This window comes from Sciurus vulgaris (genome assembly GCF_902686455.1).
Source record: "Sciurus vulgaris genome assembly, chromosome: 10".
NCBI classification, from domain to species: Eukaryota; Metazoa; Chordata; class Mammalia; order Rodentia; family Sciuridae; genus Sciurus; species Sciurus vulgaris.
This window is the reverse complement of record NC_136470.1, coordinates 80,040,781-80,112,869: the sequence shown is the minus strand read 5'-3', so window position 1 is coordinate 80,112,869 and position 72,089 is coordinate 80,040,781. Positions and strand designations below refer to the sequence as shown.

Here is a 72,089-nt window from a genome sequence, read left to right as displayed (position 1 = left end):
CTTGATAGCTGTCTCCAGCCTCAAAGTCGATGGTCATGGCATCTCAGGCCTTATGTTCAAGAAACCCTTATTTTAATTAATAATAGCTTGAGAGTACAAGAGTAGTGATACTGGCAATTTTATTATAGTATATTATTGTAATTGCTCTATTTTGTTATTAGTTATTGCTATTAATCTCTTCCTGTGCCAACTTTATTAACTGAACTTTATCATGGTATGCATGTATTGGAAAAAAAACACAGTTATATAGGGTTTGGTACTATTGATGGTTTCAGTCATCTACTGGGGGTCTTGGAGCTATTCTGCACAGATAAGAGAGGACTCCTATGTAGAAGGATCTAAGAACTATTTGCTAAATGAAGGAATAAATAAGTGAATCTACAAATGAATAGATCCTTCTGGAATGATACTAAAAAGGATTTAAAAACAAATAATTAGCTCCTAATTCATACTTTCAGTTTTTATTCTTCAAGACACTACGGCCTTTCTGGACAGATATGACTGTTTTACTGAAAACAAGTTGTTCCTGGAGAATCAAAAAGTATCGCTGCTTCTGAGAACCAGACATGAACACATCTACCCTTTCCATAGAGGCAGTCTTGGTCAAACCAGGCTTCTTTGGCAGTGGATTTTGCCCCCAGGCTACACCCATAGATTGGCCTTCCCTGACAGGAGCATGTTCCAGGAAGGATTCGGTGATGTTGTGTGAGGGCTAGCATGCATGGGTTTTGATGAGTTCCATGACATGAAAGATTCCACATGTGGTCCAGAGAACATCTTGTCTTCTCTTGGATGTAGTGGCCAAGGAAAACAAAAGCAAAGCCTGGGCATTCTTTTAAGAAGACCTGGGCTTAGACTGCTAGAGATCTTTTGGTTACTATTTCCCATCTTCTGGGTGGGAAACAATCTAGGATTCAAGATGGGACTGAACACACCCAAGGACACCTAATGAGTAAAGGATAGTAATACTAGGACTATTCCCAGGCCATTGACCTTACTTCAGGCTCTTACTGCTCATTCATAGCTCCTTCCTCTACCTTCTCCACTCATCCCTGCCAATATAGCAGGCTGGTTTATTTTGGATCACCTTATACTCCCAAGACACAGCCATGACAAGTGGAATCCTGATGAAACTGGGTATTAATTGTGATCTCACATAGTCATCAGTCATTACATCCTAAGATACCTTACATTGTTTGTAATAAGACCTGACACAGATATGTTGAATTGGCATAATTTGAAATATACAATGTATACTATTATGAGTACGGAAGAAGTTGTATATTCTCACTGACTGTCAGTTTTTACAGAGGGGTCCAGCAACTTTCTAACATCTTCATTGTGTGCCAACCGATATTGCCATGGAAGCAGGAAGAATGCTGGATGCTGTTGACATGAAACAGTTTACAGAAGGCCAGGAGAAACCTTCTAGGTGCAATTAAGAAAACTGGACATTAACCACTTGATATTATTAAAAGTGGGGGCAGGGTGTGGATCAAGACAACTCTGTTTTTTATCATGTTTGACTTCAAAAGCACATTGATGTGCAAAGTTAAAATGCCAATCTCAGCTGGACCTGGACTTTTCAAAGTGTACTGACTCTCTGAACATGAAATGTGAATGTTCTAGATTATTCTCAGAGTCTTATTTGTTGAGAACTGTCAACATTGGGCAGAGGAAAGACTGGGCCTGGGCTGTGAGGTGTGTTTTCTTCCTAGGACTCTGCTGCCCTGCGGTTCATGGGCTGGACACAGCTGCAAAGGGAGGAGAGGGCTTCATGGCTTAACAAAAGCTGGAACAACTAGATCCCATCTCCCCTCTTCTCCTCATGGTTGTGATCCCAGGCATTTTCCTTTCCTGTATTCTCAATTTTCCTTCCTCTGTTAGATCAGTGTCAACCGCCTAAACAGAAATCAAACAGGATCCTAAATGTCCCTTCAACTACCCCCTACACTATTTCTCTCCCTCTCTTTACTGCCAAACACCTTGAGACATTCATCTTCTCATTTCATCACCAAATTCCCTTCCAAATCATTTTTTGACCCCCTGATGGACTTCCCCACCCACTTTATATCCAAACTGCTTTTATCAAGGTCATGAAGGGTCTTCATATGACTAAATTCCACAGTTGGTGCTCATCTTTTAGTTTTCTTGATCATCAACAGCACCTCACCCAGGGAATCACTCCTTGACGTTCTCTTTCACTTGGCTGCCTGGACACCGTAGTCTCCTGCTTTCCTCCTCTCCAACTGTGGCCTTGATGGGTCTCTTACGCACCTCCCTCCTCACCACCCAACTGTGCCAGCAGTTCTGTTTGGAACTCCTCTCTTTCCACACTCACCCCTTGGTAAGCTTAACATTCTCACAGCTTTCAGTAACATGCTCCCAAATTTATATCTCCAGCTCTTTTGTTTCCCTTCGCTGCTGTAGCAAATTGCTATAAATTTAGTGGCTTGATACAACACAGATTTAGTTTTGTAATTCTGGACATCAGAAGTCTTATGGAGCTAAGAATCAACATATCCACAAAACCAATTTCTTCTGGAGGCCTTGTCTCTTCCAATTTTGGAAGGCCACCAGCATCCCTTGGCTTGTGACCACATCACTCTAATCCCCGACTGCATCATCCATCCCATCATATTCTCCTCTGACTCTTGCTCTTCTTGCACCCTCCTCAAAAGAACCACTAAGATCACATTTGGGTCATCCCCATCCCAGGATCTGCAAATTTATCTGCAGAATTTCTTTTTCCATATAAAGTAATATTCATGGGTTCTGGGGATTAGGATGTGGACACATTTGGGGGTATGCTACTGAGCGTACCATACAGCCTAGACCTCTACTTTAGTTGGATTGTGTCACCCTAAAAGTATATATTGGAAGTTAAATCCCATTGCAGTAGTGTTGAGAGGTGGAGCCTTTGGAAGGTGGTGAGGTCCTGGGGGCTTTGCCCTCTAGCTGGGTGAAAGCTGTTACTGCAGGAGCTGGTTAATTGCTGTGGGAGTGGGTTCCTGATAAAAGAGTGGATACCTTATTATCATGCAGCAAATAAGACCCTCACCAGAGGTGCCTCCCCCATCTTGGACTTCCCAGCCTCCAGAACTGTGAGACAAATTCATATCTGTTTGTTTATCAATGATCCTGTCTGTGGTTCTCCTACAGCAGCACAAGCTGAGACAACCTCCCTCTAATTGCAGATGTGGGTACCAATCGCCCATTCTGCCCTGTGGCTGAAACATCCTGACACCGACAGGACACAACAGAAGTTGGGAAAGGGGCTGCTTTGCAGTCCCCCTCTCCTCAGGCCAGTCCCTTCCTCCTAGATCAAATTCCACTGTCTCTTTTCAAAACACACCAGAATCCTCCCATGCACACATCTCAGTGGTATCAACCCGTTCCAATGCATTGTGGCTGTAGCGCTCTCCCAGATTGTCTGGATAGCCTCCCAACTGGTCTGCCATCTTTCTGCCTGCCTGCTGTGGTCTGTCTGCCATACAGCAGCCTGGATGATCCTGTTAAAACCCAGTCAGATCATGCCATTTCTCTTAGGGTTCCTATTTTGCTAATAGCCCAGTAGACCCTCCATGACCTGTGGGCCTCTCGTCTCACCCCTCCCTTCCTCGCTCACTCCCCTCAGTCACACTGGTCCCCTGTGTCAGGCCTGGGTCTGAGGACCTTCGCATTACTCCCTCAGGTATTGCTATCTGACAGTCTATTTTATGTAGTTATTTCTTTTTTTGTTTTGTTTTTCCTCTTGACACTGTTTGTTTCTAAACTCTAAATTCCATGAGGATATGCATTTTGGTCTGCTTCGTTTTCTTCTATAATCAAGAACAATGCCTGGCATGTCAAAGGACTTGATAAATATTTGTTGAATGAATGAAAGGAGATTTTTCCCATGCAGGTACACAGTAGGTCAGAGAAATGTGACATTTATGACATCTATATTTTAATCATTTTATCAAACATTTGTTGGGGTGCGTCCTGAGCCCAGCCCTCAAGGAGCTCCCAGTCTTGGATAGACATATGTGCAAGCCTAATTTTGATGCTATGAGTGCTACAGTAAGAGTTCAAAGTGTAATGGAGGAAAGAGATGCTCTAGCTTGCTGGTGGCTCTGGGAGACTGGAAGTGGCTTCGTGGAGGAGGGAGCATTTGGGCTGTGCTGTGGTGTGCATGTGCCCACCAAAACTTACTTTGAATTTTAATCCCCGTTGTGCGGCATTAAGAAGTGGGATCAGGTGGGACCTTGAAGAGGCGATGGGGTCATGGGGGCAGCATTAATCCACTGACGGATTAGTGGATTAATGTGCTCGTGGTTTTCTCCAGAGGTCTGTTATATAAGCCACTTTGGCTTCATTAATGGGTTATGCCTATCTCACCATGTGACGCCCTGGGCCTCCCTAGGCCTCTACAGGGAGACCCCATCAGCAAGAGGACCCTGACTAAATATAGCCCCTTGACCTTGGACTTACAGTTTCCAGGTATTTTTTTTTTTATAAATGTCTTAATCTGAGGTATTCAGTTATAGCAACAGAAAACAGACTGAGACCTACTGTGAGCCTGAGATACACGGCTCCAGGCAGCTCCATGACCATGACTCCAGTGCCCCTAGGCTAATGGAGGACAGGCCACAGCTAGGCAGAGCTTGGCCTCCTCTGCCCCTCGGCCCACCCCAGAGGACTCTGGGGAGAAGACCAAAACGACCACATCTGCCAGGCAGAAGGCACTGCTTTCAGTAAAGTCAGAGTGTATGTAGTGACTTCCTGATGTTATCTCAAGAGTCTGGGGACAAGCTGGGCAGGAGATCAGAGCCCAGCCAGGGAGCAGCCAGGCAGGAGCCAGGCCCATGGGGCTGTGTGGAATCTGGGCCCTGGGCTCTGTTGTGAGGGCTGAAGAGAGTGTCATTCAAGAGCAAGATAGAGTTACAGGCCATGCCTCCCTCAATAGCTTCCCTATCTCTGTCTCCTGGTGGCCTTGAAGTTCCATTTGTCCATAAAAGGGTGGACGTTTTGTGAAAAAACATCTGACTGGTGGCCCTGGCTATCTCAGATCTGACCTTCTGTTCCCATTTCAGGCTTCAGAGTGGAGTTGTTGTTTTCATTGCTTGTTTCTTATTTTCTTCTTCATTTACCCCAAATGTCTTTAGAGGCCAAGGCAGAAGCAGTGAGCATGGGGATTTTATTTTAGAATTGCCTGGTTTTCTAACTGCCCTTTCCTCTCTTGCTACTTTCTTGGGATCACCGGGCTCTAGTGTGGATTTGAGTGTACTGTGCAACTGGACCATGATGGGGGAGACACTCCGGAGCAGATACTTACCCAAACTGCGAGGAGATGGTGGTCAATGAGCACCATCAGGGTCCCTGGTGTGGGTCTGCAAAAGAAAGGATGTCCCAGTGGAAGACAGTGACAGCCTGGGGTTTGGGTCAGGATTCTGGGCTGCTGGCTGAGCTCACCTACTTCAGAGCAGCCTGTGTTAAGCAGTGCTCAAGGTGAGGAGGCATGCAAGAGATGGGCAGGTGAGGAGGAAGGCCCTTGCCTACTTTGTGGTGCTCCTGGGGTGAGAGTGAGTGTGCTAACTGCCTTGCAGAGATCACAAGCCACCACCTACCCCAGTCTGCACCAGGTCCAAGCCCTTCCTCTGGGGAGACTGTAATCACACTTGATTCTGTAACAGTCTGTGAATCTGCTTCCAACTGGCAATGAAGACAAATAGAGAATCTGGACCACTACCCAGGCATCAAGATCACCATGCTGATTCGAACCATTGCTCTGCAAGTGGAGCAGAAGTGACCTTACATTTACCTCTTTACTCATATTAAATGACAACTGGTATGCTGACCTTCCAACTCTTTGCTCATGACATGGATGTCTTATATAAATAACTTCCCAAAGGTGAGGATGGTGGGCGGAGAGAATCAGTAAAGCCCCTGAGATCCCCTTGATGAGTTAACTCCTAGCCCCAGATGTTCTGGGCAGGTACAAAATACAGTGTTTGAAGAGGCCATAAAGATCAGAGAGGTGGGATTGAGAGAGTAGATGACAGAGGACCCAGCTGAGGAAGAAGGGGGAAAGCTGAAACCAGGCCGATCTCAGCAAGCTGTCGTCTTGTACCTTGGCCCTGGACCAGCCCATTGCAGGAGACCCGGGACAGAATCAGCAGCTGTTGGGCTGAACACAGGCTGGTCCATGAACGCCATGTTGATAACTTATTTTAAATCTTTTATTTAAATTTGTAATAAAAACCAATGAAAAACAACAAAATGACAAAACAAAAACTGCACAATCTTTTTCCCTTAAAGGATAACAACTCTGGCCCCCTGTGATTCTTCTATTTTATACACATATTTCAAATAGGTAATGGGGATCTGGACTGTCTTTGTTGGAATCCAGCTTTGCCACTTTCTAGCTCTCTGTGGGATGGACAACTATCTTAAATTCTCTGTGCTTCAGTTTCCTCATCTGCAGAAAGGAGATAATAATAAAATCTACTTTTCAAGAATAAATGAAAGTTTGTGAGGTTCTTAGAATGACCTGGTAGATGGATGTGAAATAACAGTGCCACCCATGAATTAACCAGCCCCTCACCTCCCCTACCTCCCAGGCCTTCCCTGAATCCTCCAGTTGGTGAGCTGCCCTCCCCAAGTGTGCCCTCCGTGGGTTTGCTTAATAAACCCCATGCCTCTCTTCCAAAGTGACCCTCTGTGGCCAGGAGCTCACAGGCTCTGTCTCTGTGCAGCTCCCAGTACTATGTATGCCATTTCTCACCCCTAACGCGCTCCCTGGGCAGGGTATGTGTCTCATTTAACTCTGTGTCCCCTAGGCCCTCACAGGCCCTGGCACACAGAATGAATTTAGTAAATTCTGTTGAAAATAAAACTTTCTCCCACCTAATGATTGCTGACCCACCTCTCCTGTTAATTTCACAGCAGCACCAGAAACTCAGCAGGATGGGGTTCATTATCTCCCTAATTTCAAATCCCTAGAGAAGAGATGTGTACATCCCAGTTTCAGTGAGCGGCTATCCAGGTGTGGAAGGGACCTCATCCAGGGCACTCTTGCGAGGGGCCTTGCCTTAACACTTTTCACTGTTTCTTTTATTCTAAAGACTCCATTCCTCTTTAGACTTATTCTAGTCCGTCATTGTGCCCTGCTTACAGGAGATGGAAGTTCAGTGCCTAGGAGCACAGCAGGTCAGGCAGGCCATGAAGAGGGGTCATGGCCAACTATCAAAACAAAGCTGCAAGCAGGCATGGGGACTTTCAGCCCCAGATGCTGCAGTGTCTCTGTGTCACAACATCCCAGCAAGAAGGAATCTGTGTCTGGTCTTTACCCATTCTTCAGCCTTACCAAGCCCGGTTCCCCAGGCCCCTGGGATGGGGCAGGGATTCCTGTGGTAGATGATAGTTGGTAATTACAAAGAGAACAAGTAAAAAAAAGTGCATTTTTATTTTTGTTTTTGTTTTTGGCTGCATCAAAATACTTCCAGTTTCCAAACAGCCACATGGAGATGCTGCGTCCCCCTTTGGATGCAGTCTGTCTCTACTTCTGGCTGCTGGGGGTGCAGAGCTGAGTCAGCGCCATCAGCTGTGTGAGGAAAGGCTGCCGTGGAACTGGTGACCAGGGCTGCAGAGGGGCTCGATTCATACTTACATGTCACCGATCACTCTACAAATCACTTCCTTATCCATTATTCATCTGACCTCACAGCTCTCTGGGTAGGTCAGCAGGATATTACTAGGAGCAAAACTGAACTTTTAAAAATCCCAGTAAGTTAAGGGGGCTATGACCCTTAAACACGATCCCTGGTGTGAAAACTGCAGCCCATGATGGAGATGGTGGAGTTCATCCAAAAAACAAAATATAACTTGGTGTGGAGCCAGCACACCTGGCTTCTTTCTAGTCCCACTTGCCGAATGAACTTGGGCAAGGCACAACCCCTTCGGGCCTCAGTTTTCCTACCTGTAAAATTCGGTTTATGATCTCCAGTGTTTTGCCTCACTATTTGGAAAGGCTCTACATTAAGATGTAAACTTCTAGGGTTACTAGATTTCTAAGAGGGAATCCCTCTCCAGGGTACACCTTTATCTCCCTTCCCCAACACACAAACCCTCTGAAGTGGGGCAAATATCATCATTAAAATCAACGAATTAAGTGTTACCCCACTTGCTGGCAAATCAGTCGACTACACCCATATCCATTAAGTGGCTGTGGTAGTCCATTTTGTATTGCCACTACAAAATATCCGGTAAAAGGCAGAGAAGTTTATTGGGTCTTATGATTTGGAAGACTGAAAAACTCAAGTGTGGGTGGCTACATCCAGCTATGGGAGAGCTCCTGAGAAAGAAACCAAACGATAGGGGTGGCCTTGATTTATGGTAGCCTGCTCTTGAGGCAACCAATCCGTTCCTGCCAAATGGATATTAATCCCTCAGGAAGGCTGAGTCCCTTTGGCCTAATGACCTCCCCCTCGGCTCCACCTCTTAAAGGTCCCACCACTACTCAATACTGTTACACTGGGGACAAAGCTTCTAGCACATGGAGAGGAAAATCACATCCAGACCGTAGCAGTAACTTCTTTGTGTGACTTTCTTTTTAAATTTGTGGCTCCTGTGCTCGTGAATTTCTCTCAGAACATCAAAAGGGTTGTAAGAAGATGAAGCAGTGTCCAGAGAATCCCATGGTATGTGTACATTTGAATTCTTTGAGGTGACCTCAGAAACTGATGGTTCCTCCATTTTCTTTTTGGCCACAAAGGAAAGGGGTAAAGGGAAACGGACCCAAAACCCTCCTCTTCCATGATTGGGACCAAGGAATTAGCAACAGATGGCCCCTCCTTCTAGGTCCTCTGCTGGTCAGGAGAGTAGCAAGTCCAAGGCTTCCCTGTTTATTGGCAGGGTTGAACTCTGCTCAGGTCAGTGAGTATGGTAGATTACTGTATACATCAGCTCTGAAATGTGTTACAAATTGCATCTTAATCTGTAAGTACTCTTGGAAGCAAATATAAAATGAGCAGAATCACTCATGTGAATCATTTCATCATGTTCAAAAATGTAGTTGACGTTGTGAAGTGCTAGACCCTGTCCAAATGGCAATTGTCCTCAATTCCATCCACAAAGCACAAGGTTGAAAATCTGGACTTTAAAGTATATATTTATCATCAATGAACCAAACAGCGAACACATCCCTTTTCAGTGGGCTGAAACTAATTCCTATCAAAGTAAGATGGGGAAAAGTTTGATTTCATTAATAAAAGAGATATATAGGTAACATTATAAGGGTTAAAACTCATGATTTATAAAATGTAGTATCAGCCATTTAAAATAAATATGGTTTGTGACAGCATTATACTGTGATAATGTTGAAAAGAATTTATTAACACAAAATGAGAATTTGTGAAGTGAGCAAAATTGGTTTCATTACTTTTGAACTTTACAGTATTGTTCTTTTTCAGTTTAGTTGGATGTTTGAAGTCCTTATTAATGCATTTTTGTAGTCCTTGAAGAAATTCTAACAACATACATTGGTTATAGACTAGTGAAATAGAGATATCAGTATAAATTAGTAAAATTAGTATGTCATATCTTAAAACAGATATAAAACATGTTTTTTTGTTGTTGTTTTGGTTTCTTTTTTTTTTTTTTTTTTTTGGTACCAGGCACTGAACCCAGAGGTAATTAATCCCTGAGTCACATCCCCAGCCCTTTTTATTTTTTATTTTGAGACAAGGTCTCACTAAGTTTATTAGGATCTCACTAAGTTGCTGAGGCTGGCTTTGAACTTGAGATTCTCCTGCCTCAGCTCCCTGAATGGCTGGGATTATAGGTGTACACCATTGCACCTGGCATAAAGCATATATTTTAAGCGTATGTTATTAGAAATGTAAAATTCTATAAGAGATATTTATTTTGAGGTATAGGTACCAGGAAAAGGAATGGATTTAATGATCTAATTTGTATAGCTTCAAGAGCTCTCACTTAATATAGGAGAAAAATAGGTTTATATTGTGGCTCCTAGAAATGAGAACAAATTATCATAGAAATTCTTGCAACTGCTGGAATAACCATCACCATCATAAGAAGAAAAGGGAGACATGGATTCCATTGACAGAGGTCCTTTCTAGGGGTCTTGTACATTGAATTTTCTAATACTCCTAAATGGAGTATGCATTCTGAAAGAATGAAGAAGCAGGATTGAAAGAGGACAGATATGGAGAGTCAGTCCTTGGGGATATATCTGAGGAGTCTGGGGATACGGGATACTAGGAACTGGGGGGTCCGGGGTGGAGCTTTCTCTGCACCAGTTTTCTAATAAACCCAGGGCCTGACAGAGCAGTGACCCAGAGCCCTGCCCTCCAAATGATCGCACAGGCAACAGAAGCCATCAGCCGCAGTCCATTTTCTACTGACAAGATGTTTTTGAAACAAGGTTGTTCAAAGCTCAGGAATCCAAACCCTCGGGTCCATGGACCACAGCACACATGACCTCCACCTGCCTCTCTGTCTCTTACAGCTCATTTCCTTCCTGTGTGGGACATAAGAGGCATAAACTCTACACTCTCCTTGGAATCTTTCATGTAACCATCCTCAAGTGATCCTCAAGTGCTTCACATATTATGGAAGCAGATGGAGAGGCAGGCAAGGTCAATGGCTTGTCTAGGGTTATGGGAAGGTAGGCAGGGAAAATGGAAATGGTGGTCTGGGGGTCTGACGAACTTCCTTCACCTTGGTCATGGCGTCACATCCCATTTCCTTGCTAGGATGCACAAAGCAACTCATGAAATAACATTTTTTCTTTTCTTATCCTTTTTCATGGTTGGAAAAACTGCAGAGACAGTGATTAATTTCTTTCTAGAAGATTCAATGTACAAGACCCCTAGAAAGGACCTTTGTCCAATAGAATCCATGTCTTCCCTTTCTTCTTATAGTGGTGATGGTTATTCTAGCAGTAGTATTTGTTGGACTTTCTCCCACCACAGACCTCTAAAATGCAAAGCCCCTTTAAGCCTTCTGATTTTGAGGTGGTAAAAGCCACTCCTTCCCCATATCCTAATGGGCAAAGGCACCAGAGAAGGAGCGAGCCTGTGAGGGCCAGTTAGCAGGGCCCCACCCTCTGCTGGACTTAATATTCTGTTTAAGAGACTACTATTGGTGGCTACTATTTGTTTTTACCATCTTTGGCTCCTTCTAACAATTCCCTCTAAGTCAGAGAGTTAAAATAAGGTCCTCATAAACTCCTTCAGCTTGAGAGTTCTCAGGGATGTTAATTTTGTTGACAAATTTCAGTGTCCCAAAGACCCAGGTCTTAATTCTTTGTGCAAACTCTTGGGTCCCGAGTTGGCCTGCTCCCTTTGGGCCCCTAATTAGTCTTGTCATGAGTTCCTCCACTATTGTTTTAACACAGTCTTATGCCCTGGGAGCCAAAGGGCCCTTTGGGGTGAGTCATGTTGTATTTGTACATATTTTCAAAAAATGGTCATCACCCCCCCCTCGCGGTGGCCGCCATCATTTCTCAGTGGAGGTGTTGCCATAGAGATGTTGTCTGATCCATCTCTATTGATACCCCCTTGAAAGGGGGTCCTGAATAGCCACTGAGGTAGGTAAATGTATGCAGTGACATTGAGCGGATGATTCTATTCTGAAAAATTCCGGCACCATTTGTTTCTGTGCTTGTCTGAGGGCTGGGACACGGTGTTGGGTTTTGTTGCACGTGCTACCCTCACAGGCCTGGAGTTAATGCAAGCCTTGTTTGGAGCCACTGAAGCAGAAATTTCTCTGCTGCCGAGGACAAAAGCTTCACAGGCCACCTCAGAGGCCGCTTTGGGAAGGCCGTGTCTCTGGGGCTCCCAAAGGAAATGGGAGATAACTGGGAACATGGAGGAGAGCCCCCAGAGCTCCCAGCCCTGGAAGGCTACCCGACACATCTGGCCCCACGAGTCTCCTCTGGGGAGGTGTGGGCTTCACCAATCAAAGGTTTTAATTCAATTTGTTCTTTTTCCAGCCTGTTGAGAAAAATCATCTTGAAGCTGTGTGTGCTGTTCTGTCTGTGGTGAGAAGTGGGTATTTGCATAGCTCTCTGCTCTGTCTTTTCTCCCTAATGTACTGGGGAGAAGCCCTCTCAGAAAAGACAATCATGGTAGCCTGGTTACAGACCTGTATGCTGAAACCAGATGACACCCAAGTCCTCTTCCTGCTCTGAGGAAGAGAATGGAGGAAGAGGTAGGAAGGATTTATCAAGTATCCTGGATCAGTGTCTAGGACTTGGTAGGTCATAATAAATGAGTTTTGTTGAACACACAAATAAACAAATGAATGTTTCAACTGAGCACTGTGCCAGGACCCCCCAACACACACACACACACACACACACACACACACACACACACACACACACAAACACACACACAAAGGAATTCAGTGACTTGCCCAAGGCCACTCACAAGTTGAGGTGAGGGGTGGCTTCTGAACTTGAGTCTGGGTTTTTGACTCCAAGTCCAGTGCTCCCTCCCGTGACCACAGCAGCTCTGCCCCCCAACTCTGCATTTGGTGCCTCTATCCAGGGGCCAGAGCTATGAGGGCACGGTCAGCTTCCTCACTTCAGGGCACTAGGGCCTGGGGGAGGCCACTGGGCTCCTCCTGCTCCTTGTCCTGATCCCTGTCCTTGTTTACTTGGCCACCATTAACCCCTGTCTTGTGGTATGAGGATAGAAGTGGCAAGTGCAAGGATATATGCATTGCCCAGCTTTAGGATTCGGTCCAGTGGTTGGGGAACAGTGGTTCTGGTGTCCAGATACTTATTCTTCTGCTAAGCTGCTCCACATGTAGGTCATGTCAGCTGAAGGCAAGGAGGTGTGGAGGGATAATCTCTGTCTCTGGCTAGCAGACCTTTGGCATATGAATTTAGGGACACAGAATTCCAGTGTTTGTTTACTCACTCACTCATTCATTCATTCATTTACATATTCAATATAAACTCTGGGTAGGACACGCACCAGGTGCAGGGGTCTAGTGCAAAGGATGCAGGGATGGATGACTTGAGTCCTGTTTCTCATAAACTCAGAAATGTGAAATTGCACCAAAAATAACAATTCACATCTGCCCTTAAAACTCACAGAATGCCTTCAGAACTTCTCTTCAACCTGCATCATATACTCTGTGGTAGGAATTACTACTAAATTCATTTTACACATGAAGAAAACAACAGTTGGAGTTGGCCAAAGTTAGGGAGTAGTTGGGTGTGAACTTGAACCCCATCCTCTTGAGTCCAGGTTTTTCATGAAGTTTCTGTGTGTTCCTCTGCCTGCCGTTTTAAGACACAGGGGTTAGCTGACTTTACTAGTGAAGCCACCTGAACTCATTCCATGTGACTCCTTCAAGTGAGGAAAGGAGTGGCATTGTACCAACCTCTGCACAGACTGCTCAGTGTTCATGGGGGTTCACAGGGGCTGCCAGGGTCCCACGATTTGGGGCTAAAGCAGTGGCTTTCAATCTTGGCTGGGCATTGGTAGTTTAGAAGCACTCAGATCTAGGACCCATGCTGGAAATCGTGATGACTTAGAGTGAGATGGTGTCCTGGAGGTGTTTTTTGATTCATGTAGAGTCTGAGCTAGGGTGTTCCTTGGCCCTACTCTAAGAGCTCTGTTTGGGCGTCTTCTGCAGGTATCCCCTGACTGGCCATGTTGGGGAAGGGAGGTGAGCGCTCCAGGGATGGTCTGAGCTAAGGGATCTCATGTTCATGGCACTAAGTCTGGAGGGGCCGTGCACACAGAGATGGACAGAGTGGTCTGTGGACCTCAGACCTTGCTTGCAGGAGTCCCGAGGGTTGTGCCCCAGAGAGGCCGCCTGATTTAGCTTTGAAAAGTGAATTGGCTCTTCCCAGGCCCAACTGTGGGAAGCACTTCAAAGCAGAAGGTACAGCAAGAGCGGAGACATCCAGCCTGATCATAGTGGGGCGGGGGGCGCAGTGGAGGGAGCTGTGAGAGTAAGTCTATGCTTGAAGGTTGCACACAGCTCTGCACTTCATTCTAGAGGCAGGGACAGCTGGGGGAAGACCTCAATCCAGGGACTGTCCTGGAGAGAGCACTGGGTTTGCAGTGATCCAGTCCAGTGGAGACTAGAGGGAGACAGAACAATTGGTTGCAGGGCCAGTGCTGGGCAATGACTGGGCAATGGAGGTGGGAGAGAGGAGGATGCCCACCCATTCCCCTGGACAGCAGGGCACTGGATTCTTTATCACAAATGACTGACCCTCGGCAGCCTGATACCTGCTAGCTGATCCAGGCAGGGTCCTTCCCTCCGCTATCCGGTGACTGATGTCCACTGCACCTCAAGTTCCAGACTCTGGGTGCCCTGTGGAGGTCAATCTGCAGTTGAACATCCTGGGCAGTCATTCCCATGTGTGGGGCCCTAGAGGGTTTTTTTTGTTGACCAAATGCTCTGGGCTCCCAGGGTAGAGAGCTATTAGGGAAACAAAGGGGAGTCCTTGTAATTAGGTTCTCTGAGTTCCTGCAGGGCAAGGGAGGAGAGGAGCAAAAACCCAAGCTGTTCTGGAGATTAGATACAACAGGGGAAATGTTGAAAACACCTGGGTGTATTTATACCTCCAAAGTCATGACTGGAACCCACGGGATTTAGAAACAGGAGTGAGTGGAACCTTCCTCTGGGCTTTCATTTTCATTTATTTGCAGCCTCCCAGGAGCATACAGTGATGTCAGAAAGCCTCAGAGTGACCCTTCCTTGCTCTCTGGGGACCTTTACCTGTCCCTCCAGTCAACCCAGGCCTGAGTGAAGGGGGCTTATCATTCTCAGGAAGTTACTTTGATCCTGTTGCCCAGGGCACCCTGCTTTATACCAGGCAGCACACCGAAGGCAATGAAGCAGAGCAGAAACGGCAGAAAGGTAGGTCTCCAGCAGGTTTAAGACTTTCCGCTAATAATTATAGTGAACCCCACACCCAACTTCCTGTAATACATAAATAAGTATTCTTACAAAGGAGGGAGAAAAGGGAAACGTCCCTGGCAAACTCAATGAAAGACAGGTACCTCTTTCCCAGGGGTTTCTGTTTTGCAGGATCTAGCAAAATTCTGGTGTCATTGAGACCCTTCAGAGTGGTCAAATGAATGTCCTTTGCTACAAGTGACACCCCAATAGGTTTTATACTGATGCTACTAGGGAAAAAATAAGTAGTTAAAGGAGGGCAAGATTCTTCTCCTTTGATCAAAAGCCCAGGGCCGATCTTCCAGCACAGTTATGTCCAGGCAAGTCCTGCTGCCCTGAGAGTCACAGAGGATAGAAGCCCCTTTCCCGGCTGATGTCACATGTCCCCCCTATCTAGGAAAGACGGTTTTGCAAAAAGCATTTGGAACAAATTGTGCCATTTGAGAGAAGACAGAGATAGAACAGAAGCCGTCAAGCTGTAATTGCCCTGCTAATTAATGGTTGATCATCTATCCTTTTATGATTCTTGACCCCAGAAGGAAAATTTATTAGTACTTTTAGATTTTGCACAGTCGTGCTAAATGAGGCATGTAATGCACTAATTTAGTGCCTTGTTAGCATAAGTAGGGCCTCCCCAGCCCGCTCCGTTCCCCACCCAAGGCTTTCTCAGGAACTGTGGGGAACTTACCTAGGACAGGCACGGATTATTTTGCTCCAATGACTGAGAGGCCACAGCCAAGATGTGGACTTGCCCCATCCACCCTGGGGGATTCGAACACTGGATGTGCCTTTCATCCTAATGAGAAAGTTTAAATCCTCCGGTCTTCAAGTTGTTTCTCACCAGTCTCCCTCAATGCCCTGGTTTTCGGAAGTCTCATCCTACGTTCTTTTTCAGCCTGTGGGTGCCACCACTCAAACCAAAAACCAAGATCTTAATTAACCCAAGGAGGGAATTTGTTGGGATACTGGACAACCGATGTCCTAGTTGATTCAGATTATATTTAATGTGCGTATTTAGCCCACACATTTACCTGGTTTAGATGCCACCTCAGTGAATTCCCAGGTTTGCTGCCTGTATTAAAACCCTGCTGTGAGTGCCAGGTGCAGTGGCGCACCCCTGTAATACCAGTGGCTCCGGAGGCTGAGGCAGGAGGATGGCGAGTTCTAAGCCAGCCTCAACAACTTAGCAAGGACCTAAGCAACTTAGTGAGACCCTGTCTCTAAATAAAAAATAAATAGGGCTGCAGATGTGGCTCAGTGGTTAAGCGCCCCCTGGATTCAATTCCCAGTAACATCCCCACCCCCAGCACCCGGAATAAAATAAAGCCCTGCTGTACATATGCTCTGAGTCCATGTGGTTCAGGGATCCAGTTTGAAGGCAGGCAGTGAACTGTGGAGAAGCTTGCTGGGCAGGTAGCCACGCTTGTGCTCTGACTTTGCCGCCAACTCTCTTTGGGAAATGCAGAATGGTACTGCCCTTTGTGAACCTGTTTTCCCATCTGTTAAAGGACCTGTAAATCTTCCTGCCTAAAGTACCTTCGAGTTTTGGCATCCTGTCATTCAACATGGTGGGAATGCCAGAGGTAGGCTGGGTGACTTGGTTGCAGCAAAGGCCAATATCAGAAATCTTTAGATGGTCCATATCTATTGGCAATTCTAATTCTTAGAAACAAGATCCAAGGAGAAATTAGACAAATGCATGAAAATAGGGTATTTGTGAGACCTCAAAGGATTGGTTAGATAAAATACAGTAATCCTGTATGACGGGGTCCTATGAAACCATTAAAAATAGCAGGATAGAGAACTGTGGACCTAGAAAGAGGCTCACCGCATTTTGTTATGCAAAAATCCAGGGTGTCTAAATGAGACCTATTACGTGATAATAATTTTGCAAAAATATATTTTAAAAATGTGCCTATTGAAAGTTCTAGGAATATCTATATCAAAATGGTGTATCTTTGGGTGATAAGATTCTTGGGGATGTCTTTCTTTTTTATAGCACTTCATATTTCCAATACTTACTTGCAAGGAGTGTGTATCTCTCTTAGAACCAGAAAAGAATTACAGAAATGATTTAAAAGAATTAAAATATTGGTTCCAAATCAATATATTCTCTTCATGTTTCATTTTTCACACACACGAGTTGACAACCAATTACAACCTTGAAGGGTCAGGCAATGACTTGCTGGCTGGACTTTCTTCATGAAGTAGTCAGCTGAAGAGTCTTAATGACAACTTTGGATGGCCTAAACACTTTGCCATATATGCAACTCTGGGGGATTTAAATTTATTAAGAGATAAAACGTGTGAAGATCTTCAAAGAAAAACCCTAGTTGCCTGTTGTGTTCTCAGCGCGAATCCCTCAGAGGCCTTAATGGGAATCCAGGCCAGCCTCCACGTCCACGTCTAGGAAGGGACTTGCTCAGATCTGAGAGCTGGTCACAGTAAAGCCAGAACCCTGTGTCAGGATCAAAACTGCAAGGAACCTTCCCTCTCCAGACATCTGGGGAGGAGCAGCAGCTTAGAATTTCTTTTCTGGAGCTCTTTAGGTGTGACTTCAGGGGGCTCAGGTGATTTCTTCTAAGTAGAGATCCTGGGCTGGAATGTGACCTCCCTGGAAATGGTCTGCTGATTCTGTCTGGAGCAGTCACATGGGGCACCCCTCCCTGCACAGTTGTACCTGGGGCACCAGGGATTTGCACCATGGGCTGTCTTCCTAGAAGCAAGACAATGGTGAAAAGTTCGCCTGCGTTCTTTGAAACACACTGCTCTTCTAGGGTGTTCACCCTAAGGAGGGATAGATGAGATTGGAAAAGTCAAAATATTGGATGATATGGACATCACTTGCAAGTTACTTGGAAATTCAATTGCACTGTTATTCCCTGAGAACCTCCTAGCTTCCGGGAACTTTGTTGGGTCTTTGGGTGGGACAGGGAATGAGGGTGGGGATAAAGGAGAAGGGCAGGATGTGGCAGATGCTGCCCTTGTCCTCAGGGCTTAGAATTTAAGGGGAGGAGGAGTCACCACGAGGAATAAGAAACTGTAAATTAAAGCATTTTGTTAGAACCTGAAAAGGTATAAGCTGACTACTACATGGGGACACTTAGGACATGCAGTGGAGAGGAGAGCTGGGAAGGCTTTCCTGAGAAGATGGCATTTGAGAAAGCCTTCGTATAAGGAAGGATTTCAACATTTGAAGGTAGATGAAAGGGCATTTGAAGTTGAGGGAAACAGGAAGTGACAGTAATGGCTGGTGTGCGCTCAGAACAGCTTGCAGCGGGGGCAGGACCAGGACCAGGATAGGAACCAGCCTGTGGGAACTCAGTGCATGAGGTTTAAACAAGAGACATGGTGTGTTGGAGGGAGAGGGGGTTATACCTTGAGGAGCTTGAGTAAAGATGTCTGGAATTTTCCTGTAGGTAACAAAGAGACACAAGATTTGAGGTGAGTGGTGCTTTAGTGGATTTTAGGGGAGGGGGAAAGATTAGAGTTGGAGGCAGTCATTTAGAAAAAAAGAAATAATCATGGAAACAAGAAACCCCTAGATCTTCTCCTTTTTTCCAGGTGGTGAGGAGAGAGAAGGAGGTCTTCCATTCTTCCTAAACTTTGTGGTCTCTCTCACAACCTTGCAAGAGAAACTTCTGAGCTGGTTGTTCCAGCAGCATTAGGAAGAAGCCAGGAAAAGTATGTAGTGTGGTTGGAAGCTTCTCCAGGGCAGATGGAGACTACATGTGTCCCCACCACCCTTCAGAAGAAGTTTTGTTCCTTCTTTAGAGCCATTACCTCAGGGTGGTTCCAAGTCTGGGCTGCAAACTAAGGGATGCCTCAGGAAATAACTCTCTCACGATGTCTTAGGGTCAAGAAATTCTTCTTGGTAAGAAAATAGAAAAGAGGTGAGGCTGAGGTGGGGTGGGGCGGGACAGCAACCCCAGGAGTGGCAGGATGGGGGTTTGTCCACAGAACTCATGGTGAAAACAGACTTTAAAGACAATATACTAGGATCTCTTATTTGCTCTTTCCTTCATTGAATTCGGATCCATTCTCTGCAAAATAGTGAGGGCGCATGAAATAGCTTCCAGGGTCTTCATCCCCAGGTGATTTGATGCTTGTTGTAAAACCAGGGTTCTCATGTGGGGCCTTGATGATGCTGTATGCCTCACTCTCCCCAAGTAAAAATAGAATCAATGTGGTTTCGGGCTGGAGATTAATGACGAGAGAACATCTGGAAACTTCCCATAGAGGACACTACTGGGCCTAATGACCTTCTTACTTACTGTCTTTTTACTCTGGAGACCTCAACAGACAATGGCAGAAGCATGCATACCATCCTAGCATACCCTCCCACAGAGCCCAGCCTGGAGTGAGCCACCTTTTATAAACACACACACACACACACACACACACACACACACACACACACACACACAAGTACTCTTGGTGTCTGCCAAGAGTGAGTTCCCTTGACTATCACAGATCTGAGGTGGGCCTTGTCCTTGTCACTGGTAAATTTCTGTACATCCCCTGCATCCCTTTCCAAGGTGGCTACTAGTCTCCACCAGCAGATGGCACCCGGAGCTCTCAGACGACCGCCCGGGCCTCAGGCCTGAACTCCTGGCCTCCCCCACTCCCACCCTTGGAATGGGATAATTTGGGAGTCATCTGTGGGAGGGCTGCCAAGGCCTTAAATTTACTACTTGGAGCTTGGATAATCTTCCCCAGACGGAGCACTGGAGGGGAGAGAGGACGAAGGAAGGCAGGCAGGGTCTCCAGGGGCAGATCTGGTCAGGGCCAGGACAGATTCAGCTTGGGCAGCCAGAGAAGTCCTCACTGCAAGGCCATACCCTTAGGGGTGTCTGGTGCAAGTGTGGGTCACACCCTGGAAGGGGAAATACTTTCACTGGTATGAAAACCCGGGAGACCAAAGGGATTCTCTGACATAAGGGCTTCCAGATCCTGACCATCCCTCCCATTGCTGCCTCTGGCTCCTCTTCTAACCCCAGCATCAGTCTCACCTGCTGTGGGATGCCATCCCTGACCTGCATGCCTCCTGTCAAAATTCATCACTAATTTTCTTTTTTTCTTTCTTTCTTTTTTTTTTTTTTAGTTTTTTACTCTGAAATTTTCCAAACATACAAAAGTAGAGAATATAATATAACAAACCCCTTTGTTATCTATCACCAGCTTCAATAACTATAATAATAACCAGTGTTTTGCCAGATTTTTCATCTTTTCCTCAGCTTTTTTTTTTCTGAAATCTTTTATGGCAAATCCCAGACATTATATCATCTTACTGCAAAACACTTAAGATGACTTTTTGTCCCCTTAGAGTATATTAAAACCACCTAGACATCAGCATGCATCTCTACCTGATAAGGTCTGCTTTCTCTTTAACATAATCACCTGCCATTATCATATCTCACATTTATAATCACTCCTTACTATCACCTGGAGCCTCAGGGCACTTGGCTCCCTCTGGCATCTATCATAGTTCACCCAGTGTGGGGGATACTAGCATAAGTGTGGGTAACCCCCCCTCCACTATAGTTGGCTCCAGAGCAGGGACCAGACCCCAGTTATCCTAAAATTCTCATGGACCCAGAACAGCACCTGCTCAGAGTCCTGGAGAGTTAAAGCACAATAAAGAACAACACTCCAGGAAGTCACCTTTGTGGTCATCATGAGACCCCAGGGAAAAATTCCACCAGATGAAACTGAGGTCAAAGGAGAAAATCCCTCGGAGGTGGGTGTCACAAGACTTGTCCTTTTCTCTTGAGGTAGATAAGAGACACACGTAGACAGACTCTCGTCTCATGACTCTAGGAGCAGCAGAGACAGGGAATGCAAAAAATGTGGTGGTGCCAGCCGCAGAGAGGTCTGGAAATGCCTTCTTAATTGAGCCTTTCTGGGAGCCGCAGAGGCTGCCTGGAGGAGGGATGGAGAGAGGACAGTGGGTGGAAAAGCCAGGAGGGACGGCAGGACAGACCCTGGTGCTTTGATCCTGCCTCTTCTCTGGTGAACTTAGAAACCCCAAAGGCAAAACCCTCAGTTCTTCTGTAAAATTGTTATCTCAACAATGCCCATCAAGGGACAGGATTACTCTCTCCTTGGACGGCTCTGTCCATAGGAAAGTCTTTGCTCCCTGAAGCCCAAATCTATTTTTATGCAGATTTTTACCCATAAGGGCCACCTTGAACATATTTATTTGCTTTTACAGGAAATATGTGTGATAGGGATAAAGCTGGGAAACATATGCAGAACACTTATTAAAGGCTGAACATCTTGCATACATTAAACCCCAGGGATATTTTTGCTGTAGATGTCACAGTTCCTATGTGGCAGGTGAGAAAAGGGGGCTCGGAGAAGTGCTTAGCTTCCCAGGACACACATTCCACTGGGGTTCTGGTCTAGCCTCTTTTGGTTCCCCTTAGACAGCCAGAGCTGGGTTCTGCTCTTGAAGCTCTCTGGTCTCCAGGCTACATACTGATGTCTCCCTGGCAGCCCATCCTGCCCAGCTTCTGGGATGCACTCAGGTTGGCCTGAAGCCCTGAATAGTGAGGTCCAAGACAGGGATCTGAGTGTCCTTGTTTTGCTTGAAAAGCATTATGTGCCAGTCAGCAACTGGTGTACTTCATCTTTTGCTTGAGGAAATAACATGTGCTTGTGACCCCTTGATCCCTGGACTCTTGGGAGGGCTCTGGGTAACAGGAGTAGCACAGACTGTGCCAGAAGGATATCAGGACCATCAGTCAAGCCCTGAAACCAGTTTTAAGAGTGCTCTCTGCATCTATAGCTCTCCTGTTCCCAGGCCTCCACTCTTCCCAAGCAACCACTGACCCGGATGCGTGGAAGAGGATGCATCATGCTTTTCATGAAGTTTTATTTATTCTTTTGTGAATGGGTAATACTTTCTACACTCTCATGGCTGGAAGTTTTAACAATACCAAAGGTATAAAGTAGAAATTCTCTTCTCAATTCCTTGCTCCTTCCACTAGTTTCCCCCTCTCCTAGTAACCAGTGTTACTTGCTTCTGGTGCACCCACTCAGTTGTGCTCACAGAGAATACAAATAAGATGTATATGGGCATTTCTACTTTCTGTTTTTATACAAATGTCAGATTATTATATTCACTGTTCATGCCTCTCAAATACCATCCCCACTTTTGTTACCATATATCTTCAAGTTCATGATTGGGGTTAAAATTTACCCTCTACATGCCATAATGCCAGTGGTCCAAACCTGAACCCTAGCCTTTGCACCCAGCACAAAACAATGAAGCTTTCAGTCCATGCTTATGAAATAATCTCCATGTAGATATTAAGAGATGACTGTGGACCTGTTTTTGTTTACATTTCCCACTTACATTCTCCAGGAAGTCAAGACTTTGTACTGCTCTTGTGGGTATATAACCCTCACTTTACAAAGAAAAGGAATCATCCAGAGATGGAAATGATTTATTCAAATTAAGTTGCAACCCCCTTTCAGCTCCTTTGATTTTGTGCTTTGGAATTAGCCTCTGGAGTGGGGAGCATGGCTGCATTTCTCAATAGTCACTTCAATATACATGGAGGTACTCAGAAGGAGCCACATATGACACAGTAGTGGGACTCAAAAGCCTCCTTCCACCCTGAATGGAAGATGGAACCTGCACCAAATCATTTTTTTAACCTTTCTTTCAGCTTCTCTGGCGCAAAGCAGTGATAATTCAACTTGCTCTTAGGTTCTTAAGTGCTCCATGGTATTAAATACCTGGCATTAAACAGTACAAAAAATATATTAAAAAAATACCAACTTGTAAAGTGCTAGAAATGACACTCAGTCTTTGCCTAAGTATATTATGAGAAATGGGGAAGCTGGCCTCTGGGGGCTGTCTGCAGAGCCCAGGAGTCTAGGGACCTTCCATGATGTATGTGCAATCACCAGATTATACTGGAGAAAAGATCTAAAACAGACATAGTTTTAGAGCATTCATGATAAATGGTTCTTAACAAATTGAAGCTTATTATTTCTCTCCCTCATATTCTCAAAGAAGTGGTCTCTGCTTTTAAGCATGTTCCATTCCTGGAAACTCCATTGTAAAGGGAAATCCTACCCTGATTCTATGGTTCAGGGTCTCTCTCTTCAAACATATTCAGTCTCCTGAGGGAACTGAATGGATGAACGTGACGGGAAGGAGGGGTAGGTATTTTTAGACCATGTCAAACAAGAGAGGCAGAAACTGGAGCCTGCTTAAAATGATGCTCTATAATGAGAATGTGGTTTAGTGTAATGAACAATCAGTGCATTTATTGAATTGTGTAGCTAGCCATTGAAATTAAAAAAAAAAAAAAAAAAAAGAATAGTAAGGGTCTCGTTGAGACTGACACACAGCACTGGGCTGAGTGCCTCTAGAAGGTTCAGAAAATGGTTCCCCTCATGGAGTTCATGGTACTACCCAAAGCTTTCTCATCCCTTCACCTGGGCTCTTCTTATCCACCTCACACCTCCATCCAGTGTAAGGAACAACTGCCACTGACAACTTTCCTTCACAGTAAAGTGGCCTTGCAGTCATTTCTCCTCCAAGGAGAAGGGATAAAACATCAGGAAAAGCTGCACATAGTGGCATATGCCTGTAACCCCTACAATTTAGGAGGCTGAGGCAGGAGGATCACAAAGTTGAGGCCAGCCTGGGAAACTTAGTGAAATCCCATCTCAAAATAAAATAAAAAAGTGCTGGGGGTTATGACTTAGTGATAGAGTACACTGGGCTCAATCTCCAGTGCCACCAAAAAAAAAAAAAAAAGTCAGGAAAGGTCTTTGGGTCTCTTGGGTCTCTTGAAAAAAAAAAAAAAAAAAAAACCCACGGTCACCATGTGTGTAGAGCTTGGGAATCAACAGGATAGGCCTCCTCTCTAAACCTGAAGACCCAGGAAAACCAGAAGTCAGCTCATCAGTAAGTTAGCTGGCTAACCTCACAGGGTCAAGTCAGTTTGGTGTGCATTCCATGTCTATGATTTTAAATATCAAATTTAAACATTTAAGGCTTTGCTCTTTGAGAGATAGGTGGCTTTGGCTCCCAACTGAACTAATCAAGAAAAAGCAATGAATTCTTTGCCTGCAGTAGGGAGTGCATTCAAATGAGAGCTGGGGACCCTCTCCCCTATGGGGCAGGGGACTAGAACAAAACCACTGGAGCCTACCAGGAAGGAGCTGTTCTTTGGTCCCAGGTCTGGCAGCAAGCTCTAGATGGGCGTGTTTGGAGTTGAACTTGGGTCCTCCGTGGGTGAGCTGGCATACTTCTCTCTAGGGAAAGTACCAGAAAGGTTGGCTCAGAGAAACTGGCCTGGCATTCATCTTCAGGAGAGAGTGATCTGGCAGATACCATCTCTCCCCACCAACTTGGCAGGAGTCTGGGCCTGTGTGAGGAGGTGAGGAGTTCTTCTGGATCAGGCGAGCTTGCCTTCCTGCAGAGGAAAGCTACTGGCCAAAGGAGATGAGGACCCAGCTGCACACCCATTCATTGCTCCTCTCAAGACAGGTGGGTGGTGTGGCAGCGTCTATTTGTTGTCTCAACATTCATTCCCCCTTTCTTCCTTAATGATAGATGCTGATGGTATGGAGAGTGATGACAAGACTACATTCCCAGCCATCCTTGCGGCTGGCTGGCAAAAATCATCAGGTGGTTTTAAAGGGGACTGAATTAGTAGGTAGGACATCACATCGACCCTTGCCCTTCCAAATCTTCCTCTCTGGAGGATTCTGGGATGAGTAGGACTTAAGAGGGTATCTTGGTCCATGCCATTACAGGACCAATGGAAAAATCAGGTTCTAGGGCTGATGATGATTTTGTGGACTGCAGCCTGTCTTCAGATGTCTTCTTAGATGTGCAAATAAACCCCCAATTTGGCGAAGTCGTGACTAGGACTCCATTTCGACTAGCCAAACAGATTTTCTAACTGATAGAAACTGGGAAAGAAATTAGCTCAGGGGGTCACGGGAGATGCGCAAGGGCAGCTGTGGGAGGTGGGGGAGGAGGGAGGAGGTTGTGGGAGGGTTGCTAAGGGTAGGATGGGATTGTAAAGCAGAAGTCCTCAGTGTTTGGCACTGGCATCCTATGCTGTTTTGTGCACATGCCAGAGGCGCTCTGTGAGTTTTACCCCTAACACCTGCCCTCTGCCTTTCCACCCATGCATCCTGCGGGAAGCGACCGCACGTGTGCCGCTCACCTCCGCAGTGAAGCAGGGAGCCGCTGTGCTGCTACCTGAGAGTGCTCGCCGGATCCAATTCGTTAACTGGTTTTAGTCTGAGTCTTAAAACAACAGGCTTAAAGGAGAGAGATGTCACCGTATAGTAGGGGTCAATTTGAGCCCACTGTCTCTTAAAATCACAGGTGCGGCGCGGAAGGTGCTTCGTAGCCTCGGGGAGGAGGTGGCATCCCGGGCAGCGTCAGTTGCAGCGTGACTGCCCTTTGGACCCATAGGGGGCACTAAGGAACTACCGGATCTTGTTTCCTTTCCCGCGGAGGTCGCTGCTCAGACCTTCAGCCGCTCCTGACCAAGGGCAGAGGAAGGGACGGTGCGGGGCTGGGGCTGGGGCTAAAATCGGTGGGAATGAAATCCCCACCCTTCCGCATTCTGCTTGATCTAAAATGCAGAGCATCTGGTTTGAAAGTTCAGAAGACAATGTCCCCGTCCCCACTCTCCCATCACATACTGACAGCTGGACCTTTCCGTGCCTGGATGTTAGATTGGCACAGAAACCAGCCAGTCTGACGCAGTGACCAGCCGATCCTCGCCACTTGTTTAGCGTACAGGGAAATCGGAGGCGAGAAGGCAAGTGAGGGGTCCAGAGCAGCGCAGGGCGTCTGCGGCAGGCCCGGAGAAGAAGCCGCCCCTCGGATTTCAGGCTAGTGCTCTTTCCGCCACACCCACGCCCTGGCCACATTTGTTTTCTTTTCCGGCCCCTCGGGGACTCTGCAGGGCCGGGGGTCTGATGTGAACTGGAATCTGTTCAATTTCACCTCTCATTGCTCCCACCAGCTCGCCACTCTGGCTGACGGGAGGCAATTAGAACCAGACATCCCATAAGGGCATTCCAGGGAGATCTCTTAAAATTCCACAGCAGCTGGGGACTTGCCTTTTCCTGCGGGGATCATCTGGTGTGTAAATACCTAGTTGTGTAAGACACGGGGTGGGGGACGTGCTTCCACACACAATCTCTCTCTCTCTCTCTCTCTCTCTCTTAGTACACATTCACCCACAGAGAGAAAAACAGAAATATTCAACAATGGTTCTTTTCCTTTCTGCCTCCCAAAGAGGAAAGTTAGGAATTTACAGGATACCACTGGGAACATCTAATAGCTTACTTCCAGGGATGAGCTCTGTGTTTGTATTGGGCAGTGGGTGGCAGGGAAGGGAACAGGACATTGTTGGTTTTCTTACACCCCCTGCAGATGGCTCTCCCTCTATGCTGGCTTCTGGGGAGACAGCCAATGGGTGTTGGTGGCCAGTTTAGCTAATACACAATCACAGGACCCCAGCTGAAATATGTTGCTTCCCTTTACCTTTGGGGATGCCAAGGCTGTCTAAGACAAAATGGCAGAGTAAGGAACTCCAAGCTAAGACCACTGACCTTGATTCACCTGCCTTATGATTCCTGCAATATCTGAAATTGAACAGCAGACCCTGGATTATGAGCTGCTGGGAGTCCTCTCTGTTTCTCAGAGCTCCCATTTCACATTTGTCACTAGTATACCTGGCTTTGGCCAACAGTGTGTTACTGTATAAGCAGACCCAGAAAACCTTAACTTAGCTGTCACTTAAAAATTGCCACGGTATTTTGAAGGCAAACGGAAAACTGGAACCTGAATGAACACCTTCCTACTGGATTTGTGGGAGGCTGGAGAAGGTGGAAGAGACATCCTTCTGACATGTCTGCGTACCCCATAGGTTGCAGAGTTTGGGGTCAAGACCATGTCTTCTGTTTCCTAGCCTGGGATCTTGCCTCCACTTGACATCTTGCCTCCACTTGACATTCCTCCCTTTGAGGTTAGATATTGGCTTTTATATCCCATTTATAAATAAGGATAAGCCAATTTTTAAAAATTAAATCAGCTCATGATTACCATGATTTTTATTAGACATGGCCAGTAACTCTGACTACCTTTTAAAAATATGTCTGGGGTTGGTGGTTAATTGGCGATTAATCACCAATCCATGTATTGTGTGATTTCAAGTTACCGATTGACTTTCCCTCCTGTGCTTTCCATTTCCACAGGTCTCTGCTTGCTGGTATCCTTCAGATCTTTGTCTGAGCCCCAGATGTGGCAATCTTTACCAGACTGACACTCCGGGAGAGAAGAATGAACTCACCAGGTCATTTTGTTGGTGAGTGCATTCATTTATTTACTTCTTCAACACTAAATAATTGCTGGTAATAGGAATCATGCAAGGTGCTGGTGAGAGGCTTTGGGAATAGAGGGCTGAGAACTTGGGCTTGAGGAATTTAAACTTTGGTACAGGAAGACAGCAGCACATGCCTATGAGTAGACTAATGCTAAGACCTAGAAGAAGCCCCACAAGGGAAGAAAAGGTGAAGTTAGTGCCGGGGAGAGGAAGTCACTTCTGTTGAGAGTGGGTAGGGGACCAGTCAGAGAAGAGTTCCTGTTCCTGAAAGTGGTGAAATTGAATTTGTACAGAGAAGGATGCGTAGGCTCCTGACCTACAGGGTGAGGGAGGAGGGTAGGTTCAGATCATTCTAGATGTGGGATGGTAGGCAGGAGGGAGAGTGATGGTATGTTTAGTAAGGAGAGGATCAGTTTTGCTGGTTGCCCTGGTCAATTGGGGTCACCACTTGGATGATCCTGGTTTCCACGTAGAGGTTAGGCATCAGGAATGAGAAAGCTGCCCTGACTTTCCCAGTGGGCAAGTTGTGTAGACAGACCTACTACCCTTGAGAAAGGGGAGTGGAGCAGTTTGTACAGGGGGGTGAGAGACAAGAGTGAGCTTGCAACATGTGACCAGGCCACCTACCTAGCCTCTCTCTACTGTATGCACACACGACTCTGTCTCTCCCATTCCTTTAGCATGAATCCATGTGCCCTAAAAGAGACCTGCAGTATCCTCTGTTTAAATGGGCATAAATCCACGGCAACCCCTAAGCAGAATTAAAAACCTTGCTGTGTTGAAGGGAGCTCTATTTTTCCTTTCTATAAAACTGGAGAAGTTTGAAGAAACCTCCAAGGTCATCAATTGCAACATCTACTTGATCCTTAGATTTCCCCCATTGCTCTTCTGCTGGGTGATTGTCTATTTTGTGCTTAAATATTCGCAGTGATGGAGAGTTCACCTCTTCAAGCGGCAGTGCATGCACTGGTGAGACATGGAGTCAGGGACAGAGCCTGCACCACCCTTGCTGGTTAAAACTGGAACAAGACACCTACCTGTTTGTGCTGACAGCATTGAAAGAGGAAGATTCCCTACTCCAAGCATGTGAGCTTCCCAGAAGGTTTCTGGAGTAAAAATCTGGTATGAATGACTGGTTTGAGCAGCACTTTACAGTTCGCAAAGAGCTTTCTCAGGCTTTATTCATCTCATGTCCGCAACACTGTGTGGACTGCATTTCCATTTTATGTCTCAGAAAACATCCCTGGGATGAACACTGAATCAAGATCGATGCCAGGACCCTGGTCCCATTTCTTCTGGTTCTAGATCCTGGACTTAGCAAACCAGCTAAGGAGGGAGGAAGTCCCTAAACACCAGCCTGGAGATATTGTTTCCTTTCATTTTAAAAACGCATGATGGGCTGGCCACAGTGGTGCATGCCTGTAATCCCAGCAACTCGGGAGACTGAGGCAGGAAGATCCAAAGTTCAAAGCCTGCCTCAGCAGTGTAGCGAGGCATTTGGCAACTCATCGAGACCTTGTCTCTAAATACAATATTTTTAAAAAGGACTGGGGATGTGGCTCAGTGGTTAAGCACCCCTGGGTTCAATCCCCAGTACCAAAAAACAAACCCAAACAAAAAAACATGATAGGTATAAAATTAATTCAATCAAAGGGGCCAGATGGCGTTGTGCTTGCGTGTGCACATGCACAAGTGTGAGCATGCACGTGCCCACGGGGTCCTTTATGTTAAGTAGAAATGCATGGCCAACAGATTTTCTCCTCCTGTTTCTCTCTTAGGAGTACAGTCAGGGCCCTGGTCTCAGAGTCAGCTGCAGGGGTAGAAGCCCAGTGCACCCAAGGACACCTTATTTGTTGACCAGTGGAGCTAGTGTGTCAGGAGGGGCAGGAAAACTACAGACCTCCTCGTTGGTAGGAGGATTAATACTGAGAGGCATTGTCCTATAGGTTCTTTGCCAGTGTCTCCTGTGACAGAGGAAGGCAAGCTTTCAGACACCTCCATCACAGATCACCATGAAAACATGTTATTGCCATCCTTTGACTTCTCTGTTGTGACCTTTAATTCAGGACTTTATGCATCTGCCTAGGTGGGGGTGATCATAGAGGCATCAGCCAACCAGTTGTTCCTAAAGGTCATGCCCTGGTCTAAAAGGGGGAATATAAAACATCACTTATGGTCTCCGAATTGGCAGGAGGGGCTGAAGCGTAGAGATGAAGGGGTGCAGGCAGACCTGGAGCAGCAGGCTTTGTTACCCTGACAGTGTGTCTCTCTGGGAGTTTGTGGTCCCAAGTCAAGTAAGCTCTAGGCCAGAGTCAAGAGGCTGAGAAGGGCCTCTCCGGGCCACCTGGCTCAGAAAGTCTCTGAGGAGCTGAGATTCCAGAGTCGACATGGGAAAGAAAGCGAGTTCTCTGGTCCACTGGCTGAGGGAAGGTTGAACCAAGGATGGTGTGACCTTGAGAATAGCGGGAAGAGAAGAAAGGGCGTCTGGCCTCAGAGCAGTCCATGTCAAGGCTGTCAGGGCCAGCACACAAGGTCCCTCTGCTTAGCTCGTGGGAACCTGACTTGGGGAATGGACTCGCTCAACATGGCTCTGATAACTGGTGACAAAGCTGACTTTTAGAATGAGGTGTTCAGATGGCAGCTAGGAGAGGACTAAAGGGAACCTAAGAAGGTCCCCAAGGAGAGGGGGCACGGTCTAGTCTCTCATAGTGAGGAAGATGGTGTGCACTTGGGCGATGGGGAACAGAAGTCCCCTCTCAGAGAGCAACAAGGTCACCAGGCTGGGATGCCCTGTGATTCCAAGAGAACATGGCAGAAGACTCCCTGTAGAACTCTGGGGAAAACTGCTCCAACATGAAACTACTGGAAAACAAGCATTCAAGGCGTCAGATACAAATCTCCAGGATGTCAAGACAGATCAAAAAGAATACTGTATGGAAGACCAAAGCCACCCAGGGGCTGGGCTTAGGAACTGGTGGGGCTGGTGATCGTGTGCGAGGAGAGAGAAGGTCAACCCACTCACAAGTGCAGTAGGAATCCATGAGGGGCTGTCCTACAGGGCACCCGCCCAGGGAAGTGTAAACAAAAGACCTGGGTTCAAGTTGGTCTTAACCACTGACCAGCTGGATGACCCTGAACTGGTCACAGCACCTATTTATCACTCAGTTTCCTCAATTGTAAAATGAGAAGAATGCTCCTTACCTTCCAGGGTGATTGGGAGTGAAATGACATGGAAAATGTGGAAATGTCTAACAGAGTTCATTCATTTCCATGTTGGTTTGTTAATTCATCCATTCAGCAAGCATGTGCTATGGACCTGTGATTTGCCTAGAAAATAGTAGGCACTCGATCAGTGTTTTAGAATAAAAAAACATAAAGCAGGAATGGAAAATGAATTCCAATTGTATGCCTTTGAAGTCTGGAATAATCCATAAGTATTAGGGAAGTTGGTAAATGGAACCATCAAAATGATCAATGAGTTGTTTGTTATTCATCGTTTTGGGAAGAGGTTGATGGAGAGATCTAAGCTCTTCGCTGAACACTGCTACTGGCAAGATTAAATGGAGGGGAGGCTTGGACAGATGTCATCCAGAGACACATAATGGCTCTCCTTCAGTGAAGAAGAAAGGCAGAGGCCCAGGATTTCACAGCCTGAGCATGGGCTATTGAAAGCAGCTCTGTAACACTTCTTCCCCTAGTGTAGGGGGCTTGGGGTCCTACTCTCTTAGCCAGAACATTGGACACAGAAGTCTCCTCTAAAGAGGTTTTAACCCATTTCTTTCTCCATTTGGGATCCTTAGATTTTTAGGGCATCCATGAATATTGCAGTACATTTTTGTGACCTATTTTAAAAATTTCAAACATCCTGTAAGAAATCACATGTCCCCACAATGAGGTTTTATTTGGCTAGAATAATATCAACCAGTCGTGTTGATCAGAGGCTCTGGTATGTGCTTTGATCAATAAAGAAGGGAAGTAAAATAAAGGCGGCTGCTTAATAAGTTCAGTGTGTTTAGAAGTCAAAATTCTTTCAAACACAGGGCATAGAGCAGTTAAGGATGTAATTTTTTAAAAATTGAAAACATTGATAACCACCACTTCAATCCAATCCTCTCATTTCCCAGTGAAAGACTCAGAGGTCAGAGAAGCAAAGAAAGTTGCCTAAGGTTACAGAGCTGGTCGGTGGCAATGCCAGACCTAGAACCCAAGTCGCCCGGCCCCTAGGCTGCTACTGCATCTCAGTGTTCCTGAGCATGGATTTGAAATCTGCAAGTCACTTTCTGCAGTCATTGCCAAGGTGTCAAAGGAAAGATGCTAAGCAGCTTTTCCTCGGGCTGCTCCTCTTCTGATCCAGCTGCCTAATGTGCTATTGGTTCCGCCGGTGTTTGTCTGGTGGAACTTCCCAAGGCAGGGAGAAGACAGACGGACAGGAACGCCCTGGGAGGTTCTTGCAGGAGATGAACATCCTCTCTTTATCTTCAAAGCAAATGCTCAGGACAGGAGACTGCAGTGCTTCCCAGAATTCAGGCTAAAGCAAAACACAGATGACATATCAGCCTGGCATCTCAGCCAGGGGTCGCTGAGGAAGTTGCTTATCGGAAAATGAGGTGGGGGTTACCTAAGAAATGTCTCCTGTCTGAGAAGGAGGCACAGGGGTGAATCTAGGTTTTCCTACAGGGAATTATGCATAGGGACCTAAAATTGTGAGCTGTTGAAGAAAGGAGTTTAGTTGAAATTGATAACCTAGAGGAAAAGGTTATTAATAAATCACAGGGCACATTTTAACCTTTCAGTAGGTCTAAGGACCCGGAAGTTGGGTATGATGGATTTAAGTTCACAGTGGGCCAAGTGGCCATACATGTTCATTTGGGAAACAGATGGTTCATGCAGTAACTTCTAATGAACATATTTGAAATACACGATCACTTTTTCTGTTTTGGGAGACTTTTAAAATTTAATAAAATATCCAGTCTGGATCCCTTTGGGCTGTTCCTCTCTCTAGTTTCCATAGATCTGAGATTCCATCCTGGTCCTGCTTTCTTCCCCTGCAGTTGACATACTCTGATTCCAACTGAGCAAGCTTCATAATCTCACATAACTTTTGACTAGAAGCACGTGACCTGGAAATAATCACACAGTCCCACTTTTTGGAGCTCCAAATTCCTTTGGAAACCTAAAGGGCTATTCAAACCCAAACATCACTCTCGGATGTCCTCAGCCCTCATCCCACACCATCTGTCAATCAATCCCTGATGGCAAACTGGGTGTTGGGGTGGACATGGCAGGAGCAGGGCCATGGGCCGGCCCCTTAACCCTGGCGGCCAGAGGGCCAGACTGTTCAGCACTTAGTAGGGAAATTAGAAAGTAGGAAGTTCTTTTTCACAATAACTAGGGACTTAATTACTTTTCAACAAATATTTAGTAACATAAAAAACTACCAAACTGCAGATACGAAAATAGTCTTTTAAGTAGGAAATAGTGTTCTCCTGAATGAATACACGTATGCCAGAAATCCAGGGGTCAGCACTGCAATGTCTTCTCTGCCCATAAGCAACCCACGCCAAATCCTATGGGGCCCTATTGCCTCTCGATTATGCCTGCTTCTCTGTGTCTACCTCCGTCATTTAAGGCAGACACCATCTATCTACAGTCAATAGCCTCCTGATTAACTGACTGTATCGACTCTTGCCTACTCCATGTGGCAGCCACCTGGATCTTTCAGAAAAATAAATCTGATTACTCCAACTCTGGTAGTTCTAAATCCCACAGGGGCATCCTGTTCCTGCTCTTAGAGTCAAAATCTTTCACTGTGCCCTGTTGGACTCTGCATGCCCTGTTATCAACCCACCTCCTGGACCCTTTTTGCTCCAGCCATGTTGCTTTTCTTTCATTTTCTCAGATTCCCTAGGGTTCCTCCTACCACAGGGCCTTTGCATGTGCTGCTTCCACCAACAAATACCTTTCTTTCCCCTCTTAACATGATTAAAACTTACCTATCCTTTTTTATCAACCTATGTATAACTTCCCTGGGAAAAAACTTTCTCCACACCTGTTCTACATTAAAGTCTCTCTACATTCTTTTGTTGGTACATTAGAATTGTACATAATGGTGGGTACATTAAACTCTCCATTTACATGTATTTAGAGCTCTATGCACATCATCACTTTTAAAACCCTAAAGATGATTCAATTTTAATTTTGTATACAATTACTTGATCAATGTCTAACTCCACATTAACAGCGAGCTTATGAGGACAGGAAAAATAACTGTCACATAGTAGTAACAGACATATCAGACAGAATGAAGGGATGACTTCATGCTTGTCCCATAGTAGGTGCCCACTGGAAATGGGAAGAAGAGAAGTGTTAGGAGTCAGGAGAGTGGGTTCTGGTCCCTGTCTCTCCACTATCTCGCTCCACGCCTCTGTCTTGGGCAAGGCCTGCCCCTCTCTAGGCAAAGCTCTCCCACCCACCGTGTGGGCTGAGCTGGTGTACCTTGCTGCATGGGGCCTGAAGGGTCTGAGGTAGGATCCTTGCTCCACCACCTTCTGGCTGTATGACTTTGAGCATGATGTTCTCTTGTCTGAAATAACTTATTTAGTGTCTCTCCAAGTTCTCAAAGTTTGGAGATCTCTATGGGTCTGAGCAAGTTGGTGGCAATGGGAATGAAGAAGATGGATGAAAGACAGTTTCAACCAGGTGATGAGGTGAAGCAAAACAATGGTTCTCAAAGTTTGGTCCCAGGACCAGCAGCCTCAACAACACCTGGAAACTGTTAGAAATGTAAATCTCCAGTCGGATCCGGAGGACTGAATCAGAAACTACCAGGGTGGGTCCCAGGAAACTGTTTTGGTTTTGTTTATTTATTTATCTTGTGGTACTGAGGATCAAAACCAGGGCCTTTCACATGCTAGGCAAGTGCTCTGTCACTGAGCTACATCTCCAGCCTTGGAAACTGTGTTTCAAGGTGCCCTTTAGGAGATTCAGATGCATGCTTGAGTTTGATTAGGGGCTGAGGGTGAGGGAGAGGGACATGTCGAGGGCAGAGGACATGTGCTAGAAGGCACGTGCAGCCACATGGAACTATCAGAGAGCATGAATTGCCTTTCTCCTAAAAATATCAACCCCAGACCTATAGGAGCTGTCTGTAAGGTACAGGGGTGAGGGGGTGGGGTGCTTGATGTAGGTCATCTCTGACAGAAGACCCACCGTTACAAGGGACGTTTGGAAAATTATAATCAGGGAGAGACTTACATGCTGATTTCATGAGATATCCCAACACAGCTTGAAACAGGACAAGGTCCTGGGAAAAGGGACGAGCTCATGCACCTGTGTCCTGAAACATCTGGCCATCCCAGACGCAGGGAGTCAAACAGCACTGGAGAGACTTCACTGCTTCCTTTCTCCGGAAACATCCAGAGCCTGAGTGATCCATTTGTGCCTGAGAGATCCCTTTCCTAATAAGGACCCCACATAGGCCCTGTGCAGCCTCAGGAATGCTTTCTGTTCTTGCCAAAATCATCACAAATTTGAGTAGGTAGGACCTGGAGGAGATATGCAAACACAGCCCCACCCACATCCCAGCAAAGAAAAGAGTTTTCACAATAGATCCTCATCTGATTTCTCCTCTGTGTTGTCACCAACAGGGGTGCCCAGGGTGCCATTGTAAAGTCCCAGACCTGGGAACACAATTAACTCTTTCCTCACACTGTATGGATTGATGTTTTGTATGTGCTTTGGCCACATTCCTATTGTGTTTGCTTGCTTTACACAGTGTGTGTGTGTGTGTGTGTGTGTGTGTGTGTGTGTGTGTGTGTGTGTTGACAACAGCTATCTCTGTTTTTTTTTTTTTTAAATACTCTTTGCACATGGCAAAGTTTTTTTCAAGGCATAATACTATCCTCACCATCGTCATCATTATAACTATCTAAAAGCTAATGTTCAGTGGGCGTGATCTCTAGAAGAGGAAGCTAGAGTAGTATATTCATTGATTTGCACATTTAGTAAACATTTATTGAGCATACCATAGGCGTCAATCATTGTTCTGGGTACTATAATACAACAGGAAAGGCCCAGCCCTTGGGCACTTATATGCCACAGGGGAAGGCATATAGAAATGATCAGGCAAGCCTATAGGACATCAGACTGCTCCATGTTCTCCGATGAAACAAAAGGAAGCCAAAGAAACAGTTAGCAAAGTTCAGGGGATGGGCGCCGCTTTACACCAGGGAGTGAGAAGACCACGGTACTAAGGAACCTGAAGGAAGCAAGGTGGAGGCTCCTGCAAGATCCAGGGGAAGAGCGTGAACCCAGAGGGAATGCTGGGAGTCCACTGGAGCCTGTCAGCCAGGGGTGGGCCTGGGTGGAGGAAGGGCTGGCCAGAAGAGTTGATGTGGATTCAGGGAGGTAAGAGAAAAGCCACCGAGAGGACTTTGTCAGACACTCACATAAATCGCTTTCGACTGTGAGCAAGGTGGCCAGCGTGGATTTACACTCAGGGATTTTAGGGCCTGATTTCCAGGTTTTAAAAGAAGCTATTTGGAAAGAGGAGTAGCAGGGCAGGAGAGGAAGCTGTGAGACCAATAGGAGGCTCTTGGAATAATCCACATGGGAGGTCAGGGGGCTCATTCAGGGCGGGAGCAGAGAAGTCGGGAGCAGAGAGGCCGAGGAGGGAGACAACAGGATTGGCTGTGGGCGGCTCTACATTTTTGGCCTATGCAACTGGGTATGGGATTGTCTTTAACTGAGATGGGGAAGACTGAGGAGCAGTGAGGGAAGGACCATTGGGAGCTCGGTCTGGGAACTTGAACTTGGGAAGTCAATAATACAGGCTGAGGATAGAATTTGGAAAGACATTAATACACTTTTAGTTTAAAACCCAAAGACAATACAGAAATCTTCTAGTGATGCTCTGAAAGGTAGGATGAAGGGGTAGACCAAGGTAGACCAAGGCTGGGGACACAGATGGCCTCCACGGCCATGGAGCTGAGGAGGAAGGGCCCACAGCACAGAGGTGAATGAGGAGAACATGCAGAGATGAGAGCAATTTAGGAGGTAGCATCTACAGGACAAGGTGGCATGAGTTGATGTCAAGGTTGACAAAAGAAGGTCAGCTCAAGCCATGTCTCCGTCAGGACTAGCTCATGAAGATGCACCACCATCACCAGACACAGTGAAGTAAATTCCCACATGTTCAGGCCATGCCCCATTCCAAACTCACGCCCAGGACATCCAAACTACAGGGTCCCGGAGGCACTGAGGCAGTTATTTCAAGTTCTGACTATAGGTAAGACACAAGACACGTCACCCATTTGAATACTACTAACAACCCTTAAGCTCGAGTTTGGGCTTGACCCGCTGCATGGATAAGCACCGAGCAGAGTCCTTCCCACGCTGCTGTTCTGCCACTATCTTAACTGGCAGTGGCTTGCTCTCCTGCTAAAACTTTCAAGCCCTCCTTCTGTGCCGTATCCATTACACAAAGCAATACATAATGGACTAGACAGGATTATTGGCCCAAATGACAAAACCAGATGTGATATGGAAGAGGATTTTCTAGAACCACACGTACCTCAGGCCTCCCACAGCTGTTCATTGTAAACAGGAAGAATCACACCAGGGGCTCCACAGTGGGTAACGTGGGGTGCAAAGTCAACCCTCCACCAGCCTCTGGGTGTGGGAAGTCGCCAGAAAGGATGCCTTGGGTCTGGGTTTCTGGCCCTGGCAGCCTCTCACAGTTGCTGTAGGATGTGATTTGCAGATGCTGGGGCTGCTTTCTGGATGATGGTGTGGTGGAAAACGCTGCCTGGGGACCTGGGCCCCAGTCTTGAGCTGTCGTTCCTGAATCCCAGGATTTGGGCCAAGTGAGCCTCTACTCTGAGCCTCCGTGTCCTCATCTTCATGGTGGGGATAATAGAGTCCTTTTCTTGGCATGTCTTTGTCAGGTTTTTCATGAGGATTTATGTTGTTCTCATCAAATGGATTGGGAAATGGTTGTTTCTCCTCCATTTTTCTGTAAGTGTGTGTAACATTAATACTATAAATTTCACAAATATTTGACAGAACTCACCAGTGAAACCATCTGGGCCTAGAGTTTTCTTTGTGGACATGTTGCCAAATAAGATTATTAATTGAATATTTTTGAAATATTATTACTATTATTTTTTTAAATTTTTTGGTGCTGGGGATTGAACCCAGGGCCTTGTGCTTGCGAGCCAGGCACTCTACCAACTGAGCTATATCCCCAGCCCCAAAATAATATTTTTATTAATACTATTGAAATTGAGTTTTTTAGGTTTTTTTTTTTTTTGTTCTTTTTGAGTCAAATTTGTTTTGTTTTTCAAGGAACTTGTTTCTTAAAACAAATGGTTGACACTATTGGCCTATAGTTCGTAGTATTTCCTCATCATCCATCTGGGGCCTATGGAATCTGGAGGACCCCTTCCTTCATACTTGAAATTGGTCCTTCACATTTACTCTTTTTTATGATTGACATTAAGAAGAATTTATAAATTGTATTAATTCTTTCAAAGAACCAACTTCTGGCTTTGCCAGTTTTCTCTATTTGAATTTTTTTTTAATCTCTTTGCTTTCTGCTCTTATGGTTATTTCTTTTTTTCTACTTTAATTTTATTATGCACTTCTATTTCTAGTCTTTTAAAGTGGAAACTTGCATCATTGATTTTAAACTTTTTTCCTTTTTAACATAAGCATTAAAAACTATAAATTTCTAAGTACTGCTTTCTTCAGTTGCATAACATAAATCTTTCTATACTGTATATTATCAGTCAGTTCAAAATACTAATTTCCCTTGTAATTTCTTCTTTGACCCACATCAAAGTATGAAAGTATATTATTTAATTGCTAAATATCTAGGTAATTTTCTAGATATTGTGATTGATTCCCATTTCATCAATTTAGGGAACATTTCTATAAGACTTCAATTGTTTGAAATGTATTGGCATTTATATTTAGGAATCAACAAATATTTGATCTTGGTGAAAGTTCTATTTACAGCTAAAAAGGATGTGAATTTTACACTTACTGATATGGAATGGTCTCTAATATCAATTCAGCTATGTGTGTTTGAATCTATATCTTTATTTCTGCATTGTTGTATAATTATTATGTTATTACTGAGAGAGAGGTTCAGAGAAGCTTTTAAAGCATGTCAGAATATGGCTTTCCCAGTGCAAATTCCTCTAAGGTTTTTTAGTGTGCTTGGGATAAAATTCAATCTCAGAATCAAATACTACCTATTCCCCTCTCCCTTCCCTTCCCTTCATTTTCCTTTGTCTAATCCAAAGGACTTCTATTCTTCCCCTCCCTTGTTGTGGGTTAGCATCTACATATTAGAGAAAACATTCAGTCTTTGGTTTTTTGGAATTGGCTTATTTCACTTAGCATTATATTTTTCAGTTCCATCTATTTACCAGTCAGTGCCATTATTTCATTCTTTATGGCTGAGTAATAATCCTTTGTGTGTATATATACCATATTTTCTTTATCCATTCACCCATTGAAGGACACCTAGGTTGGTTCCATAGCTTGGTTATGTGAATTGAGCTGCTATAAACATTGATGTGGCTGCATCACTGTAGTATGCTGATTTAAGTCCTTAGGGTAGAGACCAAGGATTGGGAAAATCAGATCAAATGGGGTTCCATTCCAAGTTTTCTAAGGAATCTCCATACTGCTTTCCAGAGTGGTTGCACCAGTAGCCTTTCATCTGAATACATGACCAGGGTAACTCTGCAACATGTACAACCTGAGGAATAGGATCCTAATTAGAATAAGTTATACTCCACGTATGTATAATATGCCAAAATACATTCTACTGTCATTTATAACTAAAAAGAACAAATAAAATAAAATAAAAAGAATCAAATCCTATAAGAGACTGCATGATCCCTCAGATCCCTTCTGTTCCTCCCCAGCCTCCTCCCTACCCTACACACTATTTATATGGCAACCACTCTGGCCCTTTTTTTGTTCTCTGAGTTCTCCAAACCTATTTCCACCTCAGGATTTTTGCACTTGCTGTTGTTCTTCCTTTTGCAGATGACCTCATGGCCGCCTCCATCATGAGCAAATGTCCTTGCCTAAAAGAGGCCTTCCACAACCTGTCTGGAACATTCTTTATCACATCACCCTGTGTAGAACTTTTCATTATCAGAATTAATCACTTTCATTAATTACCTTATTTATGGTTTGTATGCTGGTTTTGTTTAATACTTCACCCCCAAAGCTGAGAGTAGAGCTGGTTTGTAGTGGCTTTTTAATAAATACTTGTTGAATAAATGGATGTTAGGTGGGCAAGCAGCATTTGATGTCATTCAACATGGTCTATCTTGTTTCATTGTTGTTTCTGTTTTGATATTATGACTAGATTGTGAGGTCTTAAAAAAAAGGGACTCATTCTGTTTTATCTTTGTATCTCTGACACAGAAGAGCAATTGCACAGTAATTGATTGCTGAACATACCTCTGGGTGTTTACACGTCTGTCAGCGGCCACTTCACTCCATCTCTCTTCTCAAGCAACTAAACTAGAGTTCGGCATAAGATCTTGTACATAATACATACTCAGCATATGTGCATAGAAATAAAGAAGATGGGACGTAGTAAGAAACTTGTTACACCTCTGATGAAAGCATTGACTACAAATTTCAAACCTGAGGCTCCAAAGTCAAAACGTCAGAAAGGGTCTCCTTGCCCTTTTGTTAACTGGAAAAGTCAGAGGGGCTTCATTTCCTTAGTGGATGGTTCCTCTCGCCTTCCACAGGCGCAGGAAGCAGGGGCTGTGGAAATGACTTTAGAAAGTCATGGTGTCTTTCCCCAGAACCCCGCGGTATAGAATATATGCCATGGCAGTTGCCCAGGAAAAATGGCGACCGAAGCACTTTCATGTACCTGTGATTAGCTGTGAAGGCTTAACTGTTTCTTCAAGATTTGTTGGAAATGAATACGTATGTGAAGAAGAAAGATGAGAAAAGTGAAGCACAGACCAAAAAATCATTCTCACCTCAACTGCTGAACATACAGTGTTTATTTCCTTAAAAAGATTCAAATTAACCTGGAACTTTAAAACAAAACAACTTCATCATTATCGTGTGGGCCACTGAGTTTATCAGGACTTCTAGAGCTTCCTTCCAGCCGAACCTCAAGCTCCTTATCTAACGGCTCCTTCTCTTGTCTCCTCTTGTGCCTGGCTGCATGCTCCCCCAAGGCTGCACTCAGCAAAGGGCTCTGGGGTAAAACTGCATGTTTGGAAGCTGTACTGTTTCTGCCTGAGATGGATGAATATGGAAGTAGCCTGTGTTCCCGACCCAGGCCACCTGCACCAACTATAGCTGTACAGATCATGGCAGAGGCTGCCTATGTTCCTCCTCAATATCAACTGCCTCACTTTGTCCACAATGGGTTTAGGTCAGGTTTTGACATATAATATTAACCAACCAAACCATTCAAGGAAAGTAGGGTTTTGTTGTTGCTGCTGTTGGTACTGGGGATTGAACCCAGGGGCCTTAACCACTGAGCTACATCTCCAACCCATTTTTATATTTTTTGCTTAGAGACAGGATCTCACTAAGTTGCTTAGAACCTCACTAATTTGCTGAGGCTGGCCTTGAACTTAGATCCTCCTGCCTTAGCCTCCGGGGTCGCTGGGATTACAGGTGCACACCACCACACCTTATTCACATTAGGTATTATAAAGGGTGGAAAATCTACTGCAATGTACTTCCTCAGGTTGAGATGTAAATGGAGAGATGTGAACATTAGTACTAACCTACTTTGGACTCTACACCTGTACTATATTCTAGCAGTAAAAACGAGCAAATCCTATATGTAGAAATGAAGCCTAACCAGTGCTCTCAAAGCAGCGTAGGAAATGACGATGATTGCAGACTAAATCAGAATTCATATGTGTATCACTTGCCCATCAGAGTGAAATACAACTGCAGGATTCATAAACTAAAGACCTCTGGTGTCACATCCTACAAAATGAGATCTAGAATTTTGAAGATAAAGAAACTGGGTATATTTCCTGTTGTATATGACTTTCTAAAAGGTATATTTTAGGAGTATAAGAAGTATATTCATGATGTGTATCACATTTGGATTCACCAGCTTAGTTTAAAATTAAAGAAAGAGAGTAATTTACCAGAAAAGTCAAAACTGAAAGGGCCTTCACAATCAGATTGTCCAATATTGTCTTCAAAATAAGTAGGTTCCCAAGCTGGGATTTCTGGATGCCAGTTCTTGGTTTCGAGCCAGGTCCCTGCAGTATATTGCATCATCTTGCAAACTTACTAATCAGGCCCATTGCCAGGCCCCATCCCTGGAGGTTCTGAGTTGGCCAGGCAGGCCTGGGAACCCGTGGATTCAAGGTGCTCTCCCAGACATGGTATCCAAGGAGTCCGTGATGCCAGACTTGCCCTGTCCTTCATCACTATGGATTCCAGAGTGAGGATGGAAATGGGATTAAAGTCCATCTGCTCTGGAAATGAGCCTCTGTGTTATAAGGGACACTGGGGTCCCCAGTAGTTGTTTAAAACCTTCAGTTTATAGGTGATACTCTTATGGTGCCATCTATAAAAATCAACTCAAGTCAACCTGATTTATTTATTTATTTTCTTTCTTTCTCATTCATATCACAAATATTCACTGAATGCCTAATCAGTCAGGTCTGCTGATAAGACCAGTGAACATCACAGGAACATTCTCAGTGTGCCTGGAGGAAGAGCAGGATATTGGGAGGCATCCAGGAGCAGTACCTGTTCCGATTTGGGGGAGCCGACTGATGCTGGTGAGCGAGCTGACATTAGTCCTGTGAGGGCGAGAGACCTATATTAATCTATCCTCTGGGGATGAACACATTTCCACTTCAAACTAAAGAAAGGAAAATAATAATTCTGGGAAAGCAATGAGGCCGCCAGGACCACCTGTCACAGAAGCCATCAAAGTAATTCAGCACACAATGTTAATTTCTTAGTGTTGGTAACTGCCCTGTGGTTCTATGAGATGCTTATATCAGCGAAACTCTGAGAAGGGATAAGGGGACTCTCTGCACTATCATTGAAACTCTGCTACAAATTTAAAATTATTTAAAATAAATCATTTAGAATAGAGAAGCCAGGGGACAAACCTCAGGTAGTGACTGTGGGGATAGCCAAGGTAGGCACATTTGAGAGAGATTCAGGTGATGGAATGAAGAGAAGTAAGAGACTGAGTGAAAGGGAAGATGAGGGATAGAGATAGAGACAGAGAGGGTGGTGTCTGAGAGGAAGGATAATGGAATCAGATGTGGACATGGTGACTTGGAGGTGCTGGCCAGAGCTTTAGGTGGTGATGGTTGCAAGAACATTGGATATCTGGAAGAGGAGTTGAGGATGGATCTAGAGATTTGAGAAGCAACAAGAAACAAATGAGGAAATCATTACTGTGAAAGTAAATGAAATAATTGGGATAGATGAATTTTCCTGAAGAGGGCCTTATAAATAGGCCCTCAAAACCTTAAGGAAATGACAGAGATTAAACTGAAGAGAACATTCACAGAGGAAGGAAAAACGCCAGCCAAGTCTATCATGAAAGCCAAGGGAGGAAGGATTTTCAGGAAGGCGAGGCGAGATCAACCTTCAGAAAGGTTAAATCAGATAAGAACACTAATGAGTGCATTATTGGCAACGTTGGTGAGTTTTAATTTACCTTTCAACTAGATGCTGAGACAATGCAAAACTAATATGGAAGCATCAGTAAATATTTCTAAGCTCCTGCTTTGATGAAATTTGCCCTGAGATCAGCCAGCCTGGCACTATGGAGAAATGATGTGTAATCTTGGGAGTCAGACAGACCCAGTTCAAATGATAACTCTGTCACTTGCTGAATGACTTTGAGCAAGTTACTTAATTAGCCACCTCTTGCATACCAATTGCTTTGTCTATAAAATGAGGTTGAAAGTATGCTTCTTGCCCTTTGAGGATTAGCAATAATGCATATAAAGCCTCTACTGTGGCATCTTGCACACCATAGGTGCTCAACAAATGGAAGCCGTTCTTATGAGCCGAACGCTCCTCCTCCGGAATCTAAGGTGTCATGTGCGTGAATCTGTTGGGCCACTGACTGCAATGTACTGAAACAACTCAAGTCTTTTTGACTGGCAGGCCCAGCCTTCGCCAGACTGCAAGTTCTTAAGGGTGTCTAATTTTACTTAGTTTATTGATCAGCCAAGGCAGCATAGGCATCCTGGAAGAGAACTTCATTCTGCAAGATCAGAAGAAAGCCAGGAGGTGGGCCCTGCCCCAGTGATTCTCTTGGGAAAACTTTCTTTTCCAAGATGGCACTGGAGGTACAGGTTTGAAAACAAGATGGTCATGTGCTCATATGGTCCTGTGAGATGCTGAAAGTCATTTTTCCAACTCTGTAAGCAATCTAATTCTGGAAATCCCAAAGAAATGATGGCGAATCAGAGAAATCAATGAAGACACTTGGCACAACTTGTGAGTTGGCTGATTCATCCAGATTCTCACAAGATAACTCTGTAATTTTGGAAAAATGTATCTTCCTGAATCAAGAGGAAAAAGAAAAAGAGACATAAATCAGTATACATAGTCTGATTAAAGATTGTGGGCAGGTGCCAGGTATAAACAAGGAATCTGGAAGGGTGGCAACCTGGATATCTGGGTCCAAGAATTTTAGTAGTTCCACAAGAAGCAACGCTGAGTCAGGGGCATCCTAGGCTACCAAGGAGTAAGAGCCCAGGGTGGCCCTTGTGCCCATCTTATGAGCTTCTGATGGCTGCTGTAACAAATTACCACAAGCTGGGTGAGAAATTTATTGTCTCACAGTTCTGGAGACTGGAAGTCTGAAATTGAAGTATTGGCGATGTTGGTTCCTTCTTGGGGGCTCAGAGGGTAAATGTGTGCCTGGCCTCCTCCAGGATTCTGCTGACTGCTGGTTGTTTCCTAGCTTTCAGATGCATCACTCCAATCTCTACCTCTGTCTTCACATGGTGGTGTTTCCCTGTGTGTCTGTGTCCAATTATTCCTCTTCTTGTAAGGACACCATTCATTGAATACCATACCCCTGACACCCACCAATCTAGTATGACCTCATCTTAACTTGATGACATCTCTAATGACCCTATTCTCAAATAAGGACACATCTGTAAGTACTAAATATTAGAATTTTGATATGAGTTTTGGGGGGACACAGTTTCCTGTTGCCCTTCCACGCTTCCACACTCTTCCCCTGGCTCTGAGAGGTGGGTGCAACTCTCCAAATTCACCACATTCCCATACCTCCCTGCCTGCCCTGTGCTGGGCCCTCACCATGGAATGTTCCCTCCCACCTAAGAAACTCCAAATTATCTTGGAAATGCAGGGGACATTTTCTTTCTCTGTGAAGTCTTTCCTCCCTCCCACCATCTCTCAGAATCAACTTCTAGATTTCTGATGCTCTCCATCTGTACCTCAGGCATGATGTGTAGTAAAGTGGATCATGGCCAAGGTTAGCACACCTACTTTTCTCACTGGACTGCAAGCTTTGTGAGGACAGGGACCTGCCCTCTAACCTTTATATCCTGTGTGCCAGTCACACAGTGCATGTCCAACTACGTATGGGTCTGCCTTTGCAGGAGGCCCCGCTGGCCACTCTGGGGCTTTCCATGGGTCTGACTGAACAGGGCAGTTTGCCACACTAAATTGTGCCTTCCAGCCCAAGCCAGCACTTTCCATGGGTCAAGTGTGGGCCGTCAGTGAATTTCCAACCTGATTTCCTCTGCTCTGGTCTCCCTGGGAGGTCCCTGTGCTGGACACAGTCAGGCCAAGTCTGGTGAAAGCTGACAGGCTGGACTGCTCACTCCTCCAGTCTGCTTTAAAGGAGTCTGAAAACAAGGCCTGCTGGCCAGAGGGTCCCAGTGCCACAATGCAGCATTCAGTGGCTGCTGGGGTGTCCCTGTGTGTGTGTGTGTGGGCAGCTCCTCATGATCCAAGGCCAGCAAAGTCCCATAAAAATGTCAGGTCTGTGCAAAGACCAGGGTTCTTTAGGCTTCTTTCTCTCTTTGCTAGTGGTTTTCTTCTTAGTCATCTGTCTCCTTAAAATGGCCCTTCCTTTCTTCCATCTGGGGCTCCTGTTTCTCCATCAGTGTTACTGATGTGCACAGTAAAGCAGAGGTCAGAAGAAAAATGGCAGATATTAATGCATTACAGAGCTCTGGAGTTCTCGAGAAGGAGGGAACCTAGTCCTGTCTCTCCTCCTGCCGGTGGGGAAAACAAGACCTGGGGTGGAAAGGGGACTTGTCAATAAAATCACAGCTGACATGCCTCAAGGCTCACTGTCTCCTCATCTGCAAAACTGAGAGGTAACCACAATGCTGGGGGTTGAATAGGGGATGGGATGAGAGACTATAGCACCTAGCACAGAGGACGAGGCCAGTAAAGACTAATGGCCTCAGTTGCTTTAAAAATACTGTTCTTTGATGACCTCTCACTTTTCCAAGACAGCCAGAAGTCAGAGAGGGTCAGAACCTGGCTCCCTAAGTGCTCTGTCTTCAGCCATGCTGCCTCAGCCTGTCTCTTCCAGCTCAGGTTTGATTGACATTTTGTAGCAGAACAAACTATGAAGAAGTTTCCCGTGAAGTCCTCCCCTGCCCGAGTCCATTTAAAAGGACACTGATTATTCAAAGAGGTGCTGTCCCCTATTCTAAGGGACTTCCTCATAGTGCATAGAGGAGACACTACCGTGCAAATCTGTGGCATCAACACAACACTATTGCTAGAGATTGCATCTCATGGAATGCTAGAAGTGAAAATAGATTTGGATATTGACTGGAAATTCAAAATGAGAGAATTCTTTTTTTTAAGATTTTCATTGAAACAAAAAAATGGTTTATGTGTCACTATTTATTTATAATGCCCAAGTGTTCACTTCAACTAGTGTTTTAAAAATAAGGGGGGAGCTGGGCACAGTGGTGCATAACCTGTGATTCCAGCAACTTAAGAGGCTAAGGCAGGAGGATCACAAATTTGAGGCCAGCCTCAGCAATTTAGTGAGGCTCTAAGCAACTCAGTCTCAAAAATTTAAAAAATAATAAGAAAAGACTGGGGATGTGGCTCAGTGGTTAAGCACCCCTGGTTCAATCCCTAACACTAAAATAATAATAATTATAATAGGAAAAGGATACTTTTATATGCATTTCTGAATATGTCAAAATGAACCCCACTATTATATTCTACTATAATGCACTAATAAATATTAAAAAAAAAAAACTCAATGAAATGGACAGACACAGGACCACCATGAGGAAATGATATCTACCTGTTCTTAACAACCAGTTCTGTGCATCTGTAGAAGAAGCACTGGTGTTGGACTTAGGAGTTTGCCATTATATTTTCCATCGTGCTTTTAGAAAAATCACTTCCTTCTACTAGGTTTTAGTTTTTTTCTTTTGGCTGCAGGACCTGAAGGCCATCTTCAAGTTCAAGATTCTCCATTCCAAAGGAAGCACGAGAAAATATTAAAGAACCATAACCATAGCCCATGTCGCTGAAGACTCACTGAATGAGGATAAGGATGGTGAAATGACTGTCTTGTGCCTCTTACTTACGTCCATGGAGCCTTGGGAAAGTTTCTCATGAAATCTGACTTCTTCCTAGGGGAAGAGTGGTTCTCATTTTCTCCCCCTCCACAACAGGAGAGTAAGGGACCCTTTCAGTGTTGGGGAAGTCTATACTTGTTAACAATGACAATAGGACAGTTTCCTGTAAAATAGCAATCACTTTGTGCAGTCAATGCAGAGATTTTGTAAGTGTTGATGGTAGAGGAAGGGGAAAGAGCTGTGGAAGGCCTGAGCATCATAGGGGGAGACCAACATGCTCCTTGGATTCTGCCATGCTTGCCTATATTGTAGTGGAAAGACCACAGGACTGAAGGCCTGGTGTGACTTTTTTAAAAAATCCTTGCTCTATTACATACCTACTTGCTAGAGGAGTGTGAATATTTGTTTGACCTCCTGGCTTCTCTTAGTTTCCTCATCTTCAACATGGGGACAGCAACAGCAACCCTGGGGAGTGATTGGGAAGACGAAATGAGAGAATATGAAATCTGGATCCTAGAAGGAGGCCAGTGAGATCTGAGTGCCTCTGTTGCCTTAGGAATATTATTCTTCCATCTCCGTTTTCTTTTCCAAGCCAAGCGAAGGCTGCCAGAGGATGGGAGGGGGTCATAGTCAGCTTGGGTCCTCTGGCAGTGGTGGGGGTGGGGAGGGGTGGTGGGGGTGGGGAGGCCTCGCTCCCTCTGCACCCCCCAGGGAGTAGGCTTATTTCCTGCAGCCTTGGGGAACCCTTTGATAAGCATCTGCCCAGTCTACTGGATTAGGCAAATGCAGGCCACAGTTTGCAAAAGAGCATTCTGTTGAGGCTTGTTGCATGAAATGTTTGTGGAGACAGTTGAGACTGCAATGCCCTACTGGACACTTCTCAATTCTGGGTCAACCTGATGGACAAGGATTAATCCTGTTTGTCTGCTCCTTCTTAGCTTTCTAGGGCTGGGCCACTCCTTTGAATGACCTGGGGTTTCAATGAAATCAGGATTTTGTTTTCTGATGTGTAAAACATGGCAGGAAGGCCGACCACCCCTTCCAGTACTACATCAGAACACTTCCAGTGGCCACCTACCTCTGGGGTGAGGGATCAGGATGTATATTTGGGAACGGAGGTGTGAGAGCAGAGGGTGTTTTGCATGGGGTATTGGTTCAACATCCAATTGGTTGACAATCTTACCACCTATTTGGTTCCTAGCTGGGTGTCAGACAGAGGTGGAGCTGAGGAAGAGCAATGGGGGTCATGAGATTTTGCTTCAAGAAACAGTCTGTGGAGGAGGAGAGGCCTATGCACAGTCACAAAGTGAAAAGCAAGCACCTAAGAATTCCAGAAGAGGGCTTCAGTCTTGCCACATAGAATAGCTTTCCAGGACGCTGACCCTCACATTTCTTGTCTCAGGTATTGAAAGACATTCTGGCCACTTTCCTGCAAGCTTTCATGTGCAACACACCTTAGCCTGAGAGGGAAAAGACCAGTGCCCACTTGAGAAATAAGCAGCACGTATTCTTGTCTTTACTCATTCTGGCAGAGGTGATTGATGGGGCTTCTGTAGACCAGGTCCCTGCCTGCTGCTTGTTTGATTTGTCTCTGACTCTCTCGTGGTGCCCTAGCATGGAGGAGATGTCCATGAGAGGCTGATGAACGAAGGATGGACAAATGAGTGAATGAATAGGACACAAATGAGTACATCATGGTCCTGCTGCAGGGGGACTCCAGGGGGCTAAATCAGTTCTCAGGAACACAGTTAATCACCTGTTTGAGGAGGTTCCCATGGATGACTCTGAGCCTCTGACTTCACTCGGAACAACTTCCACCCTGAAGACAAAATCCAGACACCTGAGTGGGTGAGGATGTAATTCACATGCTGGAGCTCATACTTGGCTGGTGCCAAAATGACAAACAGGACAAAAATAGATCTGCCCTGTAGGTCTCCTCAGTGCATCTGAGAACATCAGTGTGGAGACTGGAATGGTCCCGGACCTGCTTGTCACCGGGTTAAGGCCACCCACCAATCCACTCCTTCCTGCCTCTTCCTGCCCCTGACTCAGAACCTGACTGCTATCAGCACATTCCCCTTGACCTTATCTTGCTCTTTTCAAATACTCCACACTTCCCCACCCCCAGGACTTGGCTCATGGAGATCTTTCTTTTATCTCTCTTATTCAACCTCCAGCTAGTCACAAAAGTTCTCATCAAATGCAAATTTTCCCAATGCCTTCACTCGAGATGAGTCTCTCTCCATTGTGCTAACAGAGTATGGTGACTGCAGCCCTTCAAATTAGAGGCTCTGACACGAAGTGGGGCCACCAGCTTGGTGTGAAACACCAGAGAGCCAGTGGGCTCTGGCATCCATGTGGACCAGTTGGTTTGTTGTGAAGAGGGCCCTGGGTAGTTCAGTTTCTCAAGTGTCAATACTGAGATGGAGAAGACAAGGAGGTGATAATTCAGAAGACTGCTCTCTGAGGAATGGAGCTATGGGCCAGGACAGAGTAAGCCCTAAATGCAAATCTCCCACCATGGCCCTCCCCTCCCCTTGTCCCTGCACTATTTATTTATTCTGATGATGCTTGGGCTAATTTCCTTTCGGGTCAGGGTATTCAAGGATGTCCAGCTCAGGGACTCCCAGCATCTAAGCAGGGATGGTATCTGGACCACCCTCTACTTCCTGAGCTGTATGCTCAGATGGGGGCTCAGCAGAAGGGACACCTTTTCTAATTCACACAGAAAAAGCAAAGAATGGGGGTGCATGCTTGCCTTCATATTTGTAGAGTTTGGGACAAGAGTGTAAACTCTCAACTCTTATTTTTAAAATTATGAAATAAGTTTAAAACTATTCATCGAAATATTTTCTATCCTCTTATCTTGACAAAGATATCTTTAGAATAGCCTAAAGTCCACATTCTAATTTAGAATTCTGGGGTTCATAGAATTGTGTCCTGGAACTTGGTAGCACAAGGGAAACTTGTCCCTGACCCATGCCTAACTGCCTTCTCTTCCCTCCTCCAGCAATCTCCTGGTCTTTAAGAGGCCTCATGTACCCACATCTGGAAACATCTGGGCATCAGCTCAATGTTCAAGTTCTCCTCCGAATCCCTTGGATCCAAATGTGTCGCCATGGTCCCTGATCTGAGGAGCACACACACTTTCAGCACAAGTACACTTGGGAAGACAGACCTGAGGGAAGGTCCACACAGGTCCCAGAAGTGGCTGGTAGTATTTTGGAAGGAAACAGGAGTTGCAGGCACCCAGAATGAGGTATAGAATAGGGAGGACAGAACCTTCTGGACTCCTTGCACTCCATGGAGATAGGCATGGCCCTGTAAAGGGTGGGATCCCCTTGTGCAGGGGTTAAGCTGCACAGCTGGGTGGGTAGCACCAATCAACCAGAAAATGTGGACCCTCATCTTACACCAGTCCCTGTCAGCCCAAGGCCAGATGGTGACATTCAGGTGGCATATGCCTGCCCCTGTTTAGCTCTTGGATGACAGGTGCCTTGTCTTGCCATTTTTGTACCCTTGGTAGCAAATAGCACAGGGCTTCAAGGCCTAAGCATTCAAGGGGCACCTTTAAAATTTGCCGTTTTATGCACAGTGGAAGCAGCCCTGGCCTGGACTGGGGACACTTGGGCTCTCTCAGCTCTGCCATAACTCACTCCCCAGGCCTCACATTTCCCGTCTATAAAATAAGGGTGTTGGGCTGAACCGTTTCCAAAGTCCCACTCAGATCTGAAGGTCTGTGGTTTATGACTCCCCAGAGCTATGCCTCTCCTTATCTGTCAGTGGTTCTCAGCCCTGAGTACTCATTAAAATCTCTTAGGAAGCTTTAAAATATACCAGTGCCCAGGGCCTCTCTTCCAGAGATTCTGATTCAGTTGTTCTGGGTTGGGGCCCAGGCCAAAGCTCCCCCAGTGATTCTGACATGCAGCCAAGGCTGAGAACTGCTTTTGGAACTGGAGGGGAGCCCCCTCCTCCCCCTACTCACAATGGAGCAGGACAGATGCCTGGACGCAGAGGCAGAACAGCTGTAGGCAAGGCTAGACGCTGAGGTCCCCGGGCGGGGGTCTCCTGCTTACTCTCCAGGAAGACAGGAATAAACAGAGCCAATTTCCTGGCCTCCAGGCCCCTCACCTCCCTCTCCAACTTCCCATCCTCCAGCTGAGTGGGGGGGGGGGGGGGGCGCGGAATGGAGCAGGCAGCTGCCTAATCTGGGGGGATTTTCTCAGAAGTGGGGGAAGGTGACTTTTGGCTCCAGTCTCCCTCCTCCCTCACAGCTGGAGCTGGAACAGCCAGAGCGAGTGCAGGGGCTGGGATCCCAGCTGCTGGCAGTTGTTCCCATGTTATCTCCCCAACAGCTGCAAATCTCCTGTTGTGTGAGTGTGTATCCAAGTGTAAGCCTGGACTCTAGCAGAGAAAATAAGATGCAGAGGTAGGATGGACAGCCCATGAAGTTACCAATTTTCACTGGGCTTCAAGACACCCCTTAAACCTTTCCTGATCCCCACCTTTCCCCAGCCTTCGTGAATTCCCTCCTTAGAGCTCCCATAAGCACCTGGTACTTCTTTCCCATTGAGATCCCAGGCCAGAAGCAGCTCCAACAATTATAATAGCTATCATTTACTGAGTGCGTTATCAAGTGCCAGGCATCCTCCCAGGACTTGAAGGTCGATGGTTCTGTCTAACCCTCCGAACAGCCCTAGGAAGCGAGCGCTACTACTATGCCTATATTACAGATGAGGAAACCAGGAACAGATGAATTAATATTTAATCCAAAATCACACCGCTGCCAAGATTCAAAGGCAGGCCGAAAGGCAGTTGCGCACACTTGAGCTCTCTGCCGCCTTGCTATTGTGCCTCCTGTGGGTGACGGATTGCGGATGAAGCCTGTCAGGGTAAACGCGGTCTCTTTCGGCTCTGACACTAGAACAGTGGTATTACTTAAAATGACATATATTTTACTCTTTGAATTTTTTGCTTGCAAAGAATTGGATGAACATTGAAACCCCAGTGTCAGAAGCATGTGCCACTGCCCCATGGGGGTGTGTAGGGGATCACGACACTGTTGCGATACCACCAAAAAAAGGAACTCCAGAAAATAGAGCAGAGTGGGGGCCGGTCCCCTCCTATTTGCAAAGGGGAAGACAGGGTGCCCTGTGTGGTTCTCCCAGGAGTGGCCTTGGTCCACGGTGAAATGTCCACGTGTCCTCATCCTTAGAGACGACTCACAGTATCTCCGAGATGGCAGGTGGGGGCCTGGGTACAGCTTGTGCCTTAGTGCCCACAAAGCACTGAGAGGGTTTCTTACTGCACTTCCAGATCTAGTGTGTGCCTGACTGTGGGGATGGGACCATCTGCTGAGTGGGGAGTGACAGTGAGGACAGGAAAGACCCTCCCAACAGTACCCCTGTTCTAAGGGAGGAGCCATCCGTCAGATGAAGCTGGTAGACCATCCCAGCTCACCTCCAGGGCGGGGCCCCGGGAGCATCTCGTTTTAGTTCCCTAATTGCTTTTTATTCAGAGTTTTTTTTTCTCCTCTCTCTTTAATCAGGTTTTATTCCCATTTGTTTACTCTCCAGGGGTATGGCCAAGACCTTCTATTTACCCTTATGAGGTTTTAAATTTCATTCATTGAAACAATAAAAAAAAATTAAAGTTCTTTGCCAGAATGGGTTTCAGAAAATCCTGCTTCAGAAAAGTAGGTTTTTTGGGTTTTTTCCTTTCCCAGGGATTGAGCCCAGGGCCTCAGCATGCTAAGGCAAGTGCTCTACCACTGAGCTACATCCCCAGTCCAGAAGGAGATTTCTAAGGTATGTCAAACTCGATGTACATGAGAATCACTAGATGACTTGCTAAACTGTTGGTTCTGGTTCCATGGGTCTGGGGCAAGGCCCGGCATTTCCAGGTGATGCAATGCTGCTGGAGCACAGGTGTCAAGTGCCTGTGAGACACAGGCTTAACTGGAAGCTTGGAGACCATGGAGCGAGACACAGGGCACCTGTGCTCTGAACAGCTCCCAGCAGGCCGGGGGCACCCCCAGCTCTAGAGGGGGACTCTAGCAGCCTGGTGCAGCTTCTCTCTCACAGGAGCCTGTGGCAGTACCCACTGCCACAGTTCTGGGCCCATCTTTCTTCTAGGTGCATGTTGTCCTGAATCCCTGTAGCCACGCTCTCCTGGAAGCCTGTGCTAGCGTAAGAAACCCCTTCAGGCCTCCGGTAGGCAGCAGCTTCCCTTCCACCCGGCCCCACCCTGAATCCGGTGTGTTTGGAAGAAACCCTGGCAGGGTGCCTCATTCACACCGGCTGTGCACACATGAACCTTAGGAAGACACAGGCTTTGAATTTTTCCTACATGACTGACAGTTTCACTTCCTGTTTGGGTTTGAGGGCAGGGTTTGCCCTCTAGGGGAAGACCTGGGTTCCAGGGAAAGAAAATGTGAGTTAAGAAGGGACTCTGCCTAGTGAGAGGTAAGGTCTTCCCTTAAGCCCTCTACAGAAACTCCGATGTCCCTTTCATTCTGGAAGGTCATACAACATATTCCATTTTGGAGGTCAAACTCACTTGGATATTGGCAATTTCATCAGGCTTGACCTAACATCACAGCCCAAACTGAGGTCACTGCAGCATACCATCTCCTTGGTTCTGTGTACAGAACCAAGGTGAAAGAGAATACAGACCCGAAGCCACCCAGAAGCACCACCGTGATTATGTAAATATTTGTGTGTGCACTTGGAAGCCACCACTGATTTGCTCTGGCGCCAAGGTGCGAACTCTTGATTTAGACAGTTGTGACAGGTCTGAGGGGTGTGTGATCAAGGCAGTGACCTCTGATGATGTCTGCTGGCTGGAGATGGTAGTCTAATCTCCTTGCCCAGCAGTACAACCTTCCCTTGATGCCAGCGTGTACTCCCCAACATCCTCTACACCCTGAACTCTGCCTCTAGCTACTAGGAGCAGCTCCTTCCTCTGTAAAAGTCTGTGCTTCTGCCCCAGGTCTTTGTTCACATCCTGTCTTCCAGAGTGGCCCCCCTGCCACCTCTGCAATCTTGTCTGTCTCTCCAGGTTTAGTTCAAAGTTTCCCTCCTGCTTGGAACCTTCTCTGACATCCTTCATCACCAGCCAGAGCGATCGCACTTCTCTTCTTGCATAGTACTTTGAAGCTTTCTTATGACATGTCACGTCCACCTTATTATACACTCCTTCACATTCGACTTTTCATTTATTCAAAAATATTTACCTTTCTGCTTGGTGTAGGTACTATTCTAGATGCTGGCTTTACAGTGGAGGATAAGACAAAGGATCTTAGGACAAAGGACTGTGAGGACAGAGAAAGGAGGTTAGGAAATAGAGAATGAGGCGGTAGGGACATTATATAAAGGCTTCTCTGAGAAAGTAAGGTGGGAGCTGGAGTCTGGACGAGGCGAGGGAGTGAGCTGTTGTTAAAAGACTGGGAGTAGAATGCTCTGGGCAGATGGCACTGCCAGGGAAGCTTTGAGCAGGCAGGTGTGAGGAAAGTTCTAGGCCAGTACTTCTCAAACCTCAGCATGCACAAAATCCCATGGGGTTCTTGTTAAAAGGCAGATCTCATCCAGCAGGACTGGGGTAAAAGCTGAGATTCTGCACTTCTAACCAGCTCCCAGGGTGCTCCCTGCAGGGGTCAGACTAAGCAGCAAGAAAGCAATAGCCCAGATATGGCATCAGGAGCCCCACTATTATGTATAGTTATACACACCAATAAGGAAGGAGGAAGTAAAGAAGGAAGAGAGAGAGAGAGAGAGAGAGAGAGAGAGAGACAGAGAGAGAGAGAGAGAAAGAGAAAGAGAGAGGAAGGAAGGAAGGAAGGAAGGAAGGAAGGAAGGAAGGAAGGAAGGAAGGAAGAAAGGAAGGAAAAAAGGAAGGAAGGGAGAGAGAGAGAGAGAGAGAGAGAGAAAGGAAGGAAGGGAGAGAGAGAGAGAAAGAGAAAGAGAGAGGAAGGAAGGAAGGAAGGAAGGAAGGAAGGAAGGAAGGAAGGAAGGAAGGAAGGAAGGAAGGAAGAAGGAAGGAAGGAAGGAAGGGAGCCCAGGAAGAGAAGGAGACCTTCGTGCCAGGGGTAGAGGAGGAAGGACAGACTGATGGGCAATGTGGACAGAGTGGACAGGGGCCAGGCCATGCAGTGCCCTTTTGGCCATGGTTGGGGAGTTCTGCGTGGAGGAGTTATCTACTCTGATTTTTACTTTTAAATGTTCAGTCTGACTTGTGTTAGGACAGTAGACTAACAGTGAGGGAGGGAGACTAGAAATTGGTAGGACAGTTAAGTGACTGTGTGTGGAAGTCTCCAGCTGGACTGGGTGACTGGAAGGAGGATGTAGTAGCAGAGGTGGAGAAATGTGTATTTAGGATTCTGGACCCTCATGAGAACAGGGACTGGGTTTTAGCCATTCCCTTCCCTTTTCAGTCAAACTTCAAATGCAGTGACACCCCCTAGCTCTACCTCACAGTTCCCGCTGTGTGTCAGTCTGCTGCAGCCTGGCTCTGGCCGGAGGTACTATGGAACAGTTCTGCCAGAGGGCATTCGGACCTTCATAGAGTACAATAATTTCATTTTAAAATTCAATCTCATCACTTCATTTCAGTATTGCACTGGAAGTCCTATTAGATGTAACCAAATTTTTAAAATGTATTCACTGGAAAACAAAATGGAAAGGGAGACCCCAGACTAGAAGGAAATATTTACAAGCTATCTGACTTCTGTTCAGAACATTTGAAGAATTCTTACAACTCAATAACAAGATGAACCACCCGATTTAAAAAAAAATAATAGACACAGGATTTACACAAATGTTTCACAAAGAAGATATAAATAGTCTACAAGTATATAACACAATGTTCAACTGGTCCCAAGGGAAACACAAATGAACACCACAATGAGATGCAGGCTGAGCATTCCTCATCTGAAAACTTGAAATCCAAAATATTTCAACGTCAAACTTTTTGAATACTGACATGATGCTACTGGTGAAAAATCTCAAACCACGAAATTGTTCCATGCACAAAATCACTTAAGATATTGCATTAAATTGCTTTCAGGCTTTGTGTATAAGATGTATGTGAAACATAAATGAAATTCATATTTAGGCTTGGGTCTTATCCCCAAGATAGCTCATTAGGTGCGTGCAAATGCTCCAAGATCCAAAATCTGAAACCCTTTCGGTCTCAAGCATTTCAGTAAAGGCATATTCAACCTGGCCCACTATAGGCACACTAGAATTGCTCAAACAAAACTAAACAAAATGATAGCAAATGTTGGTAAGAATGTAAAGAAATTAGAAACCTCCTAAGTTGCTAGTACAAATGTGAAATGGCAGAGCCTCTTTGAGACCAGCTTCTTTTAAAAGTAAACATGCTTGTCATGCAACTTAGCAATTTGACTTTGAGGTAGTTACCAAGAGAAATGAAAATGTACGTCCTCCAGAAGAGGCATAAGTCAATGTCCATTGCAGGATTATTCATACTAGCACAAGATGGGGAAAAGTGCAAATATCCATCAGCTGGAGAATGGCTAAATAAAATGTGATCTATTCATTCAGCAGAAAACTACTCGCATAAGAGGAGAGAAAAGTCTCAACTACGCACAACAACACGGAGAAATTTCAAAAAACAGTTAAGAAGCCAGAAAGGAGCCAGACACAAAGGACTACAAGATTCTATTTGTATGAAATTTCTAAAAATGGCAAAACTAATGACAAAAGCATGTCTGTGGTTGTCTCGGGCCAGGCGTGGGATCAGGGATTGACTGTAAAGGGGCACCAGGGAGATTTTTGTGGTGATGAAAATGTTTTAAAATTTGAGTGTGGTAGGAGTTGCTTGACTGTATAAATTCACTAAAACTCATTGAGCCATACCCTTAAAATGAATGAATTTTATGGTATATAATTTATACCACAAACAAGTTGCTTTTAAAAATCTTTACATAAAACTTACCAACTTTAAAAAAAAAAAAAAAGAGAGAAAAGGAAAAGAGACCCACTTACAATTCTGCTTTACGGACAACATGGTTCTGCCTTGCCTGGTTCTCCTTCCCACTGTCTCCTTGGCCCACCACCTTCCTCCACCAACCCAGCAACAAACTCTGCCCCCAGGGCTGCCGGAGCCAGAGTCCCTCTCTGCACCTTTTCACCCCTCCTGCTTTAACCACTGTCTATGGGCAAGTGAGTCTCTTAGGTGTGTTCCTATCCTGACCTCTTCTTGAGCTCCAGACTCATTGATTCTCTTTCTCTACCATCTCCCCGCCTTAAGATGCCACCTCCTGATGCCTGCGATCACTGGCACCGCATAATCAGTTATGGAGCATTTTACTTATCTTCTGCCCCCTTCACCTGGTCTTTCTCCCAGATTTGTTATGATTTGAATATGGTTTGCTCCTCCTCACCAATTCATGCAGCTTAATCCCCCAAGTCCTATGCCGATGGCATTAAGAGGATGGGAACAGTCTGACCACAGTGTTCAGCAGAAGTGGGGCCTCTGGGAAGTGATGACATTAGACTAGGTCATTAGGGTGGAGCCCCATGATTGAATCCTGGTGGCTTTATAAGGAAAGGGAGAGACAGCGCAGATACATACACACATCTTTTACCATGTGACACCCTGGGACAACTCGGGACTGTCAGCATGGAAGCCATTATCAGAGGCTGAACCAATGGGCCCACATGATCCTGATGCAGCTAAGGGGGCCCTCCAAAGCCTCCACCATGCTGTTTTGTCTTCCAGCCTCCAAAACTGTGAGCTAAATAAACCTCTCTTCCTTAAAAAGTAGCTGTCTTGGTTATTTTATTATAGTCACAAAAATCGAATATGTCCTTCAACTGTTTTAGTGTCACCACCATTCACACTGACATTCAAACTAGAAATTGAGGGTCATCTATAAATCAACCACTAGACCTGGATTGTTGGTTGGTTGGTTGGTACTAGGATGGAACCCAGGAGCATTTTACCATCGAGCTACATCCCTAGTCCTTTTTTTATCTTTTATTTTGAGACAGGCCCTCACCAAGTTGCTTAGGGCCTTACTAAGTTGCTGAGGCTGGATTGAACTTCAGATCCTCCTGCCTCAGCCTCCAGAGTCACTGGGATTACAGGCATGTTCCACTGTGCCTGGGTAGTCCATTTTTATTTTTAAAGATAAAGTTTACACACAAAAACAGTTCAGATTTTAATGTTCATCTTATTAAATTTTGACACTTGTATATACTTATGGAATCATCACCAAAATAAAACACAGGACATTTCTGTCCTTTGAGAAAATTCCATCAGGCCTCTTACTTGTCAATATAAACCCCCTGCCTCAAAACACTTACATATTCCCACCATCTCATTTCTAACTTCATATATATTGTTAGTTATATATTTTACATGTGATATATAATTACATATGTGATATTATATATCACTATACATAACAATATATATCACATATATTAGTTATTATATATTGATTTTGTCTCAATTTGGATTTCATATAAATGGAATAATACAGTTTGTTCTATTCTGTGTCTGATTTCTTTCACTCAACATGGTTTTTCTGTACACCTACATTTCATTGCACATGAAGAGTTTATTCTTTGTTATTGCTTAGTGGTGTTTTAATGTATGGACGTACCAGAGGCTGTTTCCTGATTCCTTTGCTGGGGGATATTCGGGTTGTTTCCTGTTCTCCCATATTTGAATAAAGCTGCTATAAACATTCTTTAAATTTTCTTGGTAACATTTTTCTTATGCAAATTTTTGGTAACTTATTTTCTTGTGCAAGTAAATAGGGGTGGAATTACTTAGTCATAGGTTAGCTGTATCTTGAACTCTATGAGAAACCATCCAAGAGTTTTGCACCATTTTTCTCTGCCACCTGCAGTGCAAGACAGCTCCAGCTTCTCCCTGTTCCCACCAGCACTTGATGAGGCCCATCATTCTGACCTTAGCCATGGAGGGTGTGGGATGACATGGTGTTGCGATTTTGTGTTTTCTCCATAGGTAATACTGTTGAACACTCTTTCACGTGCTTCCTGGGCATTGTCTTTTTTGGTAAGGTGTTTGATCCAGTCTTCTGACCATTGTTTTATTGGGTCATTTATTTTTGAATTTTGCATTTGTTGGACAGCTTGGTTGGTTTTTGTTTTTGTTTTGTTTTGTTTTTCATTGGTACGGGGGATTGAATTCAGGGGCACTCAACCACTGAGCCACATCCCCAGCCCTATTTTGTATTTATTCAGAGACAGGGTCTCACTGGGTTGCTTAGTGCCTAGATTTTGCTGAAGCTGGCTTTGAACTTGTGATCCTCCTGCCTCAGCCTCCTGCATTGCTGGGATTACAGGTGTGGGCTGATGTGCCTGGCCAGCCTGGTTGATTTTTAAATCTGAAATATTTCTCCTCTTGGGCCAGTCCTTTATATCCCACTGCAACTGCACTAACTCGGGCCCTTCCCATGTCTCAGCTAAGCTATGACAGGAGAAGTCCCATAAGTTTCTTTGACACTGGCCCCTTTGTATATTATTTCTTTTGATATAGGCAGAAAAAAGTCAATCCATGTCTCTCTTTTGTTTCCCATAACCTGGAGGGATGCATCAGGCATCTTAGTGACAATAAGGTCCTTCCTGAGTGTCCAGAGTGACTGCTTCAGTCACTCTGCCTCCCTTCCAGGTGTCCTGATTTGCAAACCTGCAGTGCTAGTCACTTATCATTTCTACCATGCAATTTCCCACTGGGGGCCTTGGCCATTTCTTTTACCTTAAATACCATCCCCACTTTCTCAAGTCTCTCTTGAAAGTCAAGTCAGATGGCATCTCCTCCTGGAATCCTTCTGTAAGCTCTCAGACTGAGTTACCCTCCCACCCCTCCCCCGGGCATCGTGGTCCCAGAGCAACGGGGCCACCCAGGCAGCCCCTGTGTTGTGTGGACAACCTCAGTTTCCATCACTTTATCCCTCAACTCGCAATCCCAACCTGCGCCAGGAGCTCAGCAAATGCCTGCTGACCAAATGAGCCGTTCATTCCTTAGGCAAAGGTATAAGGAAAACATGGCTCACAATTTTAACTTGAAGAAAAAAAAGTGTGTGGAGGGGTGGGAGGAGAGGATGAGATAAATAGGCACCATCCCCTGCTTCAAACCCCAGTACCCTCTTTGCTGGGAAAAGGGAGCAAGTGGAGAAGAACTGATTTGCTGTGCGCACCGCTGAGACTGCTGCCCTGTCCTGGCCAGTCGCACACTGCCCTGAGCTCATGCCAGAGGGTGGGGACGTGCAGCCATCAGCTGCATACCACACTGCCTTGCTCTGCGGTGTGCTACCTGGCGAGATGCAGAAACCACCACTCTTCCTGCTCAGGAGGGGCTGGTGGACCCCTGGAGACACAGGGTGCAACATCCTAGTGACACCTGACACCCGTCTTTCAGGCCTGCCATCACTTCAGAGCCTCCTGTGGGAGTTTGTTATTAATTTGCCCACCTGTGGTGCCAGCCCTCCCTGTTCACACCTAGGCATGTTTGAATAAGAAGCCAGGTGTGGGTGTTAGCAGCTCATCAAGTTACGGTAGGGGGAAGGGAAGAATCCAGCACTCTCAAGAGAGCCTGAGGAAGCCTTGAGGAGCATCAAGCCCTACACCGCCTCCCCAGGCTGGGCCCCTCTGGACAGTCATGTCTAGGGGGCTTCCTAGCCCCAACCCAATTCCTGCCAGTGACAGGAACTCACCACCTCCCAGTGCATCCTTCCCCTCTTGGGTCAGCTCCAACAAGGCAAGATCTCTCAACTTGGACCTGCCCTCAGCTTCCCTGGACACCTATCCCCCATGGTTCACATCCTACCATCTGGAGCAGTGAACAAACTGGGGTCTTCCCCATGACGATCCCTCAGGTATGGGACACCAGCTCTCTTGTTTCCCCAGTCTTTCTTCTCCAGGCCAGAGGCTTCCACTTCTGCACAGCTCTCCCACGTGACAAGGTTTCAGGTTCCCTCAGTACAGACCCTGCTGTTGCCATACCTCTGCAAATTGCCCTTGGCCAGCAGGCAGGCAGAGCTTGGACACCATTTACCCTCCCAAGTGCAGGCCTTGAACTGAACTGAATCAGCTTTTTCTTTCTTTCATTTATTTGACCATGCTCTTGGCAAATAGTGGCTGTCAGCTTGCCCTGCTGCCGTCTTAGCAGAAAGGACCATGTCCTGTTCACTTTGGCTTATTGAGGGCACTCACCACCATTCCTTAAGAATGGTGGGTGCAAGGTCAGGTGTGTGTGAATTGAAGGAGGAGACTGGCTGGAACCTTGGGAGAAGATTTCTTGAAGGACCTGGTTCTCACTGCTATGGTGGTCACTCTGCAGGTGGCAAAAGGACAGTAGGGAAGTTCCTTTCCACTAAGACGGTCTACGGAGCGCCTGCTGTGGGCTGGCTTCTGTGCCAGGCTCTGCCTAGAAGCACAGCTCTTTGTGAGCAGCACACAAGTTGTGTCGTGTTCTCTTCATATCAGTTCATATCAGTTTGGAGACCCCATTCTTAGATTTGGGGTTCCCATGTTCATTAATGACCCCACGGAAAAGCAAGAAGTTGACATCTGCCTCCCCCAGAACGTGGGTACTTTCTGAGGAGTCCCGTGACTTGTTCAATGCAGACTTTGGGGTCACTGGTCCAGGGGCTTCAGATGCACCTTAACTTTGTCTTCAGAATAAACTTCCAGCAAGAGGAGTAACTCAAGCAGCTCCTCACAAATCACAGAGAGGCAGAGGCTGAACTGAGGTCATCCATGGAGTGGAGCCTGGGCTTCCCAGCTTTGCCATCCATTTCCTTGGTGACCTGTCTCCCTGCAACCCAGGTCCCACACTTGCCCTGAGCCCTACAGAGTCTTCAGTGTTGGAAGTAGTCCGCTGATGCCGTCTTAGGGCTCTTGTGCTTCTGGGAGCCTTCCAGCTCAGAAGAAGGAGAAAAATCTCATTGCCAAGATTTCAGAATCAAAAGTGCTCTTCTGTGCATTTACTTTTGAGCCTTAAAGGTTTTGACAAAGATGACCTACTCCTTCTGCTCCAGTAACTAAATGTCAGATATTGCAAATCTGCTTGCTTGCATTCCCCCCACCTACCTCTCTCTCTCTCTCTCTCTCTCTCTCTCTCTCTCTCTCTCTCTCTCTCTCTCTCTCTCTCTCTCTCTCTCTTTCTCTCTCTCTCTCTCTCTCTCCACTGAGGAAAGTTCTTTCTGAATTTCCATGTTGTAGTACATCAGAGTTTGGAAAAAATCTTCAGAAACCTAATTAAAATATAACCCAGTTGTAGCACAGAAACCCATGTGATTTCACACAGGCCTGGTGTGCTAAGATTCTATTACAATGCAGTCTCCCAGCAAAAGTCATCTTCCTTAGTTTTATGGGTCTATGGGAGCAAGAGGTTGGAGGGGCCGCCCCACTAGGATCACTCAGCATAGAAAAATGCCCTTTGTGACATTCAGGTTGCATTTGTCTGAGGTTCCCACACATACTCATGGAATCTAAAAGATTAACATTGAAAAATGACCTATTTTAACAGGTGCACCCTTGTGTGTAAGTGGGATTCAGTCAAGCATGGAATTATTTTAACATGGAAATAAGTTGCGGGCATTGAGAAACATCACTCTTCTGACCACACAGGAATCAGACACATGGTCAACACTGGAGAGTTTCTCAGGACTTGAAACGGATGTGTTGGTTGGATTTTTCCAGAGGAAGCTACAATATCATGGGGAAATAAACACTAATGCTGACAAAACACGACTGTTCATGTTCCAATTCCCTCTTCAAAGCATGTCCCTTTTCTCAAAGGAACAGAGAGCAAATTTAAATTATTAAATCTGTATAGGAGCAATAATTCCAAACATATAAAACAACAGCAGGTAAAGTAAATCCACATTTCACAGCACAGTGCCTTCAAGAGATGCTGAGGTCCAGGGAAAAGAGCACCCGTCAGGCAGAAAGACCCAGATTCCATCATCGCAAGACGCCTGGCCTAGGGCAAGAAGCCTCTGCGCCCTGACTGTGCACCTTGGGGCCCACCAGCCTGCCTGCCCCTCCCGCACAGGGGAATGGTAAAGTGCTGGACGGGTGGGAAGATGCTGTGCCCAGGTGAGGGCTGTCACGGCTGCTCCGTCTGTCACTGCAGTGGAAGTGGCTTGAAGTGGCACATGTAGTAGGAGTAGGGTGGAGTGACAGAGGAAGAGTCATTGAGTCCCAGTGGTGCCTAGAGGAGAAAACATTTTTTTCAGGGTGACAGTTGCTCTTTTCTGTGGCCTGACATTCCCAGAAATCTATTCAAGGAATTTGCGACTCATCGGAGTAATCCCAGGGAAGGGCATTTCCTTCATGGATAAGAACTGAAACTTGCCTTCTCAAGGTAGTTGCCTTTAACGTTAAGAGGACATTCCTAAAGAGCCCTAACCGTGTGACTTCAATGTCTCTTTATCGTGTTTTTCTTGTGGATAAGTGCATTAAAGAAATGTTGACTCCCGATCCTTTCCTTTGGAGAAGCACATAGCTGTGCGACTTTATTTAGGTTACTTGACCTTTCTGAGGCTCAGCATCCTCAACTTTGAAAAGAGGGTCCATTAACCCTGCCCTGCCTACCCTGCAGGGTTGTGGGTGTGTGAGTCCACATACATCTACATATGCACATGGACATACGTACTGTAGGATAGGAAAAATGTGTGTACTACACAAAAAGCACATTTTTTTCTTTGTCTTTTCTGGTCTCTTACACACACTTAGAGTCTGGGGCTATGGGTAAGATGAGGTCCTTCAGAAAGATGGCTGAGTGTGCATAAGGAAAGTTGTTTTCTGAGGGTAGGCTTTAAAAATGTATGGGTGAGCAATACTTGATCAGGGATAATACCTGTGGCTATTTTTAAAATACCTTCCAAGTGCCAGGCATATGATAAATCAAGTCCTCATTTACCTTTAACAACAATCCTGGAAAATAGCAATCTCTCCATTTTTGCAAACAACAAAGCTCAGGCTCAGAGATGTCCACGAACTTGTCCAAGAGCACACAGCCAATAATTGGTAGTATTGGTTTAGCTCTCTGCTCTCTCTCCTGCATCATTTGGCCTCTCCTTGGCTCCTATGGCATAAAGAATAGGGGACAGTACATGAGTCAGGGATTCCCAGCTGTTCACAGAGTGAAAGGAAGATAAACTGGTTTCTGGGCCTTGTCTTTCTCTTGGTTGTTTAGAGTATGTGTAGTCCTTGTCTATTTTCTTTAGATAACTTGATTTTTAGATTAAGAGCCTGTTTTCTAATTCTCGGGCTCGTATCTCTGTCGCTCCACCTCACACACTCACTGCCAAGATTCCTGGCTCCTGGCCTGCTCCCCCTCCTCTTTCAGGCTTGTCACCCCAGTTCCCAGACTGAATTTGCTGAATCCACAGCAAGGAGACTGGGAACAGGGGGCTTCCTTGGGCGCAAAGGCTCTCAGGTTCTTGGTTCCTGCAGCAGGGGGCTCCAGGGCCCACTGTGGCCACCCAGGAGGGAAGGCCTGCCTGGGCAGAGCTGTGGACTGCAAGAAGTCCTCTGAGCTGCCTTATTTGCTGTTGCCCAGACTCCGGGCCCGGCCCCATCAGCCCAGGCCTGCCCGGCCCTGGGAGGTGGCGGGGAGGGGGCAAGTTTCAGTGTCTGATGAAAGCCACCGAAACCAGCACCATGCTCACATGAAACGGAGTAAGGAAGGAACAGGAGGCTGGCTGCCAGGTCACAGGCATGACTGGACTTGTGTCCCACTCGGAGAGAAGGAGACACAGATAGAGTCATCCCAGAAGGAGTGACGGCGCCTCTGCAGGCCGTTTCTCAGCAGAGCCTCCATGCCTGGAAGAACGAAGCCTTTGACCTCCTGAGTTCCCAGCAATACCCCTGGCAGGGCAGGCCGTGCCCATCAATAGTCAGGAGTCGTGGCTGGTGGGAAACCTTGAATGGTGCAAGATGAGAGGCAGCACCATCAATTCCTGTCTAGACTAGATTTTTGGAATCCAACTCCTGAGATGAAAGAGTACATTATGAAGACAGGATATAAATCCACCATGCCAACAAGACCCACATTCACCTCAGATTATTGACACCTTTTTGCCTCCCCCTGGTCATTGCCTGTTGCACTGTAATCCACTTTCAAGTTTCGACAGATTCATCTAATGCACCATAAGCTAGAAGTAGCCAATCACATGTATATATTTTCATTTTGAGGGGCTCCTTCCTCTAGGCTAATTTACCTTCCACTGACCCCTGGCAAAGCTTTACACTTTTTATTTGGAACTTTAGAGACATCAAGGATGCAAAAGAACGGTGCAGTCATAAGCATGCAGTGAAACTTGGCTAGAGAGGTCACCAAGTGTGTATTACTAATTTGGTCTCCACCACACCCTCGGGCCCAGGCCTAGCACCTTTGTGCAGCGATTACTCAAGGATGTGGGGAGCCGCTGGAGTGAGGCTGCTGACGTGGCCCCTTTCTGAACTGCTAGCTTGAGATCCTTGGTAACCAGAGCATTCTGTACAGTCACTTGGGAAGGTTCTGGGCATAGAAAACCAGTCATGAGCTTCCACCACTACTGAGGAATCAGTTCGACCTTTTGTCTAGTCTCAGGTCCTGCATTCCTAACTGTCCTGGGACATCTAGACTTAGATGATCTCTAGATATTTATAAGTAACAGCACAAGCTTAAGTCAAGCCACATTCTCTTTGGGGACCTCTGTTTCCCATTTTATCCAGAGATGATTGGACTAGAATGGTCTCTGATCTCTTCCAGCACAGTGCAGTGGGAAAATAGCACAAGAGAGCTTTGCAACACAAAATGTCCACATTCCTTTTTGGCTCTGCTGAGTGACCGTGACAGTCCCTGAAATCTCTTCCTCCCCCAGTCTTCTTGCCTGTGGAACAGAAATGCAATACAGAGGTCCCTTGGTGTTCATGGGGGACTGGTTCCAAGATTCTCTATGAATACCAAAATAGTCAAATGCTCAGGACCTTCATATAAAATGGCATGGTATTTGCATATGCCCTACACAATCTTCCCATATATTTAAAATCATCTCTAGATTAGGTATAATTCCTAATACAATGCAAATTCCACACAAATAGTTGTTATACCATATTGTCAGGGAATAAAGATGAGGAAAGAAGTCTATACATATTTAGTACAGATGCAATTTTTTCTCAAATACTTTCAGTCCATATTTGGTTAAATCTATGCATACAGAACCTGATACAATATGGAGGGCTGACTGTAATGGCTAATCTACTTCCTGTGAGCCAGGCTGTGCTCTAAGTGCTTGGTATATATTAACTCATCCTATTTGTAAGCAAAGTTCTACTTAGCAAACACTCAAAGAGTGGTATGCGCCTTCCCGTGGTGCTGGCAACATCTGGACTGGAACCTCACAGCGGACCTTAACTAGTATACCGTGCTCTCTCTCCAAGAAGAACCCCCCAAATGCAGTGCCCTTTCTTTTCCTTCCCCCTTTCAGTTCTGCACATTCTTTAATTTGGTGTCCCAAAGTAATATCCACCTATTCTTTTTTTTTTTTTTTTTCCTTTTGTGCAGTGCTGGGGATTGAACCCAGGACCCAGGGCCTTGACATGGTAGGCAGGCACCCTACCACAGAGCCACATCCCCAGCCCTCTGTCTGTCCTTAATGTTTCCCCAGCTATTCCTCTCGCCTCCCTCAGCCATCTGTGACTCCTGCCACTCCTCCCAACCCTCTTCCCTACCACGTTTGGTAGTGGTTGAGTACAGGCAATAGATAGTGCCAATGTCAGTGGCAGGAGAGGACAAAGAGAGAGAAGGGCACTGTGGTCGCCTCTGGGCAGGCTGAGCTTGATAAATCAAGTAGACCCAGTCACTCTGGGTTTTGAGGACCACAGAGACTGCAGGAAGGAGTTCTTCCTGCATGCTTAGAGAAATAAAAGACTCCTGAGGATTTTAAACCAAGAAGGAACATGACCCAGTTTATCTTCAAAAAATGTGGTTCCATCCTGCCAGAAAAAATCCCAAGAGCCAGCAATGCCTCCCTAGAAACATTCTCTGTCATGAGTTCAAGGCCTCTGTCCTGCATCCAACTGGGGTCTGTATCTTAGTTGCTGGTAAAGTGGAAGCTTCCTGGGTTGGTGGGAGGACTATGAGAGTGTAAGAGTCTCCCGGCCTCAACAAACATCTCTTTGACTCCAAGTGCACAGTCCCTCACCTGTTGACCACCCTCAGGTGGTCCTTCATCCTCGCTGGCTGCCTGGGCTTGGGAAGGTGCACATCCACTCTCTTCTTCCACAAATCTCTACATCCATTTATTTCCAATTCATCTCATAAAGTATTTCTAACCCTTTCTGATGGCCTCTGACCTCTATTTCTTCAGAGGTCTCTACATCCAACCATTCCGTACTGACAAGGTGTTTCCTGAACATCTACTAAGTGCCCCGTGCCAAACCAGGCTCTGTAATAAGGATACATAGCCCCACATTCAAGGAGCTCACAGCCTAGAGCTGGGGGCACAATAAATCACATAAGCTGATAGCTATTGACTACAAAGAGGAAGATACAGTGTGGTAACAATTTAAAGAAGGGAGTGTCCTTTCCGCCTTGGGGGTGAGAAGTAGATAAAGATCATGGGTACCATTGTGACTCGCTGGAAGAGGCACTGGATTTGGGCCTTGTGGGCAGGTCTGGACATTCACACATGCGAGGAGGGACACTCTGGATGCAGGCGGCAACAGGAGCAAAGGCCAGAAAGCAGGAAGAGCAGGGCTTTGTGCAGGGGCTGGCTGTTTGTGCCATCCTGAGAGAAGAACCTGAGAAGAGTGGGGCAAGTCCCTCAGAACTTTCCCCCAGAGGCAGGGTCTGGCCATTATTAGTCTTATCAGCAGGTTCAGTAGCAGGGGTGCTGGGATCTGTGTCCTGAGGTGGCATGAGGTCCTGGGATAGCCTCTGGCATTACCTGGAGCTGCACTTATCTAACTCTGCACTTATCTAACCCGGCAGCCACCTCTGCCCTTCAGAAAGGCCTGCGACTGGATGGCTGCGTGCTGATAAGAGGGGTGGGGTCTGCTCTGCTCTGTTCATCTAACTCCCAGCAAAACTGAGTCTGTGACCTGGGCACTGAGTCACCAGGGAGGCACCACTTTCACCTTGCTTTTTGGCTTCTCTCTCACATGCATTAAACATGGCAGGTGCCAAAAAATACAGCTGCCAGGGAGCTGGACGAACTCAGTGGGAAAGTTGAAAAGAGGGAACTTCTTTCTCTGTAGGATTTTGGGTATGTGCTTTTCTTTGAGGCACAATCTATCTTTCCTCCCCCTTTCTTTTGTGGCGCTAAGGATTGTACCCAGGGCCTTGTGCATGCAAGGCAAGCATTCTACCAATTGAGCTCTATCCCCAACCTCGAAGGACAATCTATTTGCTGTAAACTCAGTGACAGGAATCACTTGCAACAGTTCCTTCAGTGTTTTACCAAGACCTCTGCTCATTCTTTACTTCTTGAAATAGGGGCAAGTTCTCAAATGACTTTATGAGGACTTTATTGCCCATCTCTAGGTGCACAGGATATAACTGTTGCTTTAGGGTTTACAAAAGAATCACTGCCGGGACCTGCCATCCAAGCAGGTACGCCCATGTGCACCTGCAATGCCTGGAGCTCTGGCGAGGCCAGCAGCAGCCACACCAAGCCGCCATCTCTTCTCGCTTGGCCTACAAATTCCCAGCCACAGCCAGGGGTTTGCCTAAGCTGTTTCTTTCATCTTGGATTTTCTTCCCCCATTTGCTTATTAAATTCTTAGTGTCCTAAGGATTCCTACTCACCCTTTTTTAAGGCCAAGCTCTAAGTTAATCATCACTAAAACTAAATCCGCATGTCTCCCCGGTCTGAATCCTTATCCCTCACTTCCCACTCAAGCTCCACCCAGGTCTCTAGCAAATGCTCTTTTCACGTGCAGAGGGTTCATCAGTGCTGTGAAGAGGGACCAACAACCTGGAGGCACAGAGACACAGGTCTGTCTTATGCTGAATGTGGAAACTGAAGACTGACCTTGGACCTATCTCTTCCTCTTCAACCTCAGTTTCCCCATCTGAAGATGAGGGGCTTGCACAGAGTCTGGTTCCCAATTCTCACTCTGCCTAACCGTCTCCCAGACACTTGTCCAAAACAGATCTCCAGGTCCCTCTCAGGGCTGACTACATTTGACTCTCAGAGGTGGGCCTTAACATTTATATTTTTAAAAAGTCTCACAGGCAACTTGTATATAGCCTGCCTGGTGCTCAGCCCAGAACCCAAGTTAGAGCCACTGTCCTAGAAGTTTCCAAAAATCTTATGAGCTTATGTTTCCTTCAGTGGTTTTTCCTCCTTAACTTGCTGTTCACTAGAAAAATCTATATCCAAATCACTACCAGGAGTAGAAGTTCTGGTTCCTGAATGGGAAACCCCTGGGCCATGGCCCTGGTTTCATGTCCCTCAAGGGGCTACTATGTTTTGTGCGTATTCTAGATGGTTGGAAACATACAACTGCCATCCACCCAGCTATGTTAGTCAACTGGGGCTAACCTAACAGAACACCACAGACTGCGTGGTTTAAACAGTAGCACTTCATTTCTTATGGTTTTGAAGGCAGGAAGCATGAGACCAAGGAGCCAGTTGGCTGGGTAACTGGTGAAGGCTCTCTCTGGTAAGCAGACAGAGGCCTTCTTGCTGTGTCCTCACTTGGAAGGGACAGAGAATTCTGGTATCTCTTCTTTTAAGGGCACCAGGCTTTCAGATGAGGCCCCCATCTCATGACCTCATTTAATTCACAAGGCCTGTCTCCAAATAATCACATTGGGGATGGGGACTTCAGCATATGCATTTTAGGAGGCAAAAAACTCAGTCCATAATACCAGTGATGCCTGATGCTTTACAGAAAGCCAGGCTGACCTAACCAGGCAAATTGGTATCCAAATAAATTCCATGACCTATTTTTTTCTAATAAGTTCCTGAGAAAGAGCTGCTGTCTCCTCCACTGAGTACGTAACTGAATCCTCATCCTCACCATGCAGGAGACGGTGGCTGCTTCCTCCCCACGGGGCTGCAACGTCCATGCACATCCAGCGAGCCCTCATGGGATGCTTCTGGATACATTTCAGTGTGGTTCTGGCTGTCTGAAAGTCTCTTGTCCCTGCTATTTTTCAAGTCAAATTTGCAATTTTTCTGTCAATTCTATGAGCACCTCCTTTTCCTCTTAACAAAAATGTCTTCTGAGTCAGCTCGAGTCAGTTTCTATTGCTTGTAACTCAGAATCCTGACTTACACGTACATCCCGTAAGGAACAGCTGATGGAGTTGCAGGTCTCTGGTCTGAACAGAGAAGTCTCTGGGAGTTGGCACAATCTATAGATATCTGAGAGCCTGTCATGGGGAAGAGAAGCAGATGGCTCCTGTGACTTCCCAGGCGACACGAGACCTGTGAGGAAACTCCAAGGAGAAACATTTTAACCCAATAAGAGGTAGAACCTCCTCAGGGGCATGAAACCTGGGAAGATGTGAGCTTATTCCTACCACTCTCGGGAAATGGTGGAGGCCAGACCTTTTGCCAGTGATGCTGTACGGAAGGGAATGGTCCCTCGATAAAGTGTCCTTTGAAACACAAGATATTTTTAATAGCAGTGCAGTCCCACTTCTCTATTTTATTGCTGTTGTTTGTGTTTTTGGTGTCATATCAAAGACACCGTTGCTTAATAAGGTCATAATTTACTCTGATGTTTTCTTCTAAGAATTTTATCACTTGAGCTTCCTGTTCAAATCTCTGATCCACCTTGTGTTTGTTTGGGTGTATGGTGTGAGGAATGGAAACCCATTCCATACTCTCTATTGGCTTCTGGCAGTTTTGGCTTTGCATGGTTTGTAAACGAATCCTTCTAATCTCCACCTCTTCTTCACATACCTTCCTTGGTATATGTCTTTGTGTTTTCTCCTTTTCTCTCTTTTTTTTTGGGGGGGGGGTGGGGGGAGGTGGGTACCAGGGATTGAACTCAGGGGCACTCGACCACTGAGCCACATCCCCAGCCCTATTGTGTATTTTATTTAGAACAGGGTCTTGCAGAATCACATGGCATATGCAGGGACTTCCCTCCCCTGACCCACAGCTTTCCCAGATTCAAAAGCAACAACGTAGACTTCATTTTTGCTGAGGCTGGCTTTGAACTCATGGTCCTCCTGACTTGGCTTCCCGAGCTGCTGGGATTACGGGTGTGTGCCATGGCGCCTGGCAGTTTTTTCGTTTTTTATCTCTTATAGTATATAGAGCCTGTCTTAAATCCAGGATGATCTTATCTCAAAGCCAACTTCATTACATCTGCAAAAACTCATATAAAGTCATATTTTCACATAAAGTCACACCCACAGGCACTGGGGGTTAGTACTTGGACGTGTGTTAGGGGTCACTATTCAGCTGTCCTGCACAGGAAGTCTACGGAGTTGGCAGAGCCCTGAGACCTCTGTGGCAAGGACAGTCTGGCTGAGATTTGTGTGGGTCAGAGACCGAGCTAGGAATTTGGTAATAAATTGGTTAGGGTCCCTGTCCTGGAGAGTGTCACTGTCTAGTAGAACACTGGAACACAAATAACAGACGCAATGAACAGGTGGTAAGAACCTTAAGACTTGGCAGCTGAGGTCTAATGGAGGTCTCCCGGGAGAGGAAGGGGCTTCCTCAGCAGCGGCTGACACTGTCAGCGCAGGCAGGGGTTGGAAAGCAGACACACGTCAGGGACTGTTGGAAGTGAGTTTGTCAGAAGTGCCAGGGTGCAGGTGGGAAGAGGGAGACAAAGCTAAGCAGCCATCCTGAGGACTCAGGCTCCAAATGCTCAGTCAGTTGAGGGTATGTGAGGGTGGGCAGGGTGTTTAAGCTGTCTGCAGGTGCCAGATCTATACCTTCAACAGTGTCCAAAACTGACCCTGATGGTCGATACCTCCAGGGAGGCTACGCCTTAAGCTGATCCTGCAGCTGGAAGATGTGGGCTGACCATGAACTCCACATACCTTCACAGGGGCGGCCTCTGCAAAGACTCCCCAGAACCAGTCCAGCTCCCCCGTCCAGGCTCATGCTGAAACTGGTTGTAAACATCTCACTTCCTCACTTGGCCAGAAAATCTCACTGTAGGAAGCCGGTTCCCAAGCTTCATTTCTTTCATGCATTTTTGCTACAAAATCCTGC

The 72,089-nt window shown here is 45.9% G+C and overlaps 2 long non-coding RNA genes across 2 annotated transcripts; one reads left to right on the top strand and one right to left on the bottom strand.

Moving 5' to 3' along the window:
• Positions 1–20,698: 20,698 nt before the first annotated feature.
• LOC306670831 lies at positions 20,699–34,733 on the bottom strand. Its single transcript, XR_013766505.1, has 4 exons — positions 34,569–34,733; positions 30,516–31,842; positions 24,111–24,213; positions 20,699–20,856 (listed from the first exon to the last, which is right to left on the bottom strand). It is a non-coding gene; the product is annotated as an uncharacterized lncRNA (long non-coding RNA).
• On the top strand, positions 24,062–28,844 carry LOC306670832. Its single transcript, XR_013766506.1, has 3 exons — positions 24,062–24,448; positions 27,187–27,296; positions 28,243–28,844. It is a non-coding gene; the product is annotated as an uncharacterized lncRNA (long non-coding RNA).
• Positions 34,734–72,089: the final 37,356 nt, after the last annotated feature.